Genomic DNA, 67,741 nt, shown 5'->3' with positions numbered 1-67,741 from the left:
TGGGGGCGGCGGAGCCCGGGAGCGAGGTCGCCGGTGGGTGGAAGGGGATCGGCGGCGGTGGCGAGAGGCGAGGGGCGAGATGGGTCGGCGCAGTATGAGTGGGGGTGAGGGGATGGGGGAAGAAAGGGGGTTGGCGAGGGGGAGGCTTAGCAATGGCGCATCCCCTAGCGGTGCGCCATTAGAATTTATTTTTTTGGATAGCAATGGCGCACCTCGGTAATCTTTTTTTGATAGCAATGGCGCACCACCTTGTGATGCGCCATTAGTAGTTTTATAAAAAAAAAAGTAGTGGCGCACGTGGTGAGTGATGCGCCATTACTAGTTTAACTAGTAATGGCGCACTGTTACTGGTGCGCCATTATTATTTTTGGAAAAAAAATTATGTTAGTAGTGACGCATCATTAGTGTAGTGCGTCATTAGTGTGATAGATACTAATGGCCCACCAGCACATGGTGCACCACTGCTATATAGTAGTGGCGCACCACATGTCTGGTGCATCATTAGTGTTCATATTATCTATAGCCCTTTTTCTAGTAGTGTGATTTTCTTCGTAGTGCCATGATGTTTGATGAAATAGATCGAAAGTCTTCACAATTTTTTTTTTGAGAACTTAAAGAAAACATGGATATTATACTATACTTGTTGGGTCATGGGGGGAGCCATGTCTCCCACACACACACATCCGGCACTTCGGTAAATAGGTTTATCGAAAAGAAAAATACTCAACATATTTCAATAGAAGTTCAAGTACAAATTTGTAACAGGTAGCTAAGGATTGTAAATCCCAATAGTTCTGCAAAAATGCATTATGCGGATGTGACATAGTTCTTGATTATTATTTTATTTTTTCCTTCATCTCAAAAAAAATCTGAGTTCAAAATTGATCTGAATTTTTCAGGTAGTAGCTATCGGTATATTCTTGGCCCCTTGTGGTAACAGAGAATGTTATTCAGTAAGGAAATTTCTTCCACACAAAAATTGTAAGGAAATTTCTTTAACAATATTATAGGCTTTGATGTTGTAAAGATTTTATTATAGCCGCCTGTCAATCTGAATCTGTGATACTAATTTACGGAATCATCTGCTAGCCACCGGCGCATCGCGCCACGCCCATCTACCATCCATTTATTGTCCACCATCTAACAGCTAGTGTTTAAACACCATTAGCAAGCGTACTGCTCACTGGGAAACAAGTACAGGCGGCAAAAAATAAATAAATGGAAGTAGATGGAGATATCGGAGAATCTGTCGGAGATGGAGCCGACAGAGGTGCCGGAGGATCCGAGATCATGCTCGCCCGAAAGATCAGCTCTGCTACGCAGCAAACTTGTCACATCAAAGCCTAGTCATGTAGGGCCTTAGCACGACGATTTCCTGACTGACTACTACAACAAGGTTTGCCCTGCTCCCGTGGGGAGGGGCGATGCCGACGGCGCGCATTCGGCTCGCTTCAGTGCTTTTAGTCGTCGCTAGGTGGTCTACGGACCTAGATGAATTTTTATTTTTGATATTCTTTACACTACTTTCACAGCTGATGAATAGATCAAAAGTTTTTTCAAAAAAAAAAGAAACATCTCATAGCTTCAAAATTTTATTCCCTGAGACCCCCCGCCTGTATCACTATTCAATAGTCATTTTCTTGCTTTTGGAAGAAGAACTCGTTCTTGTCATTATTATTATTTTGATTGTTACTTCCTAACTGGACTAGTTAGGACCTGTCATCCGATAGAGACAATATTCAGCCGATTGTTTGGCAAATTGGACTCGCAGCGTTGCCGGTATTTTGGCAAATTTATTTGGTTAAATTGATTTGTGAAATTAAATTCTCAAAATATGCAGGGAGCTTATAAATTAAAACTGACGAAGTAAAAAACTTAAGTATGTAGAGAGCTTATAAATTAAAACTGACGGAGTACCCCTTCGCTCCTGCCTCCTGCAACCTCCGAGTTAGGGTTTCCCTGCCTCTCGATGGCGCCGCTGCCGGTCCGCCTCGTCTCCTATGGTCCTTCGATCATGGAGACGCGGTGGATCCCGGCCCTTGCCGGCGGGAGGGCTCTGTTTTTGGATTTTTTTGGGGGGGTGGAAATATGCCCTAGAGGCAATAATAAAATGGTTATTATTATATTTCTTTGTTCATGATAATTGTCTATTCTTCATGCTATAACTGTGTTATCCGAAAATCGTAATACATGTGTGAATATATAGACCACAACACGTCCCTAGTGAGCCTCTAGTTGACTAGCTCGTTGATCAAAAGATAGTCATGGTTTCCTGACTATGGACATTCGATGTCATTGATAACGGGATCACATCATTAGGAGAATGATATGATGGACAAGACCCAATCCTAAGCATAGCTCAAAGATCGTGTAGTTCGTTTGCTATAGCTTTTCCGAATGTCAAGTATCATTTCCTTAGACCATGAGATTGTGCAACTCCCGAATACCGTAGGGGTGCTTTGGGTGTGCCAAACGTCACAACATAACTGGGTGACTATAAAGGTACACTACAGGTATCTTCGAAAGTGTCTGTTGGGTTGGCATGAATCGAGACTGGGATTTGTCACTCCGTATGACGGAGAGGTATCTCTGGGCCCACTCGGTAATGCATCATCATAATGAGCTCAATGTGACCAAGTGGTTGATCACGGGATCATGCATTACGGTACGAGTAAAGTGACTTGCCGGTAACGAGATTGAACAGGTTATTGGGATACCGATGATCGAGTCTCGGGCAAGTAACGTACCGATTGAGAAAGGGAATTGTGTACGGATTGATTGAATCCTCGACATCGTGGTTCATCCGATGAGATCATCGAGGAGCATGTGGGAGCCAACATGGGTATCCAGATCCCGTTGTTGGTTATTGACTGGAGAGTCGTCTCGGTCATGTCTGCGTGTCTCCCGAACCCGTAGGGTCTACACACTTAAGGTTCGGTGACGCTAGGGTTGTTGAGATATTAGTATACGGTAACCCGAAAGTTGTTCGGAGTCCCGGATGAGATCCCGGACGTCACGAGGAGTTCCGGAATGGTCCGGAGGTGAAGATTTATATATAGGAAGTCAAGTTTCGGCCATCGGGAAAGTTTTGGGGGTAATCGGTATTGTACCGGGACCACCGGAAGGGTCCCGGGGGTCCACCGGGTGGGGCCACCTATCCCGGAGGGGCCCATGGGCTGAAGTGGGAGGGGAACCAGACCCTAGTGGGCTGGTGCGCCCCCCTTGGGCCTCCCCCTGCGCCTAGGGTTGGAAACCCTAGGGGTGGGGGCGCCCCACTTGGCTTGGGGGGCAAGCCACCCCCTTGGCCGCCGCCCCCCCTTGGAGATTGGATCTCCTAGGGCCGGCGCCCCCCCAGGGACCCTATATATAGTGGGCGGGAGGGAGGGCAGCCGCACCCTTGCCCCTGGCATCTCCCTCTCCCTCCCGTGAGACTCCTCCCTCTCCCTGTGCTTGGCGAAACCCTGCCGAGATCACCATTGCTTCCACCACCACGCCGTCGTGCTGCTGGATCTTCATCAACCTCTCCTTCCCCCTTGCTGGATCAAGTTGGAGTAGACGTCTTCCCAACCGTACGTGTGTTGAACGCGGAGGTGTCGTCCGTTCGGCGCTAGGTCATCGGTGATTTGGATCACGACGAGTACGACTCCATCAACCTCGTTCTCTTGAACGCTTCCGCGCGCGATCTACAAGGGTATGTAGATGCACTCCCCTCTCCCTCGTTGCTAGATGACTCCATAGATTGATCTTGGTGATGCGTAGAAAAATTTAAAATTATGCTACGTTACCCAACAGTGGCATCATGAGCTAGGTCTATGCGTAGTTTCTATGCACGAGTAGAATACAAAGCAGTTGTGGGCGTGGATATTGTCAATTTGATTGCCGTTACTAGTCTTATCTTGATTCGGCGGCATCGTGGGCTGAAGCGGCCCGGACCGACCTTACACGTACGCTTATGTGAGACTGGTTTCACCGATTGACATGCACTAGTTGCATAAGGTGGCTGGTGGGTGTCTGTCTCTCCCACTTTAGTTGGATCGGATTCGATGAAAAGGGTTCTTATGAAGGGTAAATAGAAATTGGCATATCACGTTGTGGTTTTAGCGTAGGTAAGAAACGTTCTTGCTAGAAACCTATAGCAGCCACGTAAAAACTTGCAACAACAATTAGAGGACGTCTAACTTGTTTTTGCAGCATGTGCCGTGTGATGTGATACGGCCAAAAGGATGTGATGAATGATATATGTGATGTATGAGATTGATCATGTTCTTGTAATAGGAATCACGACTTGCATGTCGATGAGTATGACAACCGGCAGGAGCCACAGGAGTTGTCTTTATTTATTTATGACCTGCGTGTCAACATAAACGTCATGTAATTACTTTAATTTATTGCTAAAGCGTTAGCCATAGTAGTAGAAGTAATAGATGACGATACAACTTCAAGAAGACACGATGATGGAGATCATGATGATGGAGATCATGGTGTCATGCCGGTGACAACGATGATCATGGAGCCCCGAAGATGGAGATCAAAAGGAGCAAATGATATTGGCCATATCATGTCACTATTTGATTGCATGTGATGTTTATCATGTTTTACATCTTATTTTCTTAGAACGACGGTAGCTTAAATAAGATGATCCCTCGTAATAATTTCAAGAAAGTGTTCCCCCTAACTGTGCACCGTTGCGAAGGTTCGCTGTTTCGAAGCACCACGTGATGATCGGGTGTGATAGATTCTAACGTTCGAATACAACGGGTGTAAGCCAGATTTACACACGCAATACACTTAGGTTGACTTGACGAGCCTAGCATGTACAGACATGGCCTCGGAACACGGAAGACCGAAAGGTCGAGCATGAGTCGTATAGAAGATACGATCAACATGAAGATGTTCACCGATGTTGGCTAGTCCGTCTCACGTGATGATCGGACACGGCCTAGTTAACTCGGATCATGTTTCACTTAGATAACTAGAGGGATGTCTATCTAAGTGGGAGTTCATTGAGTAATTTGATTAGATGAACTTAATTATCATGAACTTAGTTTAAAATCTTTACACTATGTCTTGTAGATCAAATGGCCCACGCTAATGTTGCCCTCAACTTTAACGCGTTCCTAGAGAAAACCAAGCTGAAAGACGATGGCAGCAACTATACGGACTAGGTCCGGAACCTGAGGATCATCATCATAGCTGCCAAGAAAGATTATGTCCTAGAAGCACCGCTAGGTGACGCACCCATCCCAGAGAACCAAGACGTTATGAATGCTTGGCAGTCACATGCTGATGATTACTCCCTCGTTCAGTGCGGCATGCTTTACAGCTTAGAACCGGGGCTCCAAAAGCGTTTTGAGAGACACGGAGCATATGAGATGTTCGAAGAGCTGAAAATGGTTTTCCAAGCTCATGCCCGGGTCGAGAGATATGAAGTCTCCGACAAGTTCTTCAGCTGTAAGATGGAGGAAAATAGTTCTGTCAGTGAGCACATACTCAAAATGTCTGGGTTGCATAATCGCTTGACTCAGCTGGGAGTTAACCTCCCGGATGACGTGGTCATTGACAGAATCCTTCAGTCGCTTCCACCGAGCTACAAGAGCTTTGTGATGAACTTCAATATGCAGGGGATGGAAAAGACCATTCCTGAGGTATATTCAATACTGAAATCAGCAGAGGTGGAAATCAAAAAGGAACATCAAGTGTTGATGGTGAGTAAAACCACTAAGTTCAAGAAAGGCAAGGGTAAGAAGAACTTCAAGAAGGACGGCAAGGGAGTTGCCGCGCCCGGTAAGCAAGCTGCCGGGGAGAAGCCAAAGAATGGACCCAAGCCCGAGACTGAGTGTTTTTATTGCAAGGGAAGTGGTCACTGGAAGCGGAACTGCCCCAAATACTTGGCGGACAAGAAGGCCGACAACACTAAAGGTATATGTGATACACATGTAATTGATGTGTACCTTACCAGTACTCGTAGTAGCTCTTGGGTATTTGATACCGATGCGGTTGCTCACATTTGTAACTCAAAGCAGGAGCTGCGGAATAAGCGGAGACTGGCGAAGGACGAGGTGACGATGCGCGTCGGGAATGGTTCCAAGGTCGATGTGATCGCCGTCGGCACGCTATCTCTACATTTACCTATGGGATTAGTTTTAAACCTCAATAATTGTTATTTAGTGCCAGCTTTGAGCATGAACATTGTATCAGGATCTCGTTTAATTCGAGATGGCTACTCATTTAAATCCGAGAATAATTGTTGTTCTATTTATATGAGAGATATGTTTTATGGTCATGCTCCGCTGGTGAATGGTTTATTCTTAATGAATCTCGAGCGTAATGTTACACATATTCATAGTGTGAATACCAAAAGATGTAAGGTTGATAATGATAGTCCCACATACTTGTGGCACTGCCGCCTTGGTCACATAGGTGTCAAACGCATAAAGAAGCTCCATGCCGATGGACTTTTGGAGTCTCTTGATTACGAATCATTTGACACGTGCGAACCATGCCTCATGGGTAAAATGACCAAGACTCCGTTCTCAGGAACAATGGAGCGAGCAACCAACTTATTGGAAATCATACATACTGATGTGTGTGGTCCAATGAGTGTTGAGGCTCGCGGTGGCTATCGTTATGTTCTCACCATCACTGATGACTTGAGTAGATATGGGTATGTATACTTAATGAAACACAAGTCTGAGACCTTTGAAAAGTCCAAAGAATTTCAGAGTGAGGTTGAGAATCAACGTGACAGGAAAATCAAGTTCTTGCGATCAGATCATGGGGGAGAATACTTGAGTCACGAATTTGGCACACACTTAAGAAAATATGGAATAGTTTCACAACTCACGCCGCCTGGAACACCTTAGCGTAATGGTGTGTCTGAATGTCATAATCGCACTCTATTGGATATGGTGCGATCTATGATGTCTCTTACCGATCTACTGCTGTCATTTTGGGGCTATGCTTTAGAGACTGTCGCGTTCACTTTAAATAGGGCTCCGTCGAAATCCGTTGAGACGACACCGTATGAATTATGGTTTGGGAAGAAATCTAAGTTGTCGTTTCTAAAAGTTTGGGGATGCGATGCTTATGTCAAGAAACTTCAACCTGAAAAGCTCGAACCCAAATCGAAAAAATGCGTCTTCATAGAATACCCTAAAGAAACTATTGGGTATACCTTCTACCTCAGATCCGAAGGCAAGATCTTTGTTGCCAAGAATGGGTCCTTTCTAGAGAAAGAGTTTCTCTCGAAAGAAATAAGTGGGAGGAAAGTATAACTTGATGAAGTATTACCTCTTGAACCGGTAAGTGGCGCAGCTCAAGAAAATGTTCCTGAGGTGCCTGCACCGACTAGAGAGGAAGTTAATGATGATGATCATGAAACTTCAGATCAAGTTGCTACTGAACTTCGTAGGTCCACAAGGACACGTTCCGCACCAGAGTGGTACGGCAACCCTATCTTGGAAATCATGTTGTTAGACAACGGTGAACCTTCGAACTATGAAGAAGCGATGGCGGGCCCAGATTCCGACAAATGGCTGGAAGCCATGAAATCCGAGATAGGATCCATGTATGAAAACGAAGTATGGACTTTGAGCCATAGAAAATAAATGAATCTTTAAGAAGAAGACATACGCGGATGGTAACGTAACCATCTATAAAGCTCGGCTTGTCGCTAAGGGTTATCGACAAGTTCAAGGGGTTGATTACGATGAGACTTTCTCACCCGTAGCGAAGCTGAAGTCCGTCCGAATCATGTTAGCAATTGTCGCTATGATTATGAGATATGGCAACTGGACGTCAAAACGGCATTCCTTAATGGTTTCCTTAAGGAAGAATTGTATATGATGCAGCCGGAAGGTTTTGTCGATCTTAAGAATGCTGACAAGGTGTGCAAGCTCCAACGCTCGATTTATGGGCTGGTGCAAGCATCTCGGAGTTGGAACATTCGTTTTGATGAGATGATCAAAGCGTTTGGGTTTACGCAGACTTATGGAGAAGTCTGCATTTACAAGAAAGTGAGTGGGAGCTCTGTAGCATTTCTCATATTGTATGTGGATGACATACTGTTGATGGGAAATGATATAGAATTCTTGGAAAGCATAAAGGCCTACTTGAACAAGTGTTTTTCAACGAAGGATCTTGGAGAAGCTGCTTATATATTAGGCATCAAGATCTATAGAGATAGATCGAGACGCCTCATTGGTCTTTCACAGAGTACGTACCTTGACAAGATATTGAAGAAGTTCAAAATGGATCAGTCAAAGAAGGGGTTCTTGCCTGTATTGCAAGGTACGAGATTGAGCATGGCTCAATGCCCGACCACGGCAGAAGATAGATAAAAGATGAGTGTCGTCCCCTATGCCTCGGCCATAGGGTCTATCATGTATGCTATGCTGTGTACCAGACCTGATGTAAACATTGCCGTAAGTTTGGTAGGAAGGTACCAAAGTAATCCCGGCATGGAACACTGGACAGCGGTCAAGAATATCCTGAAGTACCTGAAGAGGACTAAGGATATGTTTCTTGTTTATGGAGGTGACGAAGAGCTCGTCGTAAAGGGTTACGTCGATGCTAGCTTCGACACAGATCTGGATGACTCTAAGTCACAAACCGGATACGTGTATATTTTGAATGATGGGGCAGTAAGCTGGTGCGGTTGCAAGCAAAGTGTTGTGGCGGGATCTACATGTGAAGCGGAGTACATGGCAGCCTCGGAGGCAGCACAAGAGGCAATCTGGGTGAAGGAGTTCATTACCGACCTAGGAGTCATACCCAATGCGTCGGGCCCGATGACTCTCTTATGTGACAACATTGGAGCTATTGCCCTTGCCAAGGAGCCCAGGTTTCACAAGAAGACCAGGCATATCAAGCGTCGCTTCAACTCCATTCGTGAAAGTGTTCAAAATGGAGACATAGATATTTGTAAAGTACATACGGACCTGAATGTGGCAGATCCGTTGACTAAACCTCTCCCTAGAGCAAAACATGATCAACACCAGAACTGCATGGGTGTTTGATTCATCACAATGTAACTAGACTATTGAGTCTAGTGCAAGTGGGAGACTGTTGGAAATATGCCCTAGAGGCAATAATAAAATGGTTATTATTATATTTCTTTGTTCATGATAATTGTCTATTGTTCATGCTATAATTGTGTTATCCGGAAATCGTAATACATGTGTGAATACATAGACCACAACATGTCCCTAGTGAGCCTCTAGTTGACTAGCTCGTTGATCAAAAGATAGTCATGGTTTCCTGACTATGGACATTGGATGTCATTGATAACGGGATCACATCATTAGGAGAATGATATGATGGACAATACCCAATCCTAAGCATAGCTCAAAGATCGTGTAGTTCGTTTGCTATAGCTTTTCTGAATGTCAAGTATCATTTCCTTAGACCATGAGATTGTGCAACTCCCGGATACCGTAGGAGTGCTTTGGGTGTGCCAAACGTCACAACGTAACTGGGTGACTATAAAGGTACACTATAGGTATTTCCGAAAGTGTCTGTTGGGTTGGCACGAATCGAGACTGGGATTTGTCACTCCGTATGACGGAGAGGTATCTCTGGGCCCACTCGGTAATGCATCATCATAATGAGCTCAATGTGACCAAGTGGTTGATCGCGGGATCATGCATTACGGTACGAGTAAAGTGACTTGCCGGTAACGAGATTGAACGAGGTATTGGGATACCGACGATCGAGTCTCGGGCAAGTAACGTACCGATTGAGAAAGGGAATTATATACGGATTGATTGAATCCTCGACATCGTGGTTCATCCGATGAGATCATCGAGGAGCATGTGGGAGCCAACATGGGTATCCAGATCCCGCTGTTGGTTATTGACCGGGGAGTCGTCTCGATCATGTCTGCGTGTCTCCTGAACCCGTAGGGTCTACACACTTAAGGTTCGGTGACGCTAGGGTTGTTGAGATATTAGTATACGGTAACCCAAAAGTTGTTCGGAGTCCCGGATGAGATCCCAAACATCACGAGGAGTTCCGGAATGGTCTGTAGGTGAAGATTTATATATAGGAAGTCAAGTTTCGGCCATCGGGAAAGTTTTGGGGGTAATCGGTATTGTACCGGGACCACCGGAAGGGTCCCGGGGGTCCACCGGGTGGGGCCACCTATTCCGGAGGGCCCCATGGGCTGAATTGGGAGGGGAACCAGCCCCTAGTGGGCAGGTGCACCCCCCTTGGGCCTCCCCCTGCGCCTAGGGTTGGAAACCCTAGGGGTGGGGGCGCCCCACTTGGCTTGGGGGGCAAGCCACCCCCTTGGCCACTGCCCCCCCTTGGAGATTGGATCTCCTAGGGCCGGCGCCCCCCCTAGGGACCCTATATATAGTGGGGGGAGGGAGGGCAGCCGCACCCTAGCCCCTGGCCTCTCCCTCTCCCTCCCGTGACACTCCTCCCTCTCCCTGTGCTTGGCGAAGCCCTGCCGAGATCACCGTTACTTCCACCACCACGTCGTCATGCTGCTGGATCTTCATCAACCTCTCCTTCCCCCTTGCTGGATCAAGTTGGAGGAGACGTCTTCCCAACCGTACGTGTGTTGAACGCAGAGGTGCCATCCGTTCGGCGCTAGGTCATCGGTGATTTGGATCACGACGAGTGCGACTCCATCAACTCCGTTCTCTTGAACGCTTCCGCGCGCGATCTACAAGGGTATGTAGATGCACTCCCCTCTCTCTCTCGTTGCTAGATGACTCCATAGATTGATCTTGGTGATGCGTAGAAAATTTTAAAATTCTGCTACGTTACCCAACAGGGGGGGGAGGGGGGAGTTTTGTTAGGGTTTGTGCCATGCTCAGGAAGACGAGGCGGAGGCGACTTCTCGAAGATGGAATAAGGTCCTCCCCGCCTAGCCCCATCCCGGCGATGTTTCTAGCATTGTCGGATGGCGTGTGGAGGTGTGTCTCTGGGGGATCTCATGGGATACGGTCGGCATTTGTCTTCAGTGGATCCGTTCGGATCTGGTCTTTGTTGATCTATGTGTCTGCAGGTTGAATCCTTCCGATCTAGAAGTCTCTTCATTGGCGGCGGTTGCTGTTTTGGTGTGTTGGTCTTATGGGGCCTTAGTACGACGACTTCTCGACTGTCTACTGCAACAATGTTTGCCCGACTCCGATGAGGAAGGGTCGACTCAGATCTGAAATCATGGCACTCGGGCCCTAGTGACAAGCATTAAGCATAGCAAGTCTAGCAACATCAATCTCAGAACATAGTGGATACTAGGGATCAAACCCTAACAAATTGACTCAATTACATGATAAACCCCATCCAACTTCATCACCGTTCAGCAAGCCTACGAAGGAATTACTCACTTCCAGTGGTGAGCTTCATGGAATTGTTGATGAAGGAGGGATGATGATGACGACGACGAATCCCCCTCTCCGAAGCCCCGAACAGACTCCAGAACAGCCCTCCCGATGAAGAACGGAAGGTGGTGGCAGCTTCGTATCGTGAAATGTGATGAAACTTTTTTTCTTTTTTTTCTCGGGGAAACAGAATTTATAGAGTTGGAATTAGGTCAGACGGCCGCTTGTGGAACCCACAAGGCATTTTGGCACGCCCTGGGGGGTAGGCGTGCCCTGTTGCCTTGTGAGCAACTGGTGGCCCCACTCCAGTGGATCTTCGTTCTAGTATTTTTTTATATATATTCAATAAAAAATCTCTGCAAAGTTTTGTTCGTTTCAGAGAACTTTTATTTCTGCACAAAACAACACCATGGTAGTTCTGCTGAAAACAACGACAGTCCGGGTTAATTTCATTCAAATTGTGCTAATTAGAGTCCAAAACAAGAGCAAAAGTGTTTAGAAAAGTAGATACTATGGAGATGTATCAACTCCCCCAAACATAACGCATTGCTTGTGCTCAAGCATTTTAGTTAACAAATTGGAAGTGAAAAAGAAAAACTTTTACAAACTCTTTTATTCTTCTATCTGTATATAAGTTTAAATAGTAACCAAGTTTTTAGCAAAGATCATAAACTAACCATGTAAATGATGACACTTAGAATTCACATTTACTCATATCAATGGCATAATCAACTAGCGAGCAATAATAACATATCTCATATGGGAACAATTTGTCAAAATAATCATGATATAATATGATAACATGGTATCTCGTCAGCCTATTCTGAGACCGCAAAACATAAATGTAGAGCACCTCTAAAGTTCAAGAAGCGACTAAACATTGTAATTCAGGATATAAGAGATACAGTCATGGCCACATCCAACATCAACTAGACTCAATGCATGTTAAACTAAGAATGGCAATAGCACTCTCGAGGTTGGTGCTTGAATGACAAGGTGGTGACTCAACAACAGAAGTAAATAACATGGAACTAAATAGAAAGCCCTTCGTAGAGGGAAGCAAAGATTTGCAGTGGTGCCAGAGCTTAGAGCTTAAATCACAGATGAATACAATTTTGAGTGGTGTGTCTTGTCAAGACAAGGGATTTCAATATCTTTCATGCTAAACACACTATTGGCGGTTCCCATGTGGAAATGAAAAGATACTTCCCCTCAACCATACAAACACAAGCCATGGCTAGCAGAATTCATGGGTGCCCTCCAAACGATCAACTTTCCAATGGGAGTTTGTTTTATTATATTTTCTTTATTTTTGGTTAGCAGGATTGGGCATCCCAGTTACCAGTCTCTCTCATGCAAGGACGGGTGAATAAACACACATCATGAGAATAACCCACTTATCATGGAAGATATTGACCGTCACGTCGCTCCATGAGCGGTACGGGCACACAAAACAGATGTTTATTTGAAAAGAGATGGCACATGCAAATTTACTTGGAACGGCAGGATAATAACGGATATAGGTAGATATGGTGGACTCTTTTAGAACAACTTTGGGTTTCAGGATTTTGGATACACAAGCAGTATTTCCGTTTTAGTATAGGCGAAGGCTAGCAAATAGATTGAGAGGCGACCAACTAGAGAGCGACAACGATCATAATCATGCATTGCGGATATTTAACATTGAACACGAGTATGAGTAGATATAAACACCATCAACATAAATATCATGAATGTTGCATTGGTTCTGAATCAACTACATGTCTGATCATGTGCCATGGCAAGCCACTTGAATTATTCAAAGGAGAATATCATACTAACATACTACATCATAATCATTTTAATGCATGTTGACACTCAAGATAAATCATTATCCACTCCTCGCTACTTAAGCATGGCATGAGCAACTATAATCTCTAATTGTCATTACAAACATGTTTACTCATAATATGTTGAATCAAGGATACTGAGTTAAACATATTACAAAAACAAAAACAAGAAGAGTTCATACCAAATTTTCTTTTCCACAGTCACTTCATCAAACCATAGCTATTATGCCTTTCACTTGCACAACTGAATGATGTAAAAATAATAATAGTGCAAGAGTGTCGTGGGCTAAGCTAAAATCTGCAAACAATTTATTCAAAGGAGAAGACAAGAAAATATTGGACCTTCATTAGATTAGACTTCTCCTTACGACGATTGAAATGTTTTTAGAGTTTTTAGGGTTTTTTTGAAGAAAGTGAGCTGAAGAAGAAAAATGGAACGCGAGAAAATTTATTCACATAGGAGAACTCCCAACAGAAAAAAGAAGAAACGAGAAATCTTTTTGGGTTTTCTTTTACCACTACGAACTAACTAAACAAGAAAGAAAACCAAAATGAAGCGAGCAATACTTTTGGATTTTAAAAAAATCAAACAAACTAAAGTGAAACATGGATATATAATGATAACGATGAGCAACGATGACTAGAATGAATGTGTGATACATGAATGTAATGTCGGTGAGAATACGTACTCCACCAAGCTTAGGCTTTTGGCCTTTACTTGAGAATATTCATATTGGTATTAATGGTATGTTGATGCTCAGCAAAACTCCTAAGGAACACAAAGAACACTTGAAAATAGTCCTGCAGTTTCTCCAGCAACATAAACTCTCTGCCAACATGCCCAAGTGTGTGTTTGAAGTACCTCAGGTGTCATACATAGGATATATTATTCTGGCATTGGTGTTTCCACTTATCCTTCTAAAATCTCTGCTGTTGTTGATTGGGCAGTGCCTACAACACCCACTCAACTTAGGGGTTTCCTTGGACTTTGTGGGTATTCCGGAGGTTTGTTAAGAATTTTGGTGCTATTGCCAAGCCCCTTCATGATATCCTGAGAAAAGACAGCTTATTTTGGACTCCGTCTCAAACAACAGCTTCCCAACAACTTAAGGAAGCACTCATGTCTTGAACTCCTAGATTTCTCTGCATTTTTTTTCTTAGAGACTGATGCTTCATGAACTGGTTTAGGAGCAGTAATGATGCAGCAAGGTCGGCCCATTGCTTATTATAGCTCTGCACTTTTCCCCAAAAATGCAACTATGTCCACTTATGAGAAGGAAACTCTAGCACTAATTATAGCCCTTAAAAGATCTCCACTAGCATTCAACATAAGCTTATGTAAAAATTACTGGAATTCGATTTCCAGTTAGAATACAAAAAGGGCAAAGAGAATATAGTTGCAGATGCTCTTTCCAGGAAGCATTCTTGCATGGCCTTGTCCCTAGCAACTCCCAAATGGATTCCTGGAGTGGAACAATCATATACTGAAGATAGTCACTGTCAGAAATTACTAGAGCAAATGCTCCTCACTCCAACTCACACTGTCAAGAGCACACTCCAAGATGGAATTACCAGACACAATGGAAAGATTTATGTAAGGGGAGATACTACATTAAGGAATAGATTACTCCATGCCCTTCATTCATCTGTTGTAGGTGGACATCCAGGTATGAAGGCCTCTTAACAAAGGCTTAAACAAGTGTTTTATTGGCCAGGCATGAAGAAAGACATGGACATGTTTGTTCTGCTCTACCATGTTTGTCAGAAAAGCAAAGGGGGAAATTGCCCTTACCCTGGATTTCTGGACCCCTTCCACATTATTGATATGGTTTGGACACATGTTAGTATGGATTTTGTGGAGGGGCTTCCTAAATCCCAGGGCTATGATGTTATCTTTGTAGTGGTGGACAAACTCTCCAAATTTGCACATTTTATTCCATTAGCTCACCCATTTATTGTACAAACAGTAGCCAGAGCATTCATAGATAATGTTCTGAAACTACATGGTCCTCCTTTGGCAATTGTGTCTGGCAATTGTGTCTGACATGGACAAAATATCTACAAGCAAATCATGGCAGGACATCTTTACTGCTTTGGGAATTGAGCTGAGATACATTTCTGCTTATCATCCGTAATTAGATGGACAAACGGAGAGGATTAATCAGTGTATTGAAAACTACTTAAGGTGCATGATTTCAACTGAACCCAAGAAGTGGGCCCTGCACTTATCAATGGCAAAATATTGGTATAAGACCTCTTTCCATTCATCCTTGCAAAAGACACCCTTTGAGGCTATGTTCATAGTAACAACAGTGAGGCTACTGACTTTGTTACTGACAGAAATACAATGTGGCAATAACTCAAGGCCAATCTGGCTAGTTCACAAGCACGCATGAAGAAATATGCTGACCTAAAGAGAGTAGAGAGGACACTTACTGTGTGTGACATGGTCTATCTCAAAATGCAGCCCTACGGACTAAATGCCTTTGGCCTGCGCTCTCACATCAAACTACAAAGCAAGTTCTATGGCCCTTTCAGGGTAATAGCAAAAGTGGGCAATGTGGTGTACAAACTCCTCCTGACTTATACTGCAAGCATCCATCCAGTGTTTCATGTCGGCCAGTTGAAGAGACACCTGAGACCAACAGCGGTACCTTGCACTGATCCGCCACTAATTGGCCCTTATGGCCGCATTCGAACAGAGCCTAGTCTGGTACTGGAAACTAGACAAATTCCTCCCATGGGAAAACCTTCCTCCTGATGATGCTTCTTGGGAAGACGCCGACTTCATCAAGCGCACATTTTCAGCATTCTTCAAGCAAATGGTTCAAGGTTGGTTCAATCATTAAGCTCCTTGAGATCAAGTTCGCTTTCAGGAGGGAGTATTGTCAGTACCAAGCTTCGTCGGATCAGACTGTCGCGAGATTCGGTTAAGGAACGACTAAGATGGACTATCGCGAGAAGATCTAACGGCTCGCTTCGGTCTCCTGTTACCAAACCGTTATTTTACCGCTCTGTAGCGTTTCACTATGTCGTTACTGTTCCCTTTCATTCTGTTGCCAGCTGAGCTATGTAAGCCAGCGTCTCCGTCTGTAGTAGCTAGCTGTTTTTCCAGAGAATTCTCTATCAAACACTTTACAGCTAAAACAAACATACATCCTTGCGTATACTCTGGTGTTCTCCAAACCGTAGTCACTTTCCCCCAAAACTAGATATCGATCTGAATATGGAGCATGACAACGCTCCGCGTGCAAGGATCTTGCCGGGACTCTGGCAAGACTAGCCGCAGCAGCGCCGTGGTCGCGGCCCCCAGAATCGGCGATTCTCGGGGGTTTATTGGGAGAACTCGGGTAGTTTTGTTCGAGAACCGCCCGCTCCTCCGAGCTCTCGACTCTGCGCTTCACAAGGAGCAGAACAGCCGCGCCGGTAACGAGCGAGGGAGCTGCCGCTGGCGTGGAAAATGGCCCAGGGGAGAGGGGGAGGAGGAGGAGGGAACGAAGGAGTGCGGCACGCCCAGACGGGTGTTTGTTTTTTTCAAACTTGCAAAACTTTATTTGACCAATTATGATGTTTTTTTAGCTCCACAAGTTATTTGACCAATTAATGTTCATAAGATCAACTTTGATGGTACTCGAATTTTCCAAAGTGAAGGCCAGCCGTAGAATCAGATGGTCCCTTGTTTCCCTCCAACCAGCTCTCGCTGCTGAACTTTGTTCTGACCAACATCTTATAAGCAGCTGGAGCAGAAAAAATGCCATCTTCATCTCCGTTGCCTATAGAACCCATGCTTATTTAGTGGGCTTACTTTGGAGATATATGCTCTCCATTAAGAATGGCACTAAACAAGAGAATTCTAACTAAATACTATTCCCAGGAACTGCTCCTGGTGTTGACTCTCTTTGCTCATAAACATGGAGTAGTCCAAAGAAAATTCTCAGATTGACCATTTTCATTTTTCCTGGACTACAAGGAGCTTAGTACTCCTTCTGTTTTTATTTACTTCGCATATTAGATTTGTCTCCAGTCAAACTTTGTAAACTTTGACCAAATGTATTCAAAAAACTATTAAGAGCAACTCCAACGGGACGACCCAAACGGACGCGCGCTTTGTCCGCTTTTTGTCCGTTTGGGTCGGCCAGGCGGACGCCGGTGTCCGCATTTTAAAATGGGTCGGCTTGACCGCCCAACGGGGAGGCCGACCCAAATATGCCGGCGTGGGAAAAAAATAAATTGCACGAAGTAAACATAATTAAACATAAAAGTGGCCGGTCAAACGCCGGCCAAAGTCCACCTACATCTAATAAATATTAAATAAAACATTAAAAAAAGTCTGCGCCCGCCTGCTGCCGCCCCGCACGCTGCCCTAGACGTCGTCAGCCTTGCCCTTGCCCTTGCCCTCGACGCCGCCGTCGTCGGTGAGGTCGATGAAGACCGGAGCAGGGCCAACCCACCCGAACGCCGCCTGGTACGCTGCCAGGGCAGCCTCCTCCGGCATCTGCTGGGGCGACGGCATTGCGGCAAGCCGCGCACGCTCCTCCTCCTCCTCCTCGAGCCGGAGCGCCTCCGCGTCGCGTTGGAGCATGGCCTCGTAGCGTATCTGCTCCTCGCCGTCGACCTGCTCCTGGCGGAGCCAGTGCTCCTTTCATTGCTCGAGGTGGGCCGCCTCTTCCTCCGGCGTCGCGGCGAAGTGGACGGGAGGCGCGCTCACCCACTCGCGGTACTGGCCCATCCATGAGTTGGCCTCCTCCGGCCAAGTGGGTGGAGGCGGGGAGCGCTTACGCGACGGCTCCGGCTCCGGCTCCGGCTTGGGCTGTACAGGCGGCGACGGCGGAGGCGGCGGCACGAAGAGCGGGGTGTGGACGGAGTCCCCCGCCGCCGACAGGGTAAGGGCTTGCTCTAGCCCATCCCATTGCGCGTCCTCCTCGATGCGGCTAGCCTGCAGCGCGTGCTGCAGGGCCTCCTCAAGGGCGGCTTGGTACTCCGCCTTCGCCTCCATGTCCTCTGACTCTACCTGCGGGGGCGGCGGTGGAACAGCGGCGGGACGACGTCGACACCCGAGCGTCGTTGCTCCTCGTGTTCGAGGGCGAACCAAGCCTCCCAGTTAGGAGAGTTGGCGGCGTACTCGGGAAGCCGACGCTGCTCCGGCGTGAGCAGCGTGCGGCGCCGACGCACCTCGTCATCGTGCGCCCGTTGGGTCCACGGAACCGCCGGCACCGGGATCCGGTTTGGATCCAAATGCCAATGGTGCGGCAGCGTCATGTCGGGGTAGGGGAGGGGGTGCCTGTACTCCCAGTGCCACCGTGCTTGGTGCACCGGGATGTGTAGGCGCCGGCGTCCAGGGCGGAAACGCGCCGGCGGTGGAGGGGGAGGGGGAGCACGGGATGACGAGGTGCCGGGGGTGCCCTTCCTCTTGCCATTGCTTTTGCCGAAGAGGCCCATGGCGCGCGCTAGGGTTTGCGGTCGCCTGCGACGAAGCAAAGGAAGTGGTGGGGGCAGATGTGAACGGGAGAAGTGGATGAGGCCGACCCCGCCGCACGCGTGGTTAAAAAAGAACGCGCGCCTGGCTGACGCGTGGGCCCGCTGTCGGTGGTCATCATAAATAAGATGACCGGTGGCGGTTGGGTGGTCGCCAGATGGGGACGCGGCGGACGGCGAGGAGACGCGCGGCGCGTCCGCTTCGCGTCCGCGCCGACGCATTCCAGGCGCAATTTTGGGCCGGAACTGGGTCGGCGCGGACGCCGGACGGACACGATTTGAGTTTGGGTCGGCGCGTTGGGCCGCCACTTTTGTCCGCGCCGACCCAAACGGACGCGGGCGGACGAAATGGGTCGCCCCATTGGAGTTGCTCTAACATCCACAATACCAAATCAATACCATTAGAATCATCATTCAATATATTTTCATACCATATATATTTGTTATTGTGAAAGTTTAGATTGTTTTCGATAAGCTTGGTCAAAGTTTATAAAGTTTGACTAAGGTTAAATCTAATATGCGGAGTAAAAAAACCGAGGGAGTAGTCAATAACTAGGACATCAAAAATTAATGATTGCCATCTCATCTAGCCCACCAGGTTAATGGTATATAACCACAGCTGGTAGTTACATGTTTATCTCTCTCTCTCTCTCTCTGATTCCACAAGGGCAAGGCTATATATGGCATGAAACTAAAGCGGAACTAAAGGCTATCAACATGGAACTGAAGGGCAAAAACATAGAGCCCATGCTCAGGCCATCAACGCCTAACAATTGCGCGCCTTTGCTTCTAGCCAGGTCTAGTCTCAATATATGGGATGGTTTTAGCCCTTGTGAAATTCGATAATAAACGATAATCAAGTTAGTTTGTCTACTATTATCAATATATTTCACATCAACTCTTCGGTGTTACAAGAACCAAGGAGATGATTGCAAATTTGCAATACAGATCTTTCCATCTGCTTTCCAGAAAATCTACTTGTAGTACTGTTTCTTTTTACAAGGGTGTATGTAATTTTGTTTCGTTCCATTACTTGTGTTGACGAATATTTAGTCGGATTACACTTTAGAGATATACGCTGTCTTTAAGTATGGCACTAAACAAGAGAATTTCAACTAAATATTTCACGGGCACTGCTACTGGTGTTGACCCTCTTTGTTGATAAACATGTAGTCCACAGAAAATCCTCAGATTGCCCATTAAAGTTAGTACAAAATTAAGACACTTATTTTGGAACGGATGGAATAGTTAGTAGCTTCAACATGAATAATTCTTGTTGCCATCTTCAACATGTATATAACCAGCTTGTAAGGAGGGTACATGTTTATCTCTGATGCCACAAGGGCAAGGCTATCAACATGAAACTAAAGGGGAACTAAAGACTATCAGCATGAAACTAAAGGGCAAAATCATAAAGCTCATGCTCAGGACATCAACGCCAAACAATTAAAGGGCGGGAAAGGTTGTTTCGACAACGGTGGGACGCAACAGCACGCCTTTGCTTCTAGCCAGGTCTAGTCTCAACCTGGTCTTCTTCCATCCGGTGAATGATAGAGGATGGATTTGTTCTGCCTGCAGCTACATAGGTCCGGGACAGGGCATCACGAGCATCTGCGTCGAGGCACTCCAGCTTCTCAAGGCACGCGCAGAACGACTCCATCCCATCCACATCCTTCGCCTCCTCGAAATGCTTCAGAAATCTCTTCACAAACTCTGGCCGCGGTGCCCAGTTTGGGGTATTGACTATCTTCTCTGCGTCCCTCCAGACCTGGAGCGCTGCATCGGTCCTGGATTTCTCCAGATAGGACTCAGCGAATATGTAGAAGGTCATAGGATCAGAACGGCCTTGGGCCATGGCTGCCTGGCGGAGAGCCTCGGCTTCGTCTGTCATGTCCTTGGCAAGGTAAGCTCGAATCATCACGTTTGGTATCCTCATGTCAAAGCTCTGTTGAGTGAATTCCCACTCCTGGAAAACCTGCTGCATGGAGTCGAAATCGTCTAGTTTTTTCAGAGATGAAAGCATCACTAGGTAACTTCTGTTTGAACATATCTTCAATTCTGACTTCAGAGATACCCAAAGCCTCTTGACCTCGGACAAGTTGCCGGAACTGGCATAGAGGGAGAGAAGATTATGCCAAGCAAACATCTCACCCTTGTCCATGACTTCCTCAGCTTTCTTTAGGGCCAATTCCGCCTTGTCAAACTGCCCCACTTTATTGTAGTTGTTAGCCAGCACAGTGTACAGGGACCAGTGAACTGGAATTGACTTCTCCAAACCTTCCAGGAACTTCTTGGTGGATTCTAGGCCATTAACCATAATATGGCTTTCTGTCAGGATGCAGTATGTAAAATTATCTGTTTGTATGCCATTTCCTCGCATTTCTTCAAATGTTTTGAGGACTTTCTCTGGCTGGCCTGCCTTCAGGTACAAGGACATCAAATTCTTGTACACCAGTGTATTCGGAACGATGTTCATGGTTCTCATCTTTTCATACAGTTCCAGACCTTTCTCTGGCTTGTGTTCTGCATAGCAGTTAAGCAGAGAGGAATATGTTTTCACTGATTTATGCATATCCGGGAGACTCAAGAAGTATTCTTCGGCAGCTTCTAGCCCATTCACTTTGCATACAAGGTCAAGCCGCAGCGCATGATCCCCAGGAAGCAAGTATGCCCCACGAGCTTCCATCCAGTCTATCAGCTGTAAACATACAACATGGTCAATCGTAATACAGTGAACATAAGTTCCCTTTGCTAGAAAGGGGGCTTCAGATAAATACTTAGATGTAAAAAGAGAAAAGGTCCATATGGAACTATTATATACAGAAGTACACACAACTCCAAGAGAAACACAACTGGCGATTTCTGATGACATACAAAGTTTAGAGGGGTTAAATATAAATAAAAGTAGACTTTCGCGATAGTTGAAGACATGGGTATTTTTTTTAATATAAAAATTCCAAATCCGATTTGCAGCATGATTCCGCATAAACCAAAGATGTAAAACTGATGCACTACTGGCATTTTTAACAACCCGACCATAAAAATAATTTCCATCATACTAGTCAGAAGATATACTCACCAAACTAAACTAAATAGATAAAATTCACAGATGAGAACTTTTAGCAGCAACTTTTGGCAAGAGTCATTCCATATGGGTGGTATCAAGCTGCGGATGACCGCAACTTTCCATCCACAGTTGGACATTCAAACTGAGGTGGTTAATCGTGTGATGACGATGTGATTTCGCTGCCTAACTGGAGAGCGCCCTCAGCATTGTGCTAAGTGAACCACCGACTCTTTTATTCAATGAACGAGGAAAGGCAAAGGTAACTGCTATTCATAATCAGACGAGGGGTAAGGATGAGTTTATCATGGAAATAAGGGAAAGATTACTGCAAGTTCAGGCTGTTATGAAAGACCAATATGACCAGAACCACTGTCAGGTTGACTATGATGTAGGCCAGCGGGTTTGGTAGGGGCAACCATAGCAGGTGTCAAGGAGACAGTGCAACCTTTTATGGACCCTTAAAATTTTGGAACGAACTGATTCAGTGGTCTGTCATTTTCGATTTCTGTCTGTGCCAAGATACATGATGCCTTTCACGTGGCTCTGCTCAAGGAGTACCAAGGAGACCGTGCTAATGTGGTTGTGCCCCTCCCAGACATTCTGCATAGGCAAGTGCTTCCTACCCAGACAAGGTGGTGCATACAAAGTCGAACCATGGACAATGTGAGCTCCTGGTTCAGTGGAGAGGCACAGCAGCAGCTGACGCAATGCCGCTCCCAAACTCATTTCCCACTGAAACTGATAACACAACAAGATCCAGAGGGATACATCAGAGATGGCCTTACCCAAGCCTCCAGCTTGAAACCAAGGCTCTGCAACCAAAGCTACAAAAACATTACTTGCAACTTAAAAGTTCGTCTCCCAAACTTAAAAAAAAGCCAACAACTTACAGGGAAAACCGGCAGAACAAAGCAAGGTACCAAAGAAAGAAGGTAAAGACGCCGATCATAGCTCAGGATCCCCTGTTGCTCTCCACCAGTGGCACCCAACCCTGATGTCGCCCAAATCCCTCACTGAACAAAGCTGGGTATCGAATCAACAAGATAAAGGTGCAACGTGGGAACTGCTGGAAGAACTTTAATGTCAGTATCTGAACATCCAACTCGAGGATGAGTTGATTCAGAACGAGGGGACAAATGTTGTGGACACCTTTGGGGCAAGTCCTACCAGAGTCAGACTCATCAGCAAGGATCAGCGCTGGCAGCATCACAAGAATTGGAAGTGGCAGCAGGCGTGTAGCCATGTTAATTAGAGAGCGTGTCTTACTTAGAGTCCTAGTTAGAGTTTGCAAGTCTGACATATTGACTTGAGCCACCGAGTTGTACTAGTACTACTAGCTAGTCAGTTCCTACCCTTATTAGTGAAGGGTGTAGGTACTAATACAAATTCAAGTCCATATAATTGTAGGGCAAGAGAGAATAGTGTCCAAACACAGGAAAGTTTCAGAGCCTCCTAGATTAAGCCAGGACAACTCCCAAAAGCAGCCTGGAGGGTGAATCTTTGCCTCCATGCTACCCCCTGAGGTCTGATCCTCGTTCCCAAGATCATCGTCTACCTTCCTTTACCCAGTTTCGAAAGACATGCCATAACTGCGGGGTTGGGGTGGGGGTCAAGTGCCACAAAACAAGGCTTATCAGAAATCAGATTGAATTTTTATTGGGAGCATGTAAACTCAATGAAGTAGTGGTAACTGGATGAATAAATTACTGGGTACCTGCGCAGATTGCACAGGCAAAGAGACCAATGGTGAAGACAGACACTATAACCATTGTGATCCTCTCTGCAGTGTATGTTAGTTGTTGTTTATTGAACAGCACTCCTCTCTGCAGTGTATGTTAGTTGTTGTTTATTGAACAGCACTTGAGCTAAAAGTAGCCCCGGGCATCAGCATTTTAAGGTAGCAGCTGAGAGACAGCTAATTTAGACTATCATCTTCAGAATCTATTTCCTATACTCTACTAATTGGTGCAACATTTGGTACCACTAGACTGAGATTCAGTTGGTAACAACTCTTTCATGGTATACTTGTAGAATTCACACCACTCCTTTTCATACATATTAAAAATAAAGTACCAATTGAACTTAACCTATGTCAAGGTGGCAGCTGAACCAGCAGTAATAACAGAATAAAGTTTCAGGTTTTCTGTCGCCAAAATCTAAAACCACACTTGTAGTCAGTCAAAACCCTTGCATTTCAATCACCAATCCACCTGTAGATAGCCGCGTCGCCTGTCCTGGATCCAGGAACCGGATGGAGGCGCGGCCACATTGGAAACGGGAGGGGGGGTCGGTCGGTCAGGCAGGCTTACCTCGAGGGCGCGCCTGTGCTGTCTGAAGTTGCGGAGCTTGCGGACGTAGAAGAGGAGCTGGTGCTCGCAGAGCGGCTGTCTCTCGCGGAGCCACCGGTCGAGCTCCGCCGCCACGCATCCCAGCGGCGCCGCTGGGGGCAGCTTCGACAGGCGTCTGTACAGGGGGACCCACGCCACCCGCAGTTCCGGGCCCCGGCGAAACTGCGCGTGCACGGATCTTGCCGGGGCCGGCGAGACGCGCCGCAGCGCCGCCTCGGCCGCCGCCCGCAGCATCGGCGATTCGGGGGAGAACTCGGGGAGTTCCGTTCGGAAACCGACCGCTCCTCCGGATTCTCGACCCTGCGCCGCACGAGGAGCGGAGGAGCCGCCGCCGGGTGGGGCCAAGGGAGCCGCCGCCGGCGAGGAAAATGGGCGGACGCGGGGCGGCGGGAAGGAACGGAGGAGTGCGGCACGCGCCATGGGCTTTCGGCCCACCAACCGACGGAAAACCTAGCGACCTCCGCCGCACGCGCACGCGGACGGGAGGGGACGATATGTCTCGCTTCCTTGTTTTTTTAACCCAACCTAAATACCTAATCAAGCATGACGGTCAATCCCATATTTTACGAGGTTGTCATCTTCGAAATGCGAGATTTCAAACTCATGAACAATATTACAAATAGTAAACGCCAAGGAGCCATATATAGTTTCATGTATAATAGCATCATACCTGGTTGAACTTCCCTGCTTCAAGCCATCCACCGCCACTTTGCAACGTGAGGCGGTATGAATCCGCTGAACATATAATCAGCAACGAGAGCAATGCTTCTCTAGCCGCAAGGGGGCGATACCTTACTCGTCATAAAATGCTGATTTATTGAAGCCTGCTATGAAACCTTCGGTTCATGAGGGCTTGCTTGGGCGCATCATAGACGGTGCATTCTAAATCTCAGCATCAGTTAGAGGAGCACACAATCTCTCATTCATAGCTTCAGTCACCTTAATCTCAATTGCACAAGTGACCACGTATGGCCTAATGTCATCTTGGGCGGTGAAAATATATTTTTTATAGAAGTCGATAGCCAAGACCTCCATCTCTTTATGATCTGTCAAAATACCTCCATCCTCCCGAGCCAGAGACTTTTGTTTGTTAATTCCATGACGTCCTTTTGCACGCGCATGAAAATATGCCATATTGCGATATCCTTTCCAATTTAAATTGGATAGGAGCACATTGCAGAGCTAATGCCTCTCCCCTCGATAATAACTATGAGATTCTGCGCATCAAGCTTTTCTCCGTTCTCGACGGGCCACAAGCCACGGATTCTCCTCTTAAGTTTTCAAGCCTGGACCTCAAAGTTTTTAACTGTTTTGAGCCAGATCTCCAGTCCTAGGTACCCATGCATTTGCCACCACACCATCATAACCATCATGTCTAGTCCATGCATTTTTTGGCTGGTTTGTTCTCTGTATGCCACCACTCTGAGCTCTAAACCGATATAAGCGTTCATACACAATGTCTCTGAATCCATCCATTTGCCATTCCTCACAACGATGACCTGCAAATTGTTCATGAGCCTCAAGAATCTCATTAAAACCCTGGGCACAGAGCCAATGATAACCATAATCTCACCTCAAAAACTTGAGCAATTCCCGGCTATTTTTCCCCTTATATCTTGCCGGCCTTCCATAGAAACCGGTGAACCTCTACCCCTTCTCCCATAGCTTTTCATTCCGGATCACTACATCGATGTGGGAGTTGCTAAACCATTTTAGGCTGACCAACCAGTCGTTGTTCCACAAGAGAACCACACACACCAAGTCCAACACTCTTAACAGCGAAATCGTTAGAAAAAACCGCAGATCTTGAGCTATTGCAGGAATGGCAGGGCGCGAAGCTCGATTCGGAGTCACAGGCCTCAACACTGACGTTCACCGGCCAGGTCTCTCTAGGACGAGGTCCTCTGCACATTTCGTTTTTTGTTTTCTTAGGATTTCCGCCAAATATGCATTGAATCATATACTAGTACCGTGAGGATGCAGTAAATAAACGGATACTGCTTTCTGCCAATGTCTCGTTATTATTGGTGTAAAAAGAACCGAGATGACTGCTGTGGACCTTTTTTCAGAAGAAATAAGGGAATTTTTTGCCTCATTTCAATACTGAGATCTACTAGGATTATTATTGAGTAAAAGTATGAGGTTTTTACCCCATTTTGATACAAATGTGCCAAAAATGAAGCAACGACAAAAAAATTATGGTTGCAGCATAATGTAGAAACCAACATGCAGAATTATACTGGGGTCTAGTGGCGTTTGTCAATGTCGAGCAAATGTAGAAACCATCATGCAGAATTATACTGGGGTCTAGTGGCGTTTGTCAGTGTCGAGCAAACGTAGAAACCATCATACAAAATTATACTGATTCATAGCTTAAAACCTAATAGATGAACATGTGTCAGCTCAGTGCAGTCTAGCTTTTGAAAAGAAAAGAGAGATGAACATGATTGCGGCTTTTGGATCTTTCTAACATCCCAACCCTAATGGCAGACCCAGATCGCTCATAACACGAGGCTGAGAATGATCCTGCCTGCAACCCATTCTCTGTTCTGAATTTCCTGTTGCATGACTGAATATCATCTTATACCTCCATCCCTCAAAAAAAGATATACCATCCATCCCTCCACTGCTCTAGTTTGAAATTTTATACCAAGCTTATAGAAAAAAGGTACTCCATGGAATGGTATTCTTTTTGCCAAGTTCACAGAGAAAAGATACTCCGTGGAGTATCATCAATGTTCAAAAATACCAAATCAATATCATTAGATCCATCATGGAATGGTATTCTTTTCATAGTGTTATATTTATCTGGTATAGTAGATGTTGAAAATTTTCAATGTAAATTTGGTCAAACTGTACAGGCAGGACTAACACGCGAAGTAAAAAAAGAACAGAGGGAGTACTAATTCCTTCCAGCGCTTGAAATCGTCAAGTAATAATAATACTTGCACTGCCGATCAGTCATCTCGCAACAGTTGCACAGGACGATAGAAGCAAACAGGGGGCAAACGGTGAAAGCTTGAAGTCCCAGCTCAGCTGCCAGTCTTGTTCGTAACCAGCGAGTGACCAACACGCAGCACAAACCAAGAGACCAGCACAACACATCAGGCAAATGAATGAACTTACAAAAGGATCTGAGACTAGCTATCACATCCAAAAAGGCAAGCAGCCCCTCCAGCTGAAGGACTTGTTGCCCTTGGCCGCAGCCGTCCTCCTCGACACCCTGGTACCGGCACGTCCCTCGCCTCCTTGCACGCCTTCTCGAGCTACGCCACCCGCCCCTGCACCCTCCGGAGGTCCATCCCCAGCGCCTCCTCGCCCACCACAACCCGCCTCGGCATCGTTGCCGCCGGCGAACAAGGGGTTTGGAGTTTGGGTGGCCGCTGCGAGGACGTGCGCTTCCACGCCTCCATGGTCGGCTTCTTGTAGTTCAGGCACCCGCACAGCGCCCCCCTCTCCCCGGACGTCAGCATGGGGTTTGGCTGCATTGCACAGGGTCACACCATTACATTGACACAAGCCAATGCTATTTTTCACTTGTCTGACAGTTTCACTTAAAGTTGCACACTACCAAGGCTGAAATCACTCTATTTTATGGTGTACAACTATTAGTCTTTAGGTTAAAATATCTTATATATGAAGTGACCTTGAGATTCGAATGGTTCTATGTTGATTGAAAAACAATAGTAATGTGATCAAGGTTTAATAATGAAATTGCAGGTAACTTATGAATAGAGAACCTGGTATCAAATCCAGCAATTCTGTACTCACAAATTCAACCAAGTTCTGTAAAAAAAGAATCTTAATGGTCTCAATCATGCAGCAACCAAGGGCAATTGTGTAGTACTCTAATTTGTGTGTTTCCATGCTTCAAAGGAAGGACGCGCATGGGAAAGAAATTACAGGAAGCACAGACAAAAAGGATAGGAAGATGATTAAAGGAGGAAAAAATAAATAACATTTGCACATAGAAAGCACCAATGGCAATCCGGTAGAAGGTTACTAGGTTCCATTGCAACAGTAGGCTAAACAAAGGTGATATCTTGGTTGTAAAATTATCAGAGTTCAATACCAAAGAGGATACATTCTAAAGACTAATGGCAGCATGAATCACAAAAGTGCACTGCCAACAGGGGAAGATGCAAAAAGGTTTACATTAGTGTGCAGGCAAACAAAGTTGGGTTTTTGACAGAAAGTACTGATGTAAATCACTACGGGTGAATTTGCTTTTTGTGCGGAACCTTAGTAACTTACTATAGATGAAATAAAGTGCCCCAACATGTGGAGCTACAACTCAAGATAGATGTCATGAAGAGGAGATAAACATATGCGTGAACTGAAAATAAATTGGGATTTCAAAGGAAAGGAGGTACGTATTATTTTGCATGACAAATATTTTGTTTAGAGGAGATAAATGTTGTGATCATTTGAACTGTAAGCTGTGTGACAGTGATATGAAGGGAAGCAGGTTTCTGGCATTCAACAGAAAGCTTACCACTTGACACTGTCGGTGACGCTAAGGGCATCTACAATAGAGGCGCTTAGAGCAGACGCTAAGGAATAAAATCCTAGCCAATCTGGCAACCACCTGTTTCAATCCCAGCATCGGTCGGCATCAGGCTGGCATCGCTGCCATAAGAGGAGTCGGGCGCCTAGGCCAACTTGTTGTGCACTGTTGATTTTTTTTAATAATCCAAGCGTCTATTTTAAGCGGCTGCGTGTTGGAAGCTCAGGCTTTTGCGATAGGTGCTTAATGAGATCTCACTCTTTTCCCTCTTTAAGCGCCTGGTTAAGAGGCTGTGCATTGTAGATGCCCTAATAACGACGATGGGAAGTTGCAATATATGTGCGATGGTTTGGGCAAAGAAGCGCACACCCTCTCACACTGTAATGTGTTGACGTCCAGCGTGAAACCACCTGACTTGACCAACGAGTTTCCACACTGATATAGGAGCAAGTGCCTCCCCACTGCACCCGTGAGCAAGGACCCGGAATCCAGCGAGAATGTCCTCTTCTCCATCTGCCACTGGGTACAAATCCCCGCATTGTTTCGCCAAACCTTATATTTAAGGCGAGATGTGTCGGGCTTAGAGCATCTCCAACAGCCGCGTTAAGCGCCGCGCGTAAAAAACCTGTTCACCGCGCGCGCTGCGGCTGGTTTTGTGCACCCGCCTGCGCTGGCTCCAGCAGCCGTGCTATAATGCAGCGCGCGCGCGCCGCTCCAGCAGAGCGCAAAAATACAGCGCGCGCGACTCGCCGGGCATTTTGCATATATGATATTTTGGAAAAAAATGAACATGTGAAATTTGACACAAACAAGTTGATGAATAAAAGTTCATGCCCACAAGTTCAAAATCATGCCCACAAGTTCATCCAACCAAGTTCAAATGCAAACTAAAGTTCAAGACATGAAAGACATATCAATCTTCATCTTCCTCGTCTTCGTCTTCGTCCTCATCTTCCGAAGACGACTCTTCCGCCTCCGAAGATGAATCTTCCTCCCTCTTCTCATCACGCACCGCATCACACACCGCATCATGTGAAGCTCCGACGATGTTGGCAAGATCTTCAACGGCATCTTCATGGGAATGTGTGTGAGAAGGCACATCGAAAGACATTGCACCCATGGCGGCCGGAGGTGCACCCATGCCTCCCATGAGAGAAGCAAAACTCATGCCTCCCATGGCGGCCATAGCGTCGGAGGGTGCTCCCATGGCTCCGAAGCCACCCATGCCTCCCATGGCGCCGAGGCCACCGCCACCCATTGCAGGAACCAAGGCTCTTTTTTGGATCAAGACTTCTTGTTGGGCAAGATTGACATACTCTTTTTGCGCCGCAGTGAGGTTAGATGTGTCCAAGAAGAATAAGTGCTTCTCCTATTCCAACAACTTAGCTCGCTCCTCGTTGCTCACTTTCCTCTCCTCCAAAGCCACCTCTCTCTCCTCGGCCGCCACCCTTCTCTCCTCGGCCGCCAACCTCCTCTCCTCGGCCACGGCATCTTGGTTCCTTGCCATTTTCCTCACCTCATTGGCTTCGACCCTTGCCTACACAATAGCTTCCATAGCATTTTTGAGCTCATCATCTCCTTTTCTCTTCTTCTTTTCGGTGTGCGCGTCCATGGGTGGGTGGCAGGGCGCCGGCGCCGGCGCGCGCAGGGTGTAGAACGAGGAGAGGAGAGAGTGCGGCGCGAGCGCTCGAGTGTGCCGCGCGCTGTAGCTGGCGCCCGAAATACGCCGCGCGGGTAAGTGTTTTCAACTGCACGCCCAACCCGTTATAGCGCGCGCGCTGGAGCGACCAGCCGCGTTGCGCGCGCGCTAAAACGGCCTAATTTGCGGCGCGGCGTTAGTTTAACGCGGCTGTTGGAGATGCTCTTAGGCACAAACATCCGGATCATGCCTTGGCCTGCCTCCACGATGGCCACATCATCGCCCGAATGTCTGGCACCGGGTGGGTGGTCGGCCATGGAGAATTCCATCCTCTGAATGTCAAGCACCAGCAATTTTTCAGTTGAACCTGAAACCCAGTAGAAGCAGCCATGGGCGTAATGGCGCGACACGAACCAAAACTTCCACGTCGATAACAAAAAGCCAGGTAACGGCTCGCTCCGACTCAGGGTTTGCCATTTCCCTGTGCCGGAAGAGAAAACAGCGGCCACGAGTTTAGCTTCAAACAGCACCATCCAGATCACCCTGAATGATGTCCCCTCCTCCTCCGTGGCAGCTGCTGCCTCCTCGTCGTCGTTGCTGGGAGGGACGAGGAAGGTCTCGGCGAAGCAATGCCCTTCTATCAGGAGTTGGTCAACGACCGAAGCGGCTAGGTCATCGGGGATTGGGGGAAGCAGGAGACACCGCCGGTGCAAGGGGTCGCACACCACCATCTCCTTGAAGAGGGCTTCCAGCCCATCACCGGCGTCACGAAGGCGGGATCTGTCGAGGAGGACGCGGCCGTCGCGGACTTCCCGCACGGACCAGTTCCGGGCGGGGGCGGGGAGGAAGGCGAAGGAGAAGTCGGCCGCGAGCGCGACGGCGCTGGCCGCCGGCGCGGAGGGGTGAGGCCGGACGGCGGGGTGGAAGCGGTGCTGCCCTGGGTAGAGGAAGCCGAGGAAGGGCGGGGGGTGGATCTTGCGAAAGCGCCGGAGGAAGGAGCGGTCGGCGACGAGGCGACGGAAGGAGGGGCAGGCGGCTGAGGCGCGGATGAGGTCACCTGGGGTGGGGAGGCGGAGGAAGATGTCTACCAGGAGCTCGTCGGGGATCGCCGGCAAGGCCATCTTCCGGCCGCTCTCCGGCGTCGGTGCTGGCGGTGGCTGTGTCTCACGAGGCTGTGTGGGCTCAGCTTTTTTTTTTTTGAGGGATTGTGTGGGCTCAGCTCATCTGCTCGGTGTGTGCTGCTGGGGAAGTAAGCCCACGCACGGTACAAATGGGCTGCAGAATACTAGTTTGTCGCGGGCCGAAAGTAAATGGATTAGTTTATTTTTCAAAAAAACGTGAATAAACATAGAGGACAGAGATTGAAATTTCAGAAAATATCGATAATAATAATTATTATTATTATTGGCACCAAAGATGCACACGTTTTCTATGTGTATGCAAAATTTCGTGGCGATTTGACAATGAAGGAGCTCTTGGCCAAAAAAGGGTTTTGAGAAAAGTTCAAGATTTTTGATTTTGGACCATTGATTTTGTTATTTACTCCCAAGATCCTCCGATGTCAAATCACCACTATATTTGCACGCCCATAGAAAACTTGTTCAATGTTTATGTAAAAAAAATCAGATTTTTATATTTTGCTTTTTTTTCTGATTTTACTATTCGCCCGAGAGCACATGAGCTTGTAATCAGCTATGGGTTACCAGTAAGTATAGCACTTCACTATTCATTTACCCAATTAGATAAAAAAAACTACCATATATCTTCAATTAAGAATTAATTTTTTGGTTGCTTAACTATGACGTGATGAGGAGTGGAGCAGCAAAAACTTCGGGCATGTACCGCGTGATATTGAGAGGTTGCAAACTAAGGTATCAAGTTTGCAACAAGGTAATGCCAAAAGGTTGTTAATTAACCAGAAAATGAACGAGCTTGATGAGGGACGGAGAGAGGGAGGGAGGGAGGGACCTAGGAGAGAGGGAGAGCCGAAGAGGGGATACACCTAAGATACCCCACGCGACGTGGCTCCAGGATACGTGGTGCTGGGGAGCCGACAACGACGAAGAGGGAAGACCACACACGACCGTCGATAATATTGAGCCAGTCATGGCTAGATGCACCGGAACGCCCAGACTCGACGCCCATCTTTTGGAGTCCTCACGTCGTCGTCGTTGTATATGAGCGCGCAGCCCAAGCGCCGCCTGCGGCACCACGCCTTGATGGCTCATCATCAGTCACTTTCTCGGTGACGAGATAGCGACGTGGATGCCAAGGACAATGGAAAGGATCAAGGAGAAGATGGTTGTGCTGCCGGGTAACCAGGTGCGCTCTCTCTCGACGGCAGCGCACCTAGACCTAGATTACCCATGCTCACACTAGGAGGGGTGGGGTACTAGATTGTGCTTCTACATGGGCTGCATTCGGCTGCCAGGCCCGATTAACCAGAATCCTCGGGTTTTTCTACCGGAATAGCGTTCCTCAAGGACAGTCGGTCAGTTATCCATAGAACGACCAGTGATAGTCAGATCATTTGATCGAACGGTGGGAAAGTCACATGGCGTGAGATGACTCGACAGTGCTCCAGTTTTGCTGTCCTTAATTGGCATATTGGGGCTAGAATTGCCTAAACTAGCTCACCTTTTTTAAAATATGGACATATCCATTTCCATTTCTATATTTTTTTGTCTAAATCTCATGCCATATTTGTTTTGTGTTTGCAAAATAAATTTGTATACCTTCCATTTCATTTTAGTTCAGATGCGGATGTTTTGAATGCAAACAGGCATTTTCTCGAATACGAATGTCAGATATTTCCTGATCATTCATCACGACTTTTCGCCATTTGTCTCGTGGGAGGTGCTTTTACAGCGGCGGTCATGTTGCAAATTTGAAAAAAAAATCAATGTCAAATAAGGAAGCAGATTTTAAGAAAGTGTCAAATAAGGAATTCTCTCTAAGAGATGATGGTGTTCTTCGTTGCTCCTCGTCCTGGCTTGGCTTGTGGGGTCCGTTTGGATGGTGCCTAGAACCCATACTCTGATTTAATAACGCGGTCAGCTCTTCTTTTACAAAGACTAGAAGAATGCCCGTGCGTTGCAACGGGGCCACATTAACTTTAAGAGTTCAATATTACGACATTGGCGACCTTTTTTACCATCAAATCCTCACACACACAGACACACACTCTCTCTTCCTCTTCCTCACTCTCTATCCCCCTCTCCCTCTCTCTAACACACACACATATCCATCTTATTGGGTACGGGACCATAATCCATCTATTTCACACATACACGCTAATGCATAACAATATGAATTATGTGTATTATATTTGCCACCAGAACTGAGGGAATTAATTTCATGAAAATCGACCAGCCAAAGCTCCAAGAATACGCGGACGAGGTGGCTCGGGTCGCCGTCGGCGCCGTCCAGCGCGGGCCACGGGCCCGCTTCCAAGTGCACGTGCAATGCACGTCTTCACAAATATTATAACCAGATGTGAGAAATCACATGCATAGAAAAGACATTCTGATAGCAATCCAAATACCATACTCAATTGAATACCTAACCTGGACAATACTCTTATTTCTATGCGCCAGAAAAAATGGAATAGCAAAGCTAAGTATGCCTACATACGCTCAGATTATATATAAGAATCTTGGGTGAACAATTGCAACAAAGCACTAAGCAGCGATAAATTTAAATAAAAAATCCATTAACTATGCAGGCAGCAGGCTTGTTACAACATAGAGAGATAGGAAAATGTCACCTCCAGTAATGTAGCGCAAAGGAGTGGAACGAAGCATGAATGAGCGGTTGTCTGTTCTTCTCCATGTACATGGATCAGCAGTAGAGGCCAAGTATATAAGTACTTGACTGAACTCCACTATTCGTGCACGGAGAGCCATGTCACCTTCTCGCCGCTGCAGCATGGGAGGACGGCTGGTTCACGTGACCCTCCAGCTGGGGGATCCATGGTGGCTGACCGTCGAGCTCGAGGCAGAGAAGTTGAGGGCAGCAATGGCGAGATCCATGCCGGCCAACCGGGCAAAGAGGAGGTCGTCGGGGAGGGACACATCGGCAAGATCCGGTCACCACGCGACCTGAAGACAAACAGTGATTTCCACAAGTTGTAGGCCAGCGGCGTGCTCCATCCCCTGCGATGGGGTGACCATGGCGGTGGCCACAGCTCCTCATGCTCGCCTCAATCTCGGCGACACACCCTTAGTGTAGGAGGCAGCAACGACCTCGATGAAATCATGGCCTCCATCCCGGAACGCATGAAGGACCTCGACCCCGTCGCTACTCCTCCCACCTTAGCCGCACGCGGCAGCGGACCGTGGGTAGGAGGGCAGGCGGCGTCGCCTCGGCTGACGACAGGGAGCAGCATTGATTTCGGGTAGGTGGCATCGCGAGGACGGCCGCGGCCGCGGGGAAGCACCCCGGTCATGCTGCCAGGCCAATCCTTCTCCTCCAATCCCCTATCCCCGAAGATTGCGCCGTCGCCCCGGTCGTGTTGTTTCCATATATTATGCCATTTTTTCCTGTACCTAAACAAACGTGGGTGAGCGGATGGCAGAGTTTTGGTCCATCCTCTAAAATTGCTAAATGCACTTTTGGTGAGGATTATTGTTATAAATGAATTCAATCATGTCGCTCTAAATAAATGGATTCAATCATGTGACTCTAATTACTTCGGATTGTTATGTGCACACTAAGCGGGATGCAGTTAGGAAAGAAAATGTTTTCTAATTAAAGTGATTGAGTGATTTAAGGTAAGGTTAATTAATTTAAATTTGATTTTTAGTGATTGTTAGTAAAGTATGATGCGTCTTTAAAATCTTTTATTTGTTTCCTTAAAATCTATTATTTGTTTCCTAAAGAAATTTGCAATAATGGAAGGTATCGGTTGATTTGAATAAGTTAGTAAATTTAGATCCGTGATTGCGTCCACGTTTGGAAAGTGCTGATTTGCAAGGAAAGAGCTGAGGGGTAAATAAACCGGTGAATAAGAAACCAGCATCGAAAAAAATCTACGACGGTTAACCTACGAAAAAAACCGGACGAAAGTGGTGGGACGAAAAAAAACCTGGAAGCGAGACTACCAACTGCTCCATTAGGAGTAGAGATCGTTGGATCGCGAGCCCGTTGGATTTACCGTGCGTGCAATAGACAACGTCCGACGCAAAATGATGAGTGTGCGACATGGGCCATGGCTGCCTCAGAAGTTTGCAGCATAAATAAATCATGTAGCTTGCGCCTCGAGGTTTGCAACATGACCTCATATTGCAACAAGCTTTTATGTACTAGCAACACAGATCATGTTTTGCTCCGTCTGAAATTGTCATGGCACTAGCGCATGGTAGCAGGATGGCCGACCACACGAGTCACGCAGCGGTGTACGTCGTCGGCGCCATAGCTCCACGACCCATATCACGCCAGCCACGCGTGTCCCCTCTCCCAGTTTCCCTTCGTTGACGTGATCGTGGGACAGAGACGCGGCCCTGCCTGCCTACCTCTCGCTTGCTTGAACACCCCGGGCATGGGACGAGACGCGGTCGTTGGAGCCTCCGTGGCCACGAGCAGCGACCGCGACGTGGCCTCCTTGTCGGCGCCCGCACCGCCCGGATCACGTATTACGTTTTAAAACGGTGGGCGGCCACGCGCGCGCCGCTGCCGGATGATGGGTGGAGCAGAGCAGGTTGTCCCGAGGCCGGGCCCAAGAGGAAGAAGCCGAACGCACAAGCGCGCGATTCCGCTCGACATAATCCAGCACCAATCATTTGAACATTATTCACCACGGGGCCAGCGCCAGCGTGCGTCCGCGAGCTACAACAGACGGAGTAGTAATCAACCACAGCGCCGGTTACCAAAAGGGCAGTGATCTGCGCCGGTGCACCGTCTAGCCCCAACCGTTAGATCCAGTGCGTTCCAACCGTTTGATCTGCTTGTTGACTTCCATCTCCTTCGTCCTCTTCGTGCGCTGCGCAGGCGCCGCCCCCTGCTCGCGTGGATGTCATCCCGGCCGCCGATCGCCACCCCCTCGCCTGGAACTCCTCCCTCCGCCGGTCCCTGCCCTCGTCGCCGGTGCTCGCCGCCCTCGTCGCTGGTGCTCGTCGTCACAGCACACCGTCTTCGCTGGTTCCAGCAGGACGGCGTCGCCATCACGCCCAACGTCCTCTATCCTTGTAGCACCTAGCCGTCGCAGCCATATCACGCCCGTCGCAGCATCACCGTGTCGCCGGCCGCAACTCTGACCGCCGTCGTCGGTGCTCACTGCCCCGAGGTTGCACGAACAAAGGCCGCCCAATCGACGCCATTTAGATGGATGTAGCGAAAACTTCGCCGCTGGTAGCAAAAAATAGCGACGGTTGCAGCAAAATCATTGTCGCCGTCGTCCAGCGTCACATCTGCGCCATTAATGGATGTACCAAATTTTCTCGTTGGTCGTAGCAAAAGCCGATGACCGTTGCAGCAAAATAACCTCCGTCGTCGCGGGGACGTAGCTCCGTCAACGAAACATACAGCCGGATGCAGCTTTTCATGGTAGCAAAAATGTGTCGTTGAATGGATGTAGCAAAAAATGACAACGGTTGCAGCAAATCATCGTCGCCGCCGGCACGAGGTCACAGCTCCGCCATGATGGATGTAGCAAAAACCCTCGCCGGCAGTAGCAAAATCTATCTACTCCTATGGTTGAAGTTTTTTTAGTTGGGCAGTGTCTATTGAAGCTTTTCTATCTATGATTGAAGCTTTTTTCGACTATAGTTGAAGCTTTTTTAGATCACGGATGCAACACTGTATACACGCGGTTCCGGCCATGGCAACAGGTAGTTGTGGCATCTCTGCTCTCCTAGTAGCAGGCAGTCGTTGCAGTTTGATGACGACAGTAGTTTCAGCACCGCCAGTCATCTTTACGTCGGCCCCGATCCATGCCGTTTGAAGCACCGGTGCAAGCAGCTGGTAGCAAAAACATCAAAGCTTCATCATTCGTGGCGACCAAGAAAGAAGGCTGCAAGGGGAAGAAAGGAGAGGATGCAGGGAAGAAGATAAGGTTGTTTGAAAAATAATAATGTGTGGGCCCGTTTGTGTGGGAGATCGCTAGACCCACGATCGAAAGGGATCGCACGATCCGCACGGGTCCGGCCGAAGCTGCCGGCTGGAAACATTTCCCTTGCCAAAATGTATGTCGTCTTGTGTGTTAACGTTTCCCTTTTTTTTTAAAAAAAAGTTGAGTGTTAGCGTTTCCTAGTGTACGTCGATTCAGTCTAAAACATGGTCACGTTCAAATTTTGCTCCATCCGTATCAAAATATATAAGACATTTTGTAAGTTAGTTCAGCCTACCAAAACATCTTATAACCAATCACATACATTTGACTGGCGCAATTTAGAAAAGATATAGGGGACATGGTCGCATGCATGTACAAATAGAGACTCAAAATAGGCGTGCCCGATGTTCTGGCACACTCACGAATGTTTTAGATCAAAATTAGCCAATCCTGGTTGTACATGCTCTTAGGTGGCTGGCATTTCCTTTGGAGCTCTTTATTTCTTTCTTCTCCCTCGTTGTTTGGGCTGCCGGACGACTCCTTAAACCGTGCTTCCCCCCCTCTAGTTCTAGGTGCTTGTAGTGTGGCTTGTATTGTAAGCCATGTTCTCATCACCCTTGTATTTTTTTGGTTGCTGGTGTTTCTTTGTGCTTTGTCAGTGACATTGGATATTATCCCGTTGGCTGAATCCTACAGTTTCTTTAACTCAAATATGATTTCGTATCGAGTCTTTATTTCTAGAACATTCTCTTTTTTTATTAACATCTCACAACTTCCTTCACTTTGGTCCACCTCGACAAATATGTTAGGGACAACCACTCTCTAGGCATTGATGGCAGATCCAGAGCTTGATGATTGCCGAGCGGTGAAGCTTGATCACGCCGTGCCCGCCTGTCACAAGGCAGGGGAAGCAGACTGCACCCTCGTAGACATGAGACGATTGTTGTGCTAGTGCTGGTAGTGGATTTGCCATTGCCTCTAATAACTTTTAGATTGATATATTTGCATAAGTTACTCTTAGTCTCTTATGGCCTTCTCTCCTCTCTCCTGCCAACGTCGTCACTCTCGCTCTTGCTCCGCCGCCTCTCATCTCTCTTCCACTCCACCTCCTGCTCTTGCTTCGTTATCTCGTCACCTCACTCTTTGTTCATTCTTCCTCCTTCACTACCTGCAAAACTAGGCCAAAATCACTGTTTTGATCTTGTCGGAAAACTTTAGCACTATGTGAACCCTTTAGGCCTTATACAATGCTAGATGCTTATAGAAAAGTAAACCGGATTTTCTTAAAAGTACGGATGCCTATTTCTACAGAAGAGACGCCTAACTAAGCATTTATCCTGTACAAATAAGTATTGGTGCTTAAAAAAAAATCTAGTCTCTAAGCATCTTGCATTGTATAAGGCCTCAGGGCTCGACAGCTACGACGGCACTCTTACACATAAATAGGATCCATCCAACTAAACATCCACGGTGAGTCGTAAGCAGGACACAGCTACAAGCCTGCCTGTCCGTGTCCATATCAGCGTATTAGTTTCAGCCCGGATCGCCATCGCCAATGGCCACGCTTCCAATCTAGGAGTACTCCGAATCCACTGACCACTGGACGCGGCCCGAACTCGACACCGGCTCGAGCCCGACTCGACCGTTCTCCCTTTTTGTCTACCGGACCGCTTCGGTTCGGAACTTCGGATTATCGAAGTCAAGGCCGTAACGACAAGCCGATAGACGGACGCCAATCCAAGCACGAGCCAGCACTTTTTACGGTTTCAACCCTCACCTTTTCGCGAATTCCACCTCCCCGAACGAGGGATCTCGCCGCCGCCGTGATCCCCCCGCGCGGCGAGGAGGGAGGAGGATGTCGTCCGCCGCGCGGCGCGCCAGCCACCCGGCGCTGGTGAACGGGGACGGGGAGTACGGGCGGGAGGACGAGGATGAGGAGGAGGAGGAGGAGGGGGAGGAGGGGGACGAGCCGGAGGAGGAGCCGCGGCTCAAGTACCAGCGGCTGGGCGGGAGCGTGCCGGCGATCCTCTCCACCGACGCCGCCGCCGCCATCGCCGTCACCGACCGCGCCGTCCTGCTCGGCACCCACGACGGCACCCTCCACATCCTCGACTTCCAGGGCAACCAGGTACGCCACCGCTCGCTTGCTGTTGCGGAATTGGGGGCGTTCGTGGCGTGGCTCGCCATTGGATTGTCCCTGAGAGCCTGCTCTTAGCATCTATATGCGCTCATAGCATTGGCCTGCCTCTGCACAACTATACTAGCCAATTGGGCGAGAGACGTTTCGAGAGCGGAATTTTGGGGGGCGATTGTAAGCTTCCGCTGCGGAGATTTATGGATGCAGACAGCGTTTGGGCGGCGGAATTTTGAGGGATTACTTGTGATGACTATGCTGAAATCCTATCCTATGAGTCAGAGTCGACATGGTTAAATGAGCTAACTAAAAGAGTGAAAACTGTCTGCATCAAAAGCTTCTGCAACTTTTCATCAGATAACAAATACAGTAGCTGCTAGCTTCACCATGGGTTGTTATCTGAAAAAAAAAACATCATTACTGTTTGAATCCATGCTAGATAACATTGGTAGTAATGATCATGTTGCTGTAAGCGTGAATATAGCTTCACCGTTTCTGTCAAAAGAAAGGGTTCATGGAAATCATATAGGGAAAAAGTGGTATGCGATATGTGAAGTGAAGCCTGTGTTCTGATGCCTTCATCATCCACGTATATTCCGTCTCTACAAATGCCATATCCTTTATGTTGGCACCCCTACTAATCTATTGTCAAATGCCATATTCTTTATGTTGATACTAATCTATTGTCATCTATTTGTTTCAATATGTTTTTTAGTCAAAGGAGATCAAGGCTCACACAGCAACCATTAATGACATCAGTTTTGAAGATCGTGAATATATAGGAAGCTGCTCAGATGACGGCACAGTAGTAATAAGCAACCTCTTCACTGATGAGAAACTCAAGTTTGAGTACCATCGCCCCATGAAAGCAATTGCTTTAGACCCTCAGTACTCCCGGAGCAACAATAGATTTGCTACAGGTGGCTTAGCAGGTCAAGTACTTGTGCTGACAAAGAAGAGTTGGGTGTCAGGCTATAACAAAAAGGTGCACCTTCATTCTTGGGATAAAAATACGATCTGATTGATCAATTTGCTCTAATGGCTGTTATCTCGTATCCTTATCTTTAGGTTCTGCGTGAGGGTGAAGGGCCGATCCATTCTATGAAGTGGAGGACAGATCTTCTTGCCTGGGCTAATGATGCAGGGGTGAAAGTGCATGATATGAAAACGGACAGAGGAATTGCATTCATAGAGAAACCAAAAGGAATTCCTCGGCCAGAGGTTTTACTTCCTCACTTGGTCTGGCAGGTAAATAATGTTTTGATTCAAGATATATAGTTTATTTCAATCAGCTCAGTTTGAACATCTCAATCTGGTTAGCAGAAAAATACTACTACTTAGGTTGCAAAAGGAAAAGCAAACATTTAAATTTTTCGCTGATGTGTGCGATAAGGGGTCATAGTTTCCTTCCTCTGTAATCTGGGTCACACAGTGCAAGACAGAGGATGTTGACCAAAACAAGAGGAATAAGAATGGCTGGAACATACTGTTTGTTATGTTTAGGAGCATAATACATGCTTTGTTTTATTAGGAATAAGGCTATATGCACCTTGCCACTCGGCATATGACTTGCACGACAGATTGCATGGAAACTGTACATACATGGTTGCATACTGATTGATTTTTCCATATGTAGGACGACACAGTTTTAGTTATTGGGTGGGGAACAAGTGTCAAGATTGCTGCAATTCGAACAGATTCATCTCAAGGACTCAATGGAATGCAAAGGAGTATTTCAGCAGCAAGTTCTGAGAAGTATGTTGATATTGTGGGCTCTTTCCAAACTGGCTACCACATATCTGGAATTGCTCCATTTGGCGATCTTTTGGTTATGCTTGCTTATATCCCCGAAGAGGATGATGGAGATAAAAAAATTAGTACTTCTGTTTCTTCACGCCAGGTAAACACCACTGCTTGTCCTCGTATTACCCTTTACCACATTGATATATTTCCATTATGTCTGAACATTTTGTAGGGAACAGCGCAGCGTCCAGAAATACATCTTGTATCATGGAAAAATGATGTGCTTACTACTGATGCTCTGCCCATTCATGGTTATGAGCACTATAAGGCAAAGGATTACACTCTCGCTCATGCACCTTTCTCAGGTTTGGTGGACTGCTGAACAGTGAATGGACATTTCTTCACTCTTCACTGGAATTTCTATAATGAGGGAACACTTGTTTTGTGATCCAGGAAGTAGCAATGCGGGTGGACAGTGGGCTGCTGGCGATGAACCGCTGTATTACATCGTCTCTCCTAAGGATATTGTGGTAGCAAAGCCAAGGTTCGTTAAAATGTTGCAGACCTAGAGTGCATATTAGCCCCTTGTTCTACAATTGTTAATTAAACAAGCCAATGGTTATTTATAAAGCGTTATGTTTTCTGAAATTGTGGTGATCTTCATTGGCAATTTTTCTCTGATTGCACGTGCCTTCTAATTAGAGATACTGAAGACCATATTGCGTGGCTTCTTCAACATGGTTGGCATGAAAAGGCATTGGCTGCAGTTGAAGCAGGACAAGGGAGGACTGAGCTTCTTGATGAGGTAAAGTAGCAATGCCAAGTTTGATTAGTAAATGGAGTACAGTGCATCAGCATTATTTGTCTGATGACGAGGATGCTTTTATTTATTTATTAGGAACCTAGAAATTGGCATTTTTAAGGAGCCAGTATTACGTTGGTTGTGTTCACTCTATTGTTGACCTCATGTACAACTTAGCCATCCCATCTGAAAATAATGAGACCTCTGTCACTGAGCAATACGTGTTTCTATTCAAAATAATCCATCTTTAGACATTATTTTAGAAAACCTTTAGACCTTTTGAGTGTCATGAGCTAAGGTGACCATAACATTGGAAATGATAAATGAGACGCTGAAATACATGTTCCCTTCTTAAATCCCATCTATATGCATTCTTCTTTTCAATTCATTTTTCAGAAAGTTGTAAGCGTGTTATGTTTAACCATGTAATTGGTCTATCGTATGTGGGTCAGTTTTTAGGAAGGGTGGCTCTAACTATGAAAAGGAGATCTAACCACACAAGGAATAGTTGAATTATTATTAAATTTTGTTCATTCAATTTTGTAGGTGGGCACAAGATACCTTGATCACTTGATCATTGAAAGAAAATATGCTGAAGCAGCGCAACTCTGTCCAAAGTTACTGCGAGGATCTCCTTCAGCATGGGAGAGGTGAGATAATTATGTAGACACATTTCTCACCCAGAGAAGGAGTTGTTTTCCATGGGCACTATCTGTGTTAATCATACATGTTTTACATCTAATAACAATAACTTACCTGCCACAGGTGGGTCTTTCACTTTGCTCATCTCCGCCAGCTTCCTGTGTTGATCCCTTACATACCCATAGAGAATCCACAGCTGAGTGATACCGCTTATGAGGTACCTGTACTAGTTTTTGTTAGTTGTAATCCTTGTGTTATATTTTACTTAGCTAGGGAGTAGTAGTACAGGTCAGCTAGAGCTTCCTTAGGGCTACTTTGATTCATAGGATTCTTACAGGATTTTCATAGGATTGTGATTCTATGGAATTGGAATTTTTTCTCTATAGATGTTGTTTGATTCATATGAATGCAATCCTTAGGAATCATTCCTATGGAACTTTCCCTTTTCTATTTGGTAGGAAATTTTGCATGAATTCTAAGCTCTTGGAAAATTCCTACGCTTCCATCAAACACACACTTGCTCCAATTCCTTTGTCTTGCAATTTCATTGGATTCAGATGGGCAGGGCATATTAATCCTCCATTTTTCCTATCCTCTGAATTAAAGGAGCCCTTAGTCAGTAAGATAGTGAATGCAGCTGCTCAGCTAGTAGTAGTCAATTTGCCTTTTGCATGTACTAGCAACTGCTAGAGCTGCATGGTCGGTTCAGCATTAGCAACCGACTTGCCCTGACTATTTATATGCCTCAAGGCAACAATACAAGTAACAGCTCCAGAAAAACACTATCCTGTGTTCGGCCCCTGCTCATCTCTGCTTCTAACAGTTTTTTGCTTGTTCTTTCCAAACCTATCTATTTGTAATGATATTCTAATGTGGTCTATGTAGGTTGCTCTTGTAGCTTTAACTACCAATGCGTCTTTTCACGAACTTCTCTTGACTACAATAAAAAGTTGGCCAACTACATTATACTCTGCTTCACCAGTCATATCTGCTATTGAGCCACAGCTCAATTCCTCATCGATGACTGGCTCATTAAAAGAGGTGGGTCGGAATATTGTTTACTGGATGTCGAAAGACAGTAATTTATTTATTTGAGCTGGAGGTTGGTATCTTGATCTTGTCTGCTTTGTAGGCTTTAGCTGAGTTGTACGTGATCAACAGTCAATATGAAAAGGCCCTTTCTCTCTTCGCTGAAGTAAGTACATCCTAGATTGTAACAGTTAAGAGCTCCATTCTACATTTGAGTTATAAAAGGAGCAGTTCCTGCATTTTTGTTTCTAGGGCATGTTTTTATTGCTAAAACCTTATTTTGTTCAGCTGCTGAAGCCTGAAGTATTTGAGTTTATCGAGAAGCACAGTTTGCATGATGCCATTCATGATAAGGTACAGTGTAAGGATATTGGATGATAAAATTATCGCAAGCATTTGATATTTGTTCGTGACTGAATTTTGTGGAATTTAATGTGGCCATAACGTAGTCTGTGGTCTAATTTAAGTTCCTTATATATAGTTACATTCTACCAAGACATAACGTAGAAAGACAAAGTCTTTCACATGCTCCATTTATTTATTGTTCTTTACGTTCTGCAGGTTGTCAATCTTATGCTATTGGATGGTAAAAGGGCAGTCCATCTATTGATCCAACATCGTGATATCATTCCCCCGTATGAAGTCGTGGAGCAACTGTTGCATGCGAGTAAAAGTTGCGACAGAAAATATCTGTTGCATCAGTATTTGCATGCTTTGTTTGAGGTAGACATACATGCTGGAAAAGATTACCATGATATGCAGGTATGTGGATTCTCATTGGACATACTATCCCTATATATTGTCTGCCCGCTCATTCTTCCCGTTTCCCCTATTTCTGTAACCCCTTGTCTCGTGTTTTGACACAAACTAGTAACTCCAAACTATCTGTTTTGTAGCTGGAGCTTTATGCGGATTATGAGCCAAGGATGTTGCTACCCTTCCTTCGTACCAGCCAGCATTACAGGCTTGACAAGGTCCTAGTCCTAATACTTTTAAAAAAAGTTATTCATTCATTATAGTTAACAATGGCGTGTGGTATTTCAGGCATATGAAATATTTGCACAAAAAGAATTTGTCAAGGAGCAAGTTTTTGTTCTTGGTCGTATGGGAAATGCTAAGGAAGCGCTTTCTACAATTATAAACAAACTGGAAGACATACAGGAGGTCCTAACCTGGCTCTCCTCATTTTCTTATGATATCTTATGCTGTGTTACCCAACTTGAGTCTATGGGTTTGGATTAGAATAACATAATTTTTGAACTGTATGCAGGCCGTTGAATTTGTTACGGAGCAACATGATGATGAATTATGGGACGAACTGATAAGACAGTGCCTCCAAAAGCCTGAAATGGTAATCGAATGAGATGTCTGCTTACTCGTCATGAGATTGATACCATTATATTATATGTCTTACATTTTTTGTTGTGACTGTTGAGCAGGTTGGGATGCTGTTGGAACATACTGTCGGCAATCTTGATCCTCTGTACATTGTCAGTTTGGTTCCAGATGGGCTAGAAATACCCAAGTATGTTTCCCTGGAAGTCCATTTCGCCCAAAGATCACAAGATTGATCCTAGGAAATATTATATACATGACAAAAACCTTACAAAACCAATTTCTTTCGTCATAATTCACCAACAATTTGTGAAAAACTGACAAAGGCACCTCTTAACCCATTCCATTCCTGGTTAAAGTATTTACTGATTATTCACGCTTTGACAGATTGCGGGATCGCCTTGTGAAGATTGTGACAGACTATCGAACAGAAACTTCACTGCGACATGGATGCAACGATATACTAAAGGTCAGCCATCTCCATTTCACTATCCTGGTGTATCTGTCATCCATCTTACATGTTCGCTGACTCTGCCTTCTGTAGGCCGATTGTGTTAATCTTTTGGTCAAATACTACCATGAGGCTCGGCGTGGGGTCTGCATGGCAAGCATGGACGAGGAGGCACAAGGAGCCAGAGTCAATGAAGGATCTTCGCGAACAGGCGACAGATCATCGACTTTACGTAATCTAGAGATGAAATCCAGAACGAGATGTGGTGCTCGATGCTGCCTGTGCTTCGACCCTTTGTCCATCCAGGACATGTCATTCATCGTGTTCTATTGCTGCCATGCGTATCACCAGTCTTGCCTCGAAGGCGGACTGGACTCGATGAAATCAAACAGCAACGCCCGGGACAGCGACGATGGGTCGGAGGACGACGACGGTTCCCCCTCGGGCGAGTCTAGAATGCGGTGTGTGCTGTGCACCACAGCCGCCGCATAAGTTATACTCCCTCATTGAGCTGTCCATATTCTGATGTGTTGTGTTGTAAGTTTTGAGCCCTGTAATTATTGCATTGCGCTCTTCTGGGGTTGATGCATATGTAACAACAATAGGTTGTTGATTCTTTGAGGGGGAGCTGTGTGCGTCCTCCGCATGGGTTTTCTGTAAATTTGGCGCGCTACCTGAGTTTGAGCAAGGTTGTAACGGCATTTCTTTTTTCCTCAATGCCACGCTTGCCAGATCATGCAATGTTCATGAAGACTTGTTGTTTTGAAGAAAGTGGGATGAGCAATTTTATTTTTGGTGTAATATATATTTGTTTTCCTATTTGCAAACAACATCTTTCTCCTTGTTTCAAGCTGAAGTATGACTCTGGTGTATCTGAGATTCAGCCATTTTAATCGACACCGAGATTCCGCGATCAGAAGTGTAATACACTGATTCAAAATTACAATATACTCCCTCCGTTCCTAAATACTTGTCTTTTTAGAGATTTCAACAAGTGACTACATACGGCGCAAAATGAGTGAATCTACATTTTAAAATATGTCTACATACATCCGAATGTTGAGTCCATTTGAAATGCCTAGAAAGACAAGTATTTGGGAACGGAGGGAGTAGAATATTATAAGTCGTTCGAGCAAACCGAGAAGATATACCATACAAGTAGTTTGTGGTCAACATTGCATATTACCTTACGAAGCAACATCCAACAGCTACCATACCCTATTTACTTGTTAACAAAGAGAAACTGACAACAAGCAAGGCTGAGAAACCAAAGATACAGACGTTTTTATGCAAAAATGCACTGGCCTAAAGTCTAAGCACTGCTCGTCGCCTTGGGATCCGGGCATGGCACGATCCCCCAGTTCCTCCTCACCTCCTCCAGATCTTCATGGAAGTGCTTCTCATAGTACACGGACATCAGATCAGTAGCCTTGACACCTGCCTTGGTCGCCCATGGGAGATAGTGCTGGAAGAACAGCCTCCTCTGCTTCTCGCTGAACCTCGCGGAGCCCCCGACGACAGAGAGCATGCACATCGGGAGGAACATCTGCTCGAACTCGATCACCTTGAGAGCAGTCTCACCGATCAGGTTGGTCGGGAGGCCGAACAGCACGTGCCAGAAGTCATGCACCTCACGGGCACGGGTCGCGACAAAGGCAAGGTCGTCGGTTTCCATGAAGCGAACTGGTGGACGGTCGTCTGGCGAGAAGTTCCTTGATCCCATGAACTGAGCATAGGCAGCACCGAACGTGTTCTCAGGCATGTCCCAGGCGTGTGAAACCCGAGTGGATATAACCCGAGGACGCTCGAAAAGAATTTCCTGTAGGAGCATGCTATTTTAGTTAGACTGGAAAGAAGTCCACAGACAAATGGATATAACTGTATCTTCAGTTTGCCACGTATATACAAATTGCATCGAACTGGTAAAAGACAGTGTGCCTCAGATAACAGTAACAATGGATATTCAAGCTAAGAAGCTTAGACTCCAGCTAAATAGGAACATAATTTGGAAATTTAATCCAATGAAGAATGAACAGTATAGCCATAAAAGTAAAAGGAACCAATGTACAACAAATGCTTCATATGAACCCTGTATATCTATCAAATCCTTTGTAGATTATGTCCACTGTCCGAAACAAACCACATACTAACAGGAAAAGTACATATTCTACAACGAACCAATGTACAACAAGCTATTTTAGACATGAAGGAAGTCCATAGACAGAGGGATAGAACTGTATCTTCAGTTTGCCATGTATATGCAAATTGCATCAAACTGGTAAAAGACAGTGTGCAGTTGCCTCAGACAGTAATAACAATGGATATTCAAGTTGTTTAGAAAGTATCTAGAACAAATGGTAAACAGAATCCAGTGAACAACACAGCAACAAAAGGAATCAATCTAGAACAAATGCTTCATATAACCCTGTGTTCATATTCAATCTTCTGTGGATTATTTCCACTCTCTGAAACAAACGACATAAACAGGGAAAAACATATATTCTACAACAATAGCATGGGTGAATCAGCAGTTGGCAACCATTTTCAGTTTTGACATGACAAATTACGGTGTTTCAAGAATCGAGCAACCATACCTATAAAAATCTAGAAAACATGCTATAGCAAAGGCTCTAAAATGATGGTCTAAGACAGCAACAGAAGTCCAAACATAACAGCACATCCGATTATGATAAGGGAGAGTGTGGGCTTACCCTGCCTTCGGCGCTGTTCTTCATGCGCTGGAGCACACGCTCGAACGCTGGCTTCCCGGTGGTCTCCCCAAGCGCAGCTATCAGATCAGCTCTCTTTGGATCAAGCAAGGCCCCGAATGCCGAACCAACTGCAACAGCCGCCTGCTGCCAGCCCTTGAGGTTCACACGCGCCGCCAACATGACGCTGCAAACACCAAGACACAGAAGATAAGAACTCTACAACAGCATCATACGAGTACGGCAGCCACATAGTTAAACAGTGATGGGAGAGGCGTTTCATCAAACAGCTAGAGGGCGTGATCACAAACGCCGGCGCGCCAACACCGCGTGGCCTGCGGAGGCGGTCGGGCTCAGCGACGATCCGAGCTGAGAAGCGCGCGCGCGAAGAAGAAGAAGAAGACGCCGCATCGCGGCGGAGCAAGCAGTCGAACCGATCACAGCTCCTCCGTTCCGTTCATCACGCTCGACATCCCACGAAACCGCGGAGAGAAAAGTCCCGATGGGAGCCGAGAGGAATGTGAGCACAGGGGTGGATACCTTGCGGGAAAACGCCGCGGGCCGGAGAGGGATTCGCCGGAGGAGGCGGCGGCGGCGGCGTAGAGAGAGTCCCCAGTTGTTTACTTGTTTATGCCTGGATGGCCTGGACGGGAGGGTGTTTCCGCAAAAGCGCCCACCGCTTCGACGCGAGCGGCCGGGCCCAGCGCCACGTCGACGCATGCGAAATTGCGGAAAAACCCTTAGTTTATTAAGCTAGCCTCGCCCACTGTCCAAGCCGTTGCATCATCTACTCCTACATGGCGACGGCGATGGCCGTGGCGGGAGCAGCCTGCGCCTCCCGGCCGCCGCGCCGGCGAGGACCCGCTCCGCCGGGCGCCGCGGCGGGGGCGGTGGAGATACGGGTCTGCACGAACCGCACGTGCGCGCGGCAGGGCGGGCGCGAGGTGCTCGCGGCGCTCGAGGGGCTCTCGCCGCCCCCGCCGCGCGTCGACGTGGCGTCCTGCGGGTGCCTGGGCCGCTGCGGGGCCGGGCCCAACGTCGGAGCCACAGTCCCGGGCCGCGGCAACGCCGTGTTCGGCCACGTGGGCACGGCGGCCCGCGCCGCGCGGCTCCTGGAGCACCTCCTCGGCGCCGCCGAGTTCGACGCCGCCGCGGGGCTCGCCGCGCTGGCCCTACGGGAGAAGGCCGAGGCCGCCCTCGCCGACGGGGACGCCGCCCAGGCGGAGGACCTCTTCACCGAGGTCCGTGCCTGCGTGCTCTGCTGTCTGTCTCCTTTCTCTTCAGAAGAATGCCATGGACAGAGCTGCTTGCTATTCTGATTGAGAAATGACCATGGATTGTTTGTGCTGGCTGTAGAGCATCGCAATGGATGCTCCTGGTGGACTGCACCTGGCCTACGGAGGCAGGTCTGCTCTGCTCTGCTGAATTTGGTTGGAGAACTAGCGTCTGACAGTGTAAATGTGAACTATGATGAGCTTGGCATGTGATGGTTTGGTCGCAATTGTGCAGGTGCAAGGCGAGATTGGTGATTGGGGATAGCGCCGGCGCGCTCGCGGATGCAGATGAAGCGATAAGGATAGCTCCCAAATTTCCTCAGGTATCACTTAAATTGAGCTCTTTTGCTTGTTCATGACACTATATCCTTTAGTTAGCTATGGTGTATTGTTTATGAATTGGATGGCTCAGAGTGGCCATCTTCTGTCACCGATAACTTTGTGCCGATAGCTTTGCGTTAACAAGCAAGTTCAGGTTGGGGAAAGCCAGGGTGGGTACCTATGACAGTAAAGTGAACTGAATAAACCCTTTAGTATGCCTGACCATGAGCCCATGAATTACAAAATCGAGAGTGGTGATTACGAGATGAATCTGATGATTAACTTATCTGTCCACATAGTGTGAGATCATGTTCACTTGTATGATATCAAAGGCAGTGTAATCTCATACATACATCTGCGAGGCTGCACTATGTACCGATAAATGTGGCCCTGATAACACAACTGTAATCATGGACCTAGGTTAGTAAGCTCCATTTGAAGCTTTGAGACATCACAGATTTAATGCTTTTGAACCGCCCAAGTATCTTGTCTTTTTTCTCTTTATCTTGCAGACTGTTGTGAAAATATCCTTGTGCATAGCTTGGCTCTGAATGTGTAATGTGTCCATGTTGTTGTTCTCTTTTATGGCCGTTTATTGGACAACTATACACACTTAAAATTTGGTGCTTGCCTTTCTTGATAAAAGCTGCATGTAACCTTCCTGTCTCTGAAGCATCAACTCTTGCGGGCAATATTTATGCAGTGTCACTTGTTGCGAGGGGACGCGCTGTTTGCAATGGGAGAGTACCACTACGCAGAGGATGCGTATGCACGCGCCTTGGATCTTGACCCATCTATTCGTCGCTCCAAGTCTTTCAAGGTTTTGGCATTTCATGGTTCCAATTGCAGTCACATGATTTAGCGCTGCGGACTTTCTATTCTGACACTCCCTTGTCCAGGCCCGCTTGGAAAAGCTACGGGAGAAGCTTGTCAGTGTCAGCAGTAGTTCGTCATAGTTGAGACTGAAAACTGCACTTGGAAGATGAGATGAAAAGGTTCATCTAGCAAGAAATGTATGTATAGCTTGTGGGTTCACCAGTCTATATAAATTCTCAATGCAACCTCTCTCGAAGTGTCAGCTTTGCTCGTTCATTTTAACATCATGCAGTGTACAGTGATATTCCGTTGACTCCTTAGAAGAAGAGACGATATGTTGTTGTGTCCATGTACTTTTGAACTTGATCTATCATATTTGAAATAATAAATATAACAAATTCAGATGTAGGCTATGGAGTTAATCTTTATTGCTTCCCTTCCCATTTGTGAAGTAGTATTTGGCTGGCTATACCAATACTGGCATTGATTTTAGGATTTTATTCAGATTAAGATTACTTTAAAGCCAAACAAATTGGATACAAAGGAAATATGATTTTGTAGCGACGCAATTCCTTGATAACTTTATAACACAGTATGGTAGATGTGGCGACTAGAAAGACAAGTCAGTATTATAGCTAGCACACGATGATAATACTCCCTCTGTCTCAAAATTCTTGTCTTAGATTTATCTAAATACGGATGTATCAAGTTACGTTTTAGTATTAGATACATCCGTATCTAGACAAATTTAAGACAAGAATTTTGGGACGGAGGGAGTAATAGGTAGGCAGCCTCCGTGAGGTGGATGCCGTACGTCCCAGACCAGCTGGTACTTCTCCGGGCCGCCGCACTCGCTTGCTCCGGCCATGCCGCACCTCTTCCCGTTGTTCTAGTTGTAGTTCATCGTGGGCGAGATCGGCGGCAACCAAGTCAAATTGAATGTCACATTTTTGCACTATTTGTTCAAAGGGGCCTTAAGATAACTGTTAACCAAGTCACTATAAGGGGCTCCTTATGGCTTCTTCTATCTAACTTTATCTAATATATGTACATCATATCTTCTAGGCATTCCACCGACATTCGAATTTGGTCATGTTACTCATGTATAGTATGAATTGCGTTTAATGTCAATATTATTTAATGTACATGCTAACTAATCTATGACTCGTAAAAATATATTAATCCAGGACTACCATGGCGCACATATCCTTCATAATATCTTTGTCGGTGAACATCTGGCACAACTCTCATGCGCCTCAGTTTTCACCAATCAATCTAGATACTTGTCCCCGAGAACGCCACGTGTAACTCGATTGTTTGTCACGCAACACGAAGTGATGGGATGCATGAATTTTACATTGTAAATATGTATCTCGGTTGATCGATGGAACAAAAGGACAAAGAAATACATGTGTCATCTGGTCGATGGCCTGGTCAAGGCAATGCAGACCTTCCGTAAAATTGAGGGTCATGCACCTACCTCGGAAGGAGAATTGATTCAGGACCACTCCCTCTGCTTGGTCTTTGCTCATCCTCTCATTACCACCCAATGTGAACTATATATAGCCCAGTTAGTAAATCGTTAGCCACAACGAGGAGAAAGCAGACCTTGCATATTGCGTCAATCATGGCGATGAAGAAATTCTCGTTGTTCATGGGGCTGCTCATGCTTGTGTTGTTTCCAGTGTTGTCGCGACAAGATGGTTTTGATCAACGGGTGGCATTGCAAGAGACTAAGATTAGTGTAGCCACATTGACACTTGACGCCAAGCTCTCCATAGCAGAAGCCTCAAGGCTCGGTAATAGCATTGACCCAGACACACTATCTTCGGTGGTGAAGATGCCTTGTACAAGAACATCAGTGAGTGCATTTCCAACATCCCTGGTGATAACATTAAATGATACTCCCTCAAATGGATGTATCTAGCACCAAGTAATCGCTAGATACTCCCTCCGTCCGAAAAAGTTTGTCCCTCAAATGGATGACGAAGGACTTACCTTTTCCAATGAACACCTTCCCATGGAACACTGTTCAGGGCTTTAGGCTAAGCACATACTCCCTCCGTCCGAAAAAGCTGTGTTCCATGAGAAGGTGTTCATTGGAAAAGGCAAGCCCTTCGTCACATTAAAGTCTGATCCCTCCAACCCTGCTGTTATCGTGTGGAATGACACCTCCATGACCAAGGGCAAGGATGGCATGCTCCTCGGCTCCAATGGTAGTAGCACTGTTTCCATAGAGTCTGACTATTTCATTGCCTATGGTATTATCATCAAGAATGATGCACTTCCCGCCAAGGCGGGCGGCAAACAAGTGTAGGCCACTGCATTCAGTGTCATGGGCACAAAGGCAATTTTCTATAACTGCACCATCGAGGCCGACCAGGGAGCCTTGTATGACCATGAGGGACTCCACTACTTCAAGGCCTCTACAATCAAGGGAAGTGTTGACTTTATCTTCGGATCCGCATGATCGTTGTATGAAGACTGTAGCATCATCTCTACTAACAAGGATATCACCGACATGGAAGTGGCACAATAGGGTCGGGCCAGCGAGAGCCGTATCAACAGTGAGAGCGGTTTCTCCTTCAAGAATTGTACCATCAAGGGTGAGGGGAAACCAGTATTCTTAGGAACGGCATGGGGGAACTTCTCGCACGTTGTGTAATCTTCCACTGAGATGGACAGTAAAATCATTCCCATCAGATGGGGAAAGGGGAATATGCAAAAAACATGAAAAGGGGAATATGCAAAAGCCTAAGAGGTACTTATATCCCTTTTCCCATTTGACGACGGGCGTGGGTACGATTTCACTTTTGTTTCTCCGCCCTTGACGTCCGCACCGAGCCCCTCTCCCTCGACCATCTCTTCGCCCTCATGTCCAACTTCGATCAGAGGGTCGAACTATTCTAGGGCGCTGATGGCAACTTCAAATCGTCCGCTAATGCCGCTACTCGTGGTGGCCGTGGTCCACCCAAGGGCTACCGTGGCAAACCGCGAAGTAACTGGTGGATCGCGCGACGGCGGTGGCGCTGGTTATAACCAGCAGGGAGGAGGTGCTGGCTACAACAGGCCATGACAAGGTATTGACGTTAAACCAAATCTTTCAGTGGCGACACAATTCCTTGATAACTTTATAACACTGACTGAGTATGCTGTGGCAACTATAAAGTTGAACTTAATATTCTAGCGAACGGAATCACAATGCCAACTTAGCATAACTGCAAATTACCTTACCTTACTAACACTAGCAAATTAAATGACAACACATAATAACCTAATAACTGAAGAGTATAACAAATTAAATCACATTAATCTCATCACATAGCCTAATAGTTCGACATAGTACAAGTTCAGTCTTGCTCTCTTGTCTGTACGTTGAGGTAGAGGATTGCTCAGTTTACGAAGAGAGCAAATAACTCAGAAAGAAGCACATCCATTATATATAGCCTGACAATTCAGCTCAACACCTAAAATTATGAGTGAATATCCATGCTCTCGAAACAAACGGTTGATACGACAACAAAATCATCAACATTTTGCTTTGTTGCCAAGTAATAATGGGTTTGCCGACCAAAAGAAAAGAACGAAACCGATCTGTCAACCAGTCATATCCAGCAACAGTTGCACATGACAACTGATTTTCTTTTTGTCTTTCAGAAAACAGCTGCAGAGGAGAAGAGCAACCAGGGACCATCACGGCACAGATCAAACAAATAGTCTTCTTTCTTTATAAAAGGGATCCATTAGTAATTTTCGGTTGTATGAACATTTTCACTTGATGTTGCAAGCTACTAAGGCTGAACTTACTTTTTTTATTTGTTGCAGAAGGCTGAACTTACTCTCTTTTATGGTGTGCAACTAAGTCTGTAACTAGGTTATATATGAAAACCTTCCGATGAGAATGGTTGGATGCTGGTGGTTGACGTGGCGACCGAGGAGCACCACATGCATCGTTTTCCGGTCGAGGACAACGAGTACTTCCTGGCCTTCGATCCGCTGGTGAACTTGTGCCATGCCCTGCATATGGTGGGCCCTTGCTCGAAACTCCAGTTCTAGGTTATGTCACTGCCACCGGCCGAGTACGACGACAACAAGCTATGCTGGGATCTGAGCTACAGCTTCTACACCGACGACGACCGGTGGGTCACCTCGGCGAGCACCTGGTTTGACGATGGCAAGAATGGGTTGTGCTTCAGATGTGGGGATGTCTTGTTCAAGCATGGCACGAGAGGACGCTCGCCAGAGCCGTTCCCAGATGCCGATTGTCCTCCATGCGGCCAACAACTTGAGCTGCCGCCGACGCCGCCGAACTGCAAACGGAACCTTTTCGTGGTTATCGCCCCAGCCTGCTCTTATCTCTCACCTTGGCGACGTCGCCATTGCCTTCATACGCCGAATCGACGAGACAACATTACACTACGCCAACAGGAATGAAAACATCACGCATACGCTGAGCTAAGTCAAATTTGCTGACAAGCTTCAACACATCTTGAATGATAGCATGCATGACTCACTGGCCATTGAGCCCGGAGGTTCTCCCAGCATCAACACATCTCACAGCGCAAGCCATACTCGCCATAAACATTCCATAGTTGCATTACTGTGACTTGAAGCTTTCCTATTGGTAGTACATTATATTGTTTTAGGAGTTCTCTCTATTAGTAGAGCTCATGGGGAATTGTCTTTCCCTTTTGATGATACTATTTAAGGAAATGTTGTTAAGTGTTAATGATAATCATTTGCCCTTTCCTATTGTTGCGGTTGATCATCTGCTTTTTTTTGAGACACTCTTTCTAAGCTTTTATTCAACCTCCATAATGTTTACATGTAAAAATTGAAGCTCTGCAGGTTGGCCTAACCAAACATGGCGACCAAGCCCGAAAGTTAAAGAATGCCTAGCGAGATTGTGAGCCTCGAAATTTGAGCTCCTAAACTCATGAATGATATTACAATCAGCAAAACCCCTAGATAGGTCTATGATTTCTTGTACGATAGCTCCATACTCCGCCGCAGAATTTTGCTTGATGTCCTTCACCACCGTCTTGTCGATCATCTGGTGTCACTAATATTAGTGTATTGAAAGGTGTTTATATCTCCTTAAAATGTTTAAACAACCTGTCGAGGCAGCTCAAAGCCCAAATAGAACAATTGTTCTACGGTATGGGGCTTTTAAAAAAGGGATGATTGGTGCCTACTATTGACATGGAGCTTTTAGCAAATTTAGTGTCGAAGCATTTCCCAAACAGTGGTCAGCACCAATTTCGCGGGATTCAGGTTCCATTAGCGCCAACATCAACACCTGGTTTCCTATTGCTTATGGCGTTTTCCTTTTTCTTATCTTATCTCCCAGTTTCAGCTACCTGATGAAATTCCATCCATTTGCTCCTCTGTTTTGAGAAATGCCAGGTCTTTATTTTCTGTCCAGATTTCGTGCACAGGTCCTCGTATCACCCACCGACCACGGTTTTCTTTGTGTGAACCTTGCAATTCTGGTTTTCGGAGCTGACCGGGCCAAGATCGGGCACCAAGTTGGCACCTTGCTGGCATTCCAAACCAGCTTAGCTAAAGGAAAAATAGTATGGTCTTTCGTGACACAAGAGGTTACAATCACTTTTTTAGTACTGTGGGACAAGAGAAGATATCTGAAAATTTAGCACATGCAAGATGAGTTTCAGAAACGTTTTTAGCACACTCCACCTGATTTGAAAAAGGAAATAGGAAAACAGGGAACCTTGGCTTGCCTGTGCAGATTGTGATGTTTAATTGAATTTCTTCCCGTGTGCAGTGTATGGAAGCAGAACTCTTTAGGTTGCGCGCGTGAATTGGTCTCCCCTGTCCACTTCGAGTTGGTAAAAACAGTTTCCTGCCCTAGTCGCTTGCCCAATGACAGCATTAATGCGTCTGTGGTGAGATTTGAAAATGGTATCTCCACACGACGTTGAATCACTCCCATGAACGGCATTCTGTTACATTCAAAGAATCTGTAAAGATTCTATTGTCCATTTGTGCAGCACATTACACCACAGTAACTCCAAACTAGTCTACCGGCCCTTAGAATGCTTGTTCTGTTTCACAGTTTTTTGTCGTAGCAAAGTAGATAGGAGATTTGATATGTTTTGTGTTCCATATTTCAATATCCGTAGTAAGTATATTATCACAACCTTGTGCACTCTTGTCCTTGAGAACAGAAAAATAGTACTCCCCCTGGACCAAAATAAGTGTCGCAGTTTTGAACTAAGGTTTTGGATTGGAGTTTGAAGGGAGTAGTTTTTAGTATGACTGAAGTTTTCAACTCTTTTTATTTCATACCTTCTGTTTGTACTTCTGCTATTGGTGTTTAAATATGTCTATAGTACTTATGCAAGAATTTGTCTTTGCTTATGACAGTTGATGGACCGGACGGTTCATACAAAGGGTATGAACATGTCGTACACTAACCAAATAATTCGTCTGGATCTCATCTACAAAGTGAGTGGCTTTGCGACAGCTGAGAAATAGTCTGGCGGTCTTCCCGATCGACCAAAATACATGGAACCTTTGGGGCACTTCTGAACTGTTATTGCTCATCCAAAAAGGAAGATAAGTCAACAGACCTTTGTTGCAAGATGGATGAGCTTGGCATCTCATCCAGTACTCTGCCCATCAACAATCTCATGTCCCTATACATGAAGTTAGGCCAGCATAAGAAGGTTTGTATCCTGTTTGAGGAGATGAAGGCGAAGAATGTTAAACCGGACAACCTCACTGTTCTGCATTATGATGACCAGCTGTGCGGCATTGAACAAGATAGATGCCGTTGACGAAAAGGATGGGGTTCTATGGTGGTCTGTCTAACGCCTACCAGAGTGCTGATTTGGTTGAAAAAGCAGAGTCTGCCCCTGATTTACATCGGCGATGAAATTTCTTCTGATTCCTTGCATGAATAGCAGAAGGCGGACATTATGTGAACGAATAGCAGAAAGCATTTAGTGCTTTTGCACCAAGCAGAACTAGGCCAGAGCAAAGTTTTTTTTTGTACTATTACAATTTGGAGGTCTGCTTCGGTACACCCCCCTCTCGCTTAACGCATAAGGGCATTTTGGGCATACGGTGCTTAACGTATCCCGCGCCGTATGCGGCGTGCCCATACAGGTAGAGCCGAGCGCACAACTCGAGCCGATACGGCCGGCTCGCATCTACCCTCTCCCCGTCGTGCGAAACAAAAAAACCACGACCTGCGTTGATCACGCGGCCCGTTCCAACGTCGCCCTTACCCGCCGATCGCCGCCCTTACCCGCCGATCACCGCCTTTCCCCGCCGATCTAGCCGTGATCACGCTGCCAATTCCAACGTCTTCCCGTCCGGCCGATCGCCGCCTTTCCCCGCCGATCGCCGACCATTTTCCCCGTCTTCACCCGGGATCTGGCCGGTGCGGACGTTGTTGGAGTCGCCCGCCGTACGTGATGTCGCCTCCGTGCAGGTCGTCGCGGTGACGTGGCCTACATGGACGCCGTCGCCGCACGCAACTCCGTGATCAACCTCTCCGGGAACGTCCTCGCCGTCCGCAGCCACGCCAAGCCGGCCGAAGTGCACGTGCGCGCCATGTAAGCCGTCTAGTTTGTCAAAAAAATTGTATCTGTAAATAATTATGTGCAATCACTTGTTAGATAAGAAATTGTCATCTGTATGATCGTAGTACATTTAATTTGATTTAAAATTGATAGATCAATTTTTATTATAATATTGCAGTGTTGGTTGTGAGATCATTCAATGGATAAAGAAACTGCATTTACGGATCTGTTTTTGGACACGAGTGAGTGGGATGGTAGCGATAGTGTTGACCGTACGAATGGTAATGATAGTAAAGATGATGATGATGGCAGCGACAATGAATCCTGGTCGTCGTACGATAATTTACCTGAGGAGGATTTTCAAAAGAAGGAGGAGGGTGCTTGTAGTGAAAATGTAAGTGTCGTGTACAATCTTTTCGTCGGATGAAGAACCATATGGTACTTACATGTGCATATGATTTTTTTATGTGCAGGAGGATATTGACGTCCAGAACGAGGAAAATCATGGTGTTGAATCTTTCGCGGATAACATAAGCCAGGTTCGGTCCAAAATTTAAGATGTCATTGAATAATAAAAACTTGCTGATGACAACTTACACTTGCTTATGTGGAATATTATAGGCTAACTTTGATGGTTGGAGTGGTGATGATGAATATGAGCATGAGGATGGAGCTAATATGGATATTGAGGAAGCTGAAATCCAGCAACGTGCGCAGGAGACGCAGTTGAAGGTTATGGGTATGACATTTGCATCACAATGGGCCTACATGTTCTATAATAACTACGCCAAAGACCGTGGATTCAGTATCAGAAAAGATAAGGTGAAACGAGGAAAAGGACTTTCAACCACTGTTCGGTATAGTCGATACGTTTGCTTGAGGGCAGGAAAACGTCTCAGTAAATTTTTAAACCCGGAGGGCCGTACCCGCAGGCTAAGACCCGAGACTCGTTGCGAGTGTGGCGCACATTTAGTCGTGAAGTTGGACAAAGGACGTGGAGTTTGGTTCGTGGCAGCTTTTATGGATGATCACAACCATTTGTTAGTGAGACCAGATGAGGTGGTATTTCTGCGGTCACATCGAGTGATGGGAGATCACCAGATAGCTGAGATCTTGGCGATGGAAGGAGCTGAGATCAGAAAGCATATCATCATCGACAACTTCATTAGCAGGTATGGCTCGTATGATAAGTGTGGGTTTCTGAGACGAGACGTGTACAACCTATGTTGCCGAGAAAAAAATGAAGTTGATTGTGAAGGGTGATGCTAACACGGCAATCGGGATTATGAGAAGCAGAAAGGAGAATGATCCAGACTTTTTCTTTGAGTACGTGCTCGATAAGGAGGGCCGTTTGAAGAGCATGTTCTGGTGCGATGCACAGTCGCGGCGGGACTATCAGTTGTATGGAGATGTGACTGTGTTCGACAGCACGTATAAGATGAACATATATGGTATGCTGTTTATCCCCTTTGTTGGTGTAAATAATCACGGTTGCACCACAATTTTTGGTTGTGCCATTGTGTCCGACGAGACCGAAGCGACGTACGTGTGGCTGCTCCAGACATTCCCGAGGGCCAATTGTCAGAAAAAGCCAAGGTCAATCATCACAGATGGAGACGCTGCAATGATACGAGCTATTCGGTTGGTTTTGGTTGATGTGTTGCACCGTCTCTACTCATGGCACGTGGAAAAAAACATGGAGAAGCACCTTAATTACAAATCGCTAAATGAGTTCAGGGCACTCTTGTACTACTCCACCTCTCCAGCCAACTTTGAGGCGAGATCGCACGCTTTCGTCCGTAAATGGAAGACTGATAAAACAGAAGAGTGGCTGAGTAGGATGTACAGGAAGAGGAGTCTGTGGGCAGCATCATATCTGTCAGATGGTTTTTTCTGGGTATGCGCAGTAATCAGAGGAGTGAAAGCCCTAACTCTTGTCTTCACCTTCACCTGGACGGCGGTATGACTATTGTTGACCTAGTTGTGCATTATGAGAATTGCATAGTTCGACCACGTGAGAACGAGGCACATGATGACTGTGTTTCAAATCAGTCATTGCCACCATCAGTCACAGAATATAAAGATATTGAGAAGCATGCTGCCAAAGTATTCACTCATTCCAATTTTTATATTCTTCAACAAGATCTGAAGAAGATGGGAGAGCTTGAGATTTTTGAGACGCTAGTGGGAGTTGACTGCCACACCTTCATTGTGACATGGAGAAATAACCGCAAATTTCAGTTCGGCATGAATTATCGAGCTGAAAACTCTGAAAATACGATAGGCTGCAGTTGTGGACGAATGCTTCGGAAAGGATTGCCTTGCAAACACATTCTGTATGTGTTGGTTCATCTGAAAATATCTAAAATACCTAAGTGTTGCATCCTTAAGAGGATGTCGAAAGTTGCGAGAGGTGGGCTGCCTGCACAGCAAAGAGTGACATGTTTGGCTGGGGTTGGACAGGGGCAGAGCAACGTGCTCGCTATAGTCAACTCAGTATAACAGGAGCTGAAGCTTTTCATGTTGCTTCAAATGATCCATTCGTGTTTGATGAGTTGATGCAGTGTTTGCGGAATATAATAGCAAAGAAAAAGGTCCCTGATAATGATGCTGTTGGTAGTAGAAGAAATGTGCATGAGGAGCCACGTCAGCCGGAACAACATGTTGATGTCATAGGTGATCCCGTGAAAGTTTCCACGAAGGGCGCCCCTAAACAGAGCACGACAGGGCGGGCAAAGAAAGATCCAAATGTTACAAAAAATGTAATACCAAAATCATTTTCTGAGAAAAAACCCGGTCCTCTTTGTGGCATTTGTAAGAAAGAGGGCCATAGACGGCAAACGTGCGCTGAGAATGAAAAGTAAGTTTACATTATTTTAATTATTTTTTGGGTTCTTTCTTTACAATTGTCTGATGAGTTGTTTACAATTTGTTATGTAGGAACCGGGCATAAAGATGAAGTATTCATAATCAATTGAAGGACTCGTAATTTCCGTTTATTTGTTTAAGGATAAGAGACATGGCACTTTGAGTTTATTCTTTAAGCCATCTTGTTCGATGGAAGGCATTGGCACTTTCAGTTTATTTGTTTAAGGATTGGAGACATGGCACTTTGAGTTAATCTTTATGCCACCTTGTTCGAGGTTATGAGACACGCGATTTCTATTATTATGTGTGAAACATGATATATTTATATGAGTGTGTTACTGCTGTCATGACTTTGTCAACTGATTAAAAATATTTGAAAAAAAAGCCCAGCCGTGGCGGGGCGCGCGCACGGACAGTATACTACAACGCCTTCTGGGAGGCTTTTCGGCCGGCGAGTGGGGAGGCCACGGCGTACAACAGGGCATTCATTAGTGTTCTGCAGCGAGCTTGTGAGAAGGCGAAGACGGGAGTATATAAACCGGTCGGCGCGTCTCTCCGCGGGCGAGGTGGGACTAAACTTAGTCGGCACAACACGCCAGCGTCTCCATCCGCACAAGAAGAGGATCGGCCCACGCGCCCGACGCATGTTGTTTATGGGCCGACAGATCGCCATATTCCCCCTCGGGATCATTGCATGTGTCCGCTGGGTGGGGCGAGACGAGACCTCTGCCACCGGGCGCGCGGCTGTCGGTCGGTCGGCTGCTGGGCCAGCAGACCCGCGAGTGGCGCACGGCGAATCGCGCCAGCCCGCACTAGCGGGACTGCGCGGGCCCGCCACTGCCTCGGATGTCGGCCACCGCACGGGCTGGGCTGGAATATTCATCGGATCTAGCGCCGCTGCTGCCAGCACAATCGACGTGGGAAATTGTGCAGGTTTTGTCCACATCGCGCCAACTCAGGACGGTGGGGATATTTTCTAATAAATAAATGACCGCCGCGAGTAGAAAAAACAACAGTACATATAACATCGCAGCCGCAAACCGATACATTTTAGGACAGTAAAAATATTACTTGCCCACACGCATTTAAATGTTTAGTGTCACACGAAAGCGATAAATAAAACGTGAAAAATTGTCGAAATCTATCCCAATGCCATGTCGCATTACAATCGTTCAAAGTATCCAACAACAGTAGGAAAACCTTCTACGGGACTAAAACCCTACCGATGCTAATACCTATTCCTTCTCCATGATTTTGACAATTTTCATCTTGACCTTCTCTAATTTGTTCACCTCTGAAAAAATAATTTCCGCGACAATACGTGGCCTTGACTCATTAATCTTTTCCTGGTCAAATTCATGTGTCCAGCGATCTCCGTCCTAGTATTTTATGCACCACATCACAAAAAGTCCACAAGACACTCTGCAATAAACATGTGTGATCAGCTTAGGATATAGCATGCACTTCCTTGTACTTATTTAACTTACCCATCGTTTTGTCTCGACATTTTATACTCATTAATTGGCCACGATGAGACATCTGGAAATTTTTTTGATTCAAGAGTTGAGTTGGCCTCCATAATATCCTTAAAAATTTCAGCTCTCCGAAACAAATTAACAAACCAGAATTTAATGTATATACTATGGTTATTCAAGAGTTGAGTTGAGTTGGCCTCCATAAGAGTTGAGTTGGCCTCCATATATGACTCGATATTTTTCTGAATGCGAGTGTGAAAATTATAGCGTACCAGGGTGGCAATCATATTGCGAATTCTTTAGCTAATTGCGCCTTTAGAATTTGAGTCAAGAACTTGAAACTCCTCCTTGACGGTGTGCATCACTATGGTTATCCAATGATTATCATTAACGTGCATAGGAAAATACGCCTACATAGTAACCAAATGATGTTAGTGCAATTAAATAGTAATGTCTAATAAAAACAAATAAATATGAAAGCAATACCTTGTCCCATCTGAAATACTCATCCATTACTCTTGCGATGACTTTTGTTTTCTTTGTAACATGTTCTGAGTCATTTACTGACTTGGTCTTTCCCCTTGTCCTACTTAACATAAATTTGGGGAACCACGTTGTTGATATGTAACGATCAGAAAAATCACGGTGTTGTAGGTGTTTACAATATGCATTGATGATCTGCATACATAAACAAAAAATTTCTATCAACTTGTGAAATACAAATGAGAGATATGTTAAAACCAAACTCATACTTACAGCGCCATGCAACCATTTAAACGTCAGGACATCATTAAGCATAGCTAGCGTGCATATGTCCCCATCTGGTGGCGGCATATTGACCACGGTTCGGTGTGCATGCTTCTTTGTCGATGCTAGAGTCTCAACAAAAACTCTCGCTGCCTCTATGTGATCCGGAGTCATATTAAGAGAACTTGCTAGAATTGAATGTGGTGACGATGCAAACAGATCTAAAACAATGCAGCTACAGTCATTAAAAATAATAAAAAATTTACATAACGCGTGAATGAATTATAAAGTAGTACTTAACTTACTAAATGAACCCAAATTACATTAGTAATATCTACCATCATATGTATAATGTCAATACGAAATAAATTCTGTATTAAGTACTCTTTGTAATATAATTACTTCATAAATTCTGTATTAAGTAGTGTTTTTAATTCTATGTGAAGTACTGTTTTTTATTAACGGTCGTTTCCAAATTATTAGTTATAGCAATGAACTTATTAATTTATTTTCGACATCCTTGAAATGAACTCAATTTTTTTATAGTGTTCCATAATCATCACTAGGATGCATGCCAAGTTTTGTATCTTTTTTATCGCTTTATGAATTTTCTATAATTTTTTCTGTGAAAACAGCACATAGCACACCCCGGACGTGACACAACATGTTTTTGGTGTTCAAATACGTTCAATTCTTGGATTGAATGTCAGGGTGACCATACCAACTGAAGGACCGGTTCGAAAAGAGTTTTTTTTCGACATCCTTGAGATGAACTCAAATTTTTTTCATAGTGTTCCACCATCATCACTAGGATGCATGCTAAGTTTTGTGGCTTTTTTTTACTTTATGAATTTTCTATAATTTTTTGGTGAAAACACCACATACCACACCCTCGGACGTGACGCAACATGTTTTTGATGTCCAAATACGTTCAATTCTTGTATTGACTGTGGGGGTGGGCATACCAACTGACTTGCAAAAATTGAGGTCATTCCGAATATGTCGACAAATTGGCCTCCTTCTTCGGAGACCGTTCGGCCAGGACCGAAGGCCCCGCACGAAAGGATTTTTTTCCGACAGCCTTGAAATGTACCCACAATTTTTTATAGTGTTCCACCATCATCATTAGGATGCATGAAAAGTTTTCTGGATTTTTTATCGCTTTAAGATTTTTTTATAATTTTTTCGTGAAAACACCACATACCACACCCCGGACGTGATGTAATATGTTTTTGGTGTGCATGCATGACAAGTTCTCCGGAGACCGTTCGGGTATGAGGGAAGGCCCCATACATGCGTTTTGCGACTAATTTTTCTACAATTTCTGTGTCGATTATCGTCTCGTAACGTTGAAATGTATCTTTCCGTTTATTTTTTGAAGTTGCACGACTAACATCAAATTAAACATATGGATTTTTTTTCAGATAAGCGATTCCGAGTTCATTCATAATTCAAAATATTTTACATAACCCTAAACATAGCCGAGCACTGCTCTTACATAACTTAGACCGAAATTTAAATAAAAACCCTAACACTAGACTACTCGTCGTCGCTGGCGCCAGTGAGGTCGACGACCGGGGCCATACCGCCGGCCTCTCCTTCGCCGCCGTCGCCGCCATCGTCGCCACCGTCGTCGTCGTCGTCGTCGCTGCTGAAATCCCACCAGTTGTCTTCCCGCGCCTGCTGCTCCTGCACCGCCGCTATGGCCGCCAGCCGCTCTCGTTCCTCATGAGTGGCCGCCACCGCCTCCTCCTCTGCCGACCGGGCCAGCACCGCAAGTAGCCCCGGCGTGTCGTCGGGGTCTCCGTCTTGAGCGAGGGCGGCCTGCGTCGGCGGGATCTCGACCAGCGCCGGGGCAGGGGGCGCCTGCTGTGCCGGGGCAGTGGGGGCGGCTGGAGGTGGGCCGTGGCGGCGGCGACCACGGGAAGTGCCGGCCTCGCCGGTAATGTCCCCAACGGTGCGGCCGGACGCCGCGTCCCTGAACGCGCCGAGGACGATGTCGAAGTTTTTCCCGCACCAGAACCTGCGCCGGGCCCTCCGGTTGTACCGACCGCCAGGGAACGCGCGGAGCTGCTCCCTCGTCGGCGGCGGTCCCATGGTTGGGATGCCGTCCGCCCCGATCCGCCATGGCCTCAACAACTTGGCTGCCGGCGGCACCATCAGGCCGTACCGGGCCAGATCCTCCGTGTCGCCGATGGTCAGGCTCAGCGGCCAGACGCCGCTCGGCCACGCGCCCTCGTTGGAGTCGCTGGAAGACATTGCCGGCGAGGAGGGGGAGATGGGCGGGCGAGGAGAGGAAGAGAGATGGGCGGGGCGAGGGAGATGGCACGACGTGGTGAGGGGCTGGCGCGGCCTTTTATAGACGGCGGGAGGAAGGTGGGCGGGCTAGCCATCGGCGACGCGCGCCCCGAGGGAGAGGCGGGCGGCTGGCGGCACGGGCAGTGGCGTGTGAAAGCGAGGCAACGATGGCGTGCGAAGGCGCGGCACGGCAGCCGAGGCATCCCTGGCGTCTGGGCGCGGAAGCGGTGGCGTGGGAAGGCGCGAGGACGGCAGGCGCGGCAGGCGATGCGTCGGTGGCGTGTGAAGGCGGGCGGGCGGTCGCCGCAGCGGCGGCAGCCGACTGGTCGCGTCAACTGCCGGCCTGAGACGGAAGGCTGGCGGCAAGCGCCCGGTCGCCGCACGCGCGGCAGTGGAGGGCGCGAACTACGAGGGTAGCAGGCGGGCGACAGAAGATCAGCGGCGAGCAGTCGGCGCCTGCATGCACGCCGCCATTACTGCAAAGCAGTTAATTGCACGGCGGTACGGCCGTCCACGCCACATCCACACGTACGCCCCACCGGTCAACGCCGACTTTTTTAATAAAACACGCCCTGCATCTGACATGCTGGGCCCGTGGATGCTAACTGCTCGGCTCGGCTCGCGTGTTCACGACTGCCAAGCGGCTCGGCTCGTCCCGCAGCTGCGTACACACAGGCGCGCGGAGTATCGGCGTGGACGCGCGGGAGTCATTTTTTTAAATAAGATGACCGTGCCCCTGGCAGCAAAGGGGTATGGGGGAATCTCAGCCCTTGATGTGTTTAAGGGGTGTACCGAAGCAGAAGTGTTGCATTAATGTTACTTATCGCTTTCCTGTTGGTAGCAGTAATATTGTTTTAGCCGTTCTTTATTAGTAGAGCTGATGGGGGAATTGTCTTTCCCTTTATTGGTGGCAACATTTTGTCCCTGATTCCACGGGACATCATTTTTCTTTGCTGAATTTCAAACTTACGGAGACATTTAGCATCAGTATGCATCATTGCACCTGGATTAATTCCTATTCCCCGCAAAAAAAAAAATCCTATTGCTTATCTCCTTTTCCCTTTTCTTGTAGATGAAGCTAACTAGCTAAGTTTTGTGCTCATCTTAGCTCCCAGTGTCATCCACCGTGGTCCCGTGTGTGTCGTCCCACCTAATGAATTTCCATCCATTTGCTCCTTTGTTTTGAGTAAAGTCGGGTCTTCATTTTTCTGTCGGCATTCCATGCACCCACGGTTTCTTTGTCTGAATCTTGCAATTCTGGTCTTGGGAGCTGACCCGGCGAATATCCGCCACCAAGTTGCCACCTGGCTGGCATTCCAAACAAGCCTAGCTAGCTCAACGAAAAATTGTATGGTCGTTCGTGAGACAACAGATTCCTGTGCCACTTTTTGGTACTTTGGGACACCAGAAGATATCTGATTGTTTCGCACATTCAAGGTGATGATAACAACATTCTTAGCACACACTCCATCTGATTTTAAAAAAGGAAACAGGGCACCTTGGCTGTGCAGATTGCGATGTTTAACTAAATTGCTTGCTGTGTGCAGTGTATGAAGCAGAACTCTTTAGGTTGGGTGAATTGACGTTACCTGTCCGCTTCGATTTGGTAAATACAGTTTCGTGCCCCCTAGTCGTTGGACCCGATGATTGCTACGCGTCTATGACGCGATTTTGATTTCTTAGACATGCTCCCTCTCTACACGATGCTGAATCACTACCATCGACGGCGGTCGTCCATTTAGCTTTGGTGCCCGAAACATCTGTTTGCTCTTGTTAGTTTCCTGAAACGCTGACCCTTTTCTATTCCCTATTTTATGAAGCGGTGGAATGCTGACCTCAGTTTAGGAAAAAGAATGGGAATGGCGATGTAAGTCGCCTGGTATTTGAATTTGGGTTAGTCGATCATTTCGGAACGTCCGATGCACATCCAACTGCGCTTGGCCCTTCTTCTTCCTTCAAATCTTCTTCTTCCACAGACTGCCACATAGGCCATCGGTCGAATCGCCTGTGACCACCAACCGCTAGAAAAATAGGGTTCTTTGTCTTTCCTATATTTAGAATTATCATTATTATTATTATTATTGTAATTTACTTTTAGATTTGGATAGTTTCTGCAACTATTATATCTATTTGCACAAATACCTCGACGCTTTCCAATCGTTAATACATAAAGCCCGACGGCGCTCCCATGCAGCGTCGCCGCCCCGCCCTCTATGGAACCGCCCCTCCCCCCACCGACGCCCCCCGCCATCCCTCCCTCCCCGCGTCCGGGTTTTTTTCCTCTGGCGAAGATACACCCCCCCGT

The 67,741-nt window shown here is 46.5% G+C and overlaps 4 protein-coding genes across 4 annotated transcripts; 2 read left to right on the top strand and 2 right to left on the bottom strand.

Moving 5' to 3' along the window:
* Nucleotides 1-19,839: 19,839 nt before the first annotated feature.
* LOC119357073 (pentatricopeptide repeat-containing protein At4g01990, mitochondrial-like) lies at nucleotides 19,840-24,532 on the bottom strand. Its single transcript, XM_037624058.1, has 2 exons — nucleotides 24,011-24,532; nucleotides 19,840-21,332 (listed from the first exon to the last, which is right to left on the bottom strand). Exons 1-2 carry the CDS (start codon nucleotides 24,467-24,469, stop codon nucleotides 20,139-20,141), a joined length of 1,653 nt encoding a protein of 550 aa, XP_037479955.1. The 5' UTR covers nucleotides 24,470-24,532; the 3' UTR covers nucleotides 19,840-20,138.
* Nucleotides 24,533-38,965: 14,433 nt separating this feature from the next.
* On the top strand, nucleotides 38,966-46,180 carry LOC119357070 (vacuolar protein sorting-associated protein 41 homolog). Its single transcript, XM_037624055.1, has 19 exons — nucleotides 38,966-39,371; nucleotides 40,093-40,362; nucleotides 40,446-40,625; nucleotides 41,014-41,277; nucleotides 41,353-41,485; nucleotides 41,574-41,664; nucleotides 41,823-41,925; nucleotides 42,469-42,572; nucleotides 42,688-42,781; nucleotides 43,450-43,605; nucleotides 43,697-43,759; nucleotides 43,882-43,947; nucleotides 44,155-44,355; nucleotides 44,490-44,567; nucleotides 44,638-44,757; nucleotides 44,864-44,944; nucleotides 45,033-45,118; nucleotides 45,316-45,397; nucleotides 45,473-46,180. The coding sequence occupies exons 1-19, from the start codon at nucleotides 39,099-39,101 to the stop codon at nucleotides 45,869-45,871; spliced, it is 2,844 nt and encodes a 947-aa protein (XP_037479952.1). The 5' UTR covers nucleotides 38,966-39,098; the 3' UTR covers nucleotides 45,872-46,180.
* Nucleotides 46,181-46,489: 309 nt separating this feature from the next.
* On the bottom strand, nucleotides 46,490-48,732 carry LOC119357072 (ubiquinone biosynthesis protein COQ4 homolog, mitochondrial-like). Its single transcript, XM_037624057.1, has 3 exons — nucleotides 48,628-48,732; nucleotides 48,091-48,274; nucleotides 46,490-47,198 (listed from the first exon to the last, which is right to left on the bottom strand). The coding sequence occupies exons 2-3, from the start codon at nucleotides 48,268-48,270 to the stop codon at nucleotides 46,692-46,694; spliced, it is 687 nt and encodes a 228-aa protein (XP_037479954.1). The 5' UTR covers nucleotides 48,271-48,274; nucleotides 48,628-48,732; the 3' UTR covers nucleotides 46,490-46,691.
* A 136-nt stretch (nucleotides 48,733-48,868) lies between these two features.
* LOC119357071 (small glutamine-rich tetratricopeptide repeat-containing protein 2-like) lies at nucleotides 48,869-50,906 on the top strand. The gene is made up of 5 exons (XM_037624056.1): nucleotides 48,869-49,328; nucleotides 49,444-49,493; nucleotides 49,597-49,684; nucleotides 50,386-50,502; nucleotides 50,582-50,906. The coding sequence occupies exons 1-5, from the start codon at nucleotides 48,885-48,887 to the stop codon at nucleotides 50,636-50,638; spliced, it is 756 nt and encodes a 251-aa protein (XP_037479953.1). The 5' UTR covers nucleotides 48,869-48,884; the 3' UTR covers nucleotides 50,639-50,906.
* The last annotated feature ends 16,835 nt before the right edge of the window (nucleotides 50,907-67,741 follow it).

The sequence above is a fragment of the Triticum dicoccoides genome, chromosome 2A, assembly GCF_002162155.2.
Source record: "Triticum dicoccoides isolate Atlit2015 ecotype Zavitan chromosome 2A, WEW_v2.0, whole genome shotgun sequence".
NCBI classification, from domain to species: Eukaryota; Viridiplantae; Streptophyta; class Magnoliopsida; order Poales; family Poaceae; genus Triticum; species Triticum dicoccoides.
Note: the sequence above shows the minus strand (reverse complement) of the source record. Positions and strands in the feature narration are given on the sequence as shown.

Coding starts and splice junctions, on each gene's coding strand:
- LOC119357070 (XM_037624055.1), top strand. CDS start 39,099: ATGTCGTCCGCCGCGCGGCGCGCCAGCCACCCGGCGCTGGTGAACGGG. Junction 40,626..41,013: donor TTCCTCACTTGGTCTGGCAG/GTAAATAATGTT, acceptor TTCCATATGTAG/GACGACACAGTTTTAGTTAT. Junction 43,606..43,696: donor TGACTGGCTCATTAAAAGAG/GTGGGTCGGAAT, acceptor TCTGCTTTGTAG/GCTTTAGCTGAGTTGTACGT.
- LOC119357071 (XM_037624056.1), top strand. CDS start 48,885: ATGGCGACGGCGATGGCCGTGGCGGGAGCAGCCTGCGCCTCCCGGCCG. Junction 49,329..49,443: donor CGGAGGACCTCTTCACCGAG/GTCCGTGCCTGC, acceptor TGCTGGCTGTAG/AGCATCGCAATGGATGCTCC. Junction 49,494..49,596: donor CACCTGGCCTACGGAGGCAG/GTCTGCTCTGCT, acceptor GCAATTGTGCAG/GTGCAAGGCGAGATTGGTGA.
- LOC119357073 (XM_037624058.1), bottom strand. CDS start 24,469: ATGGCGCGTGCCGCACTCCTCCGTTCCTTCCCGCCGCCCCGCGTCCGC. Junction 21,333..24,010: donor AGCACAGGCGCGCCCTCGAG/GTAAGCCTGCCT, acceptor GTATGTTTACAG/CTGATAGACTGGATGGAAGC.
- LOC119357072 (XM_037624057.1), bottom strand. CDS start 48,270: ATGTTGGCGGCGCGTGTGAACCTCAAGGGCTGGCAGCAGGCGGCTGTT. Junction 47,199..48,090: donor AGAACAGCGCCGAAGGCAGG/GTAAGCCCACAC, acceptor ATGCTCCTACAG/GAAATTCTTTTCGAGCGTCC.